The sequence below is a fragment of the Struthio camelus genome, chromosome 2 (assembly GCF_040807025.1).
Source record: "Struthio camelus isolate bStrCam1 chromosome 2, bStrCam1.hap1, whole genome shotgun sequence".
Lineage (NCBI taxonomy): Eukaryota > Metazoa > Chordata > Aves > Struthioniformes > Struthionidae > Struthio > Struthio camelus.
In genome coordinates this window covers 8,615,051-8,687,139 of record NC_090943.1, presented here as the reverse complement: position 1 = coordinate 8,687,139, position 72,089 = coordinate 8,615,051, and the positions used below count along the sequence as shown (strand labels likewise).

The window sequence follows — 72,089 nt, the reverse complement described above, 5'->3', positions numbered from 1 at the left end:
GTGTTGTAATACTTTTAAACAAAGTGATCTGCTTTTTGTATTCAAACTAATCGTTTTTCACCCTGAATGTTTTTATTTTTACATGACCAATGTAAATGATGTTTCTCCTATCCAGAACAAATTGTTCACTGAGAAAGGAGGCTCTCAGCAATGGTGGAGTTACACAGCCAATTCCTCCTGATTCTCAGTGAAATTAGGTACTTAACCTAACCCTCTGCCTAGGAAAGTCCTCCCTACATCACCAGTTTCCTCCACAGATTACCTGCCTGGGACATCATGCATGATAGCTGGAACTGAAAAGAGTCATTGATTTAATCTGTACTGAAAAGTACTCTATGCTCCACTTGTTTTTACTGCTGTTTTTGTGCAGGAGTCTTTTAGACTTGGTACCCATTAACTTCACAGAGAAAGATGAATCTTGCAACCTTGAATTGCAAATGCTGATAGCCCAGTTTTAAGACACTACTTTTTTGGATCAAGTTAACAGCTTGCTTAGAAAGATGCACAGATAGGAATCCATCACACACCTCTGAGACACCTGAATATTGCTCTAATTCAGCAAACTAGGTTTTGGGGCATGGGGCAGTGAGGCTGTTTGTTTTGCCTCTGGTACTCACATTCAGGATGCCAGTACTGATATTCAGAAACTGAACAGCAAAAGTCTTCACCAGAATGGAAAATGGTCACAAGCGGGACTCTTGACATCTGTGCCAACACCTAAAAGCACTGTAAACAAGGCACATAGCAAAGGCAGGTGAAAGGCCAGGCTCACGGGCTCAACGGCTTTGCCACATGCGTCCTGCGTGTCTTGCTGTACGTTGCTGACTTACGCTGCACCTCATTCCTTCCATCTGTAAACTGGGAACAACAGCAACACTGGCCTTGCGTGATGTTGTGGGGATTATTTTATCTCCCAAACGTGCAGAAGTGCTCATTCAAGATTCAGAAAGCACCAAAACAGTTTTGCAAAATATCCAAAGATGAGAGGAGGAAGAGGCTGTCATCAAAGAAAGCCTTCACAGTCTTCACAAAATTTTAAAGAAAAAAGATACAGAAACTTCCCTATACAAAGTCATAACTCTTTAATAGGATATAATTAGGTGAAGTCAATGAGTAGCATTGACGGTCAGCAAAAAACTTTGGATTAGGCTGTTAAGGAACAAACCACCCCAACAGCACGTGTGCTTTTCACTGGAAAACACCACTTATATTCAGCATTACCAACTTCAGATATTAAAAAGGAGATTTTTAGACAGATGTTTATATTTTATTCTTATTTGTCTGCGCACTTCCTGTTTCCAGGCTTTTCTTCAGCATCAAAAACTGATTCATTAACATTTTTTCCTTCCACAAATAAGCCGAGGTTTGTTTATTCGAGAGGTTAGAGTACTGTAAACAGAGCTTTACCTTTCCATGCACTGACTGCTGGATACCAATTTCCTATCCGGACACCCTCTGCGCAAGACTAGCGCTATGCAGAGAAGAGGAGCCCTTAGCTGAGAAAGCTACCCCTTGGGTATAAAAACAGTGTCCACATACAAAGCTGGCATATGGTAGCTTGTAAACAACTGTAGCAGGAGTTCATCCTAATGGAAGTTAAGGAATTCCCCTGCCAGGGGACCAAACTTTCTTCTGAAGATAAGACAGGCAAGCTCTCCAAAAGTAAGTTTCTTACACAGAAAACCTGTTCCAAATCTTTAAAGTCATTTTAAAATGAGATTGGAAAATGACAATCATCACAGGCTAGTAAGATTAAAACTACTGTCTAGTGGCAAGAAAAAAAACAAGGCTGAAACAACGTATTTTAGACAAAGGAAGAGCTCCCTCTAGCTAATCAAATTGTATTCAGTAGCGCAAAACTATTTCTTGCACTACAGAGCAATGCTGCACATATTCAGGCAGTACTTTAGAGAAAGTACTGCGGTACAGTGTATACACAGCATGAAATTCTACTTCTGCTCCTCGCCGCACAGGTTAGAGGACAGCAGTAAATATGACCACGTAAGCCATTAAGTTCAGCTTCCTGAGATGTCACTTCTGAGGTTACTTCCTTAATGTTTAGTCCAATCCTGCTTCAGATTGTTTTTGCCACTTCTTGCGACTCTACTTTTTACTAAAAAAAAAAAAAAAAAAAAAAAATCACAGGTCTCAATACTGTTAAGTAAATCTGTGTAATGCAGTCTGTTTTCTCCCTGTACATTCACAGGGAAGAAACGGCTTAGCCTAAATTGTTCAAGTACCACTGAAATACAGCTGAAATACAGCCATTTCAGGTAGGCGAGGCAGCACCTCTTCGAATGCCCCTAGCAGCACTATGCACAGGACTGTCTCAGTTGTGGAGAATCAGTTATCCTCTCAGTAGCCAAAATACTGGCAACAGAGGTAATTTGGAGATACAGCTAATTACTGGCCAGGAGAGAGGGGCAACTACTTCTCCAGCAAAATAAACTCCCAGGAAGCTAACGAGGGCAGTGTCTGCCCTCACTGAAGCCATACTAATGAATGGGACTCTGCGCTCCCAAAAGGGTTGAAGCCACCTATTCCAAACTCCTCTGAATACCATTAAGTCAGCACAGTTTGACTCCCGGCCTGTGAGTCAAGCTACCGACAGACCTGCTGCTTTGTCCTCGGCAGACATAGGGGAGCAAGTCTTAAAGCAGCCTGACTGCGTGCACAAAGTCAGCACCGGCCTGAGTTACTGTCTCGGCTTCGTTAACATCCTCCCCGTCCTCAGGTTCGAGCTAGGTACAAAAGAGTGATTTTAGTGGCTGCTGGAGGGGCAGGGGAGATGGGAGAGGAGATGAAAGTGGCTGGTTTTCCAGAGGGCAAAAAAGGCTAGATGCCTGGAGGGAGAGAGCATGGGGGAAGGCTCGCATTCCCCAGATCTAGCACTTATAAAGACTGCATCGCCCTGCTGCAAACAAATAATGAGGACTCACGTCATGCTTTTATCCTCTGCCACAGACCTCAGCACATCTGTGAGCAAAAGAAAGTACAGCTGCCCTGGCTTTACTGAGCAATAGTGGGGGGAAAAAAAAAAAAAGGCTGCTCAGTCGCATCTGTGTGGGGACGATGTCTAACCAGGTCTGGTGCAGGGGAAGGGCTGCAGAGCCAAATACAGCTGTGGTACAGCTGGGGAGAGGGCGTGATCCAAGAGCCAACAGCCTCTTCCTTCTCATACGTTGTGGAGCACAGGTAGCACCACCGTAGCAGGAGGGGGGTTGGAGGCCTGCAACACCACAAATCTACACCTGAACAGCGTGCCAAGTACTTCAATGTCAGCCAAATTTCACCCTGCACTGAGTGCCCCCAAACACAGACACTTTTTCCTCAGAGGCCGTCACGTTCGTTCTTCTCGATTTATGTGCCATGAAGGAAGAACTGATGAAGAAAATACATGCAAGTAGGGCTGAGAGTAAAATACCGACCTCTTTGAGACAGAGCTCAAAGCCAGGCACCAGACCCAATCCAGTACTTTTTCTTTGTTAGAGCAACACCTAACAGAGTGATTAGAGTCACCATAAGACTTTAGCTTATAGCTCTATATTCTGTTCCCTGAGTAATAAGCCCTATCTAAAGAGAGCAAAGCCAGAAAGGGGAAAGTAAAACCCACTGTTCATCCCTAGCTGTATCAAGACGCTTTATTTTTAGTTAAAGCTTATCCTCTGTACGAATGTGAACAACGCTCAGACTTAAGGCTTGCATGTTTCCTTTCCCCAGAACAAAATCCTGGTTAAATACCTACTCGTAGCAAAGGAGAGCCTTATGTACAGAATAGCAGTTGGACCCCAGAGATTAATTGCTAAGTTTCCTTCATCTAAACTTAATTAATGTGCATTCTTATCAGGGTTTATAAAACTGCTGAGAAATCACATGCACTGTAGAAAAAAATTGTTTCTAGAACTATAACGGTCTAAGATTCCCTTTCTGGAAGAAAAAGATAAAAAATTGTGTTCCTATATACTCTCTAATAGTTTAATAAACTGCAACTATCTGATTTTCTATTAAAGGCCAGAAGGCAAGAATTCAAATGGAAATGTCTTCTATCACTGTGTTCTGTACATAAAGTAATGTATAGATGCAATAAGAAAGTTAATTGGTTTCATGTCGCTTGGAGTGCCAGAAAAAAAAAAAAAAAGAATCCAATTGCTATCTCTAATTAGAATTTCTGAGCAACAACATTGTAGAGATGGATTGTCAGCTTCCTCAGGCATTTCTTACCCATGCCAGTCAAATTTATGCACCCTCTTTCCAATTAGTACCTTAATTGCCTTTCCATAACTAACAAAGTAGCGCTGGTTGCTAGTTTATTTTAATTCACACAGTCAGAGGGATGCTAATACACATCTACCAATGAGCAGGTGGCCTACTGGGTAAATCACTGCTTTGCAATGATCTCCATACACTGCTATAGGGTGGGGTTTTATCATGAAATTAAATTCATACCGATCATCATGTAGGATGCTACAGTACTTTTAGTTAGAGGAGAAAAGAAGTAGGTGGAAGATAGCAAATATGTTTTGTAAACCATATGGCTGTTATATTCAGATACACAAGATGACTTTCACAAATAATTCTGCTTTACTCTCAGGTTCACTTGGCGTTTCGGGCTGGCTTTGGTTACGCAACTACAGTCTCCTTTTACTGCATTGAATCCAAACAGGAGGCTGCTAAGTTAACTACAGCACGAGCAGGGCAGAGGGATGCCAAAAGTTTGGATAGGACGATGTGGAACCTTTTCCCTGACAGGTTCTAGCTCACATGCGCTTTCCTGCCAGTCAGATCGAACATTCAAATTTCTTCACTATTCCATGATAAGAAGCTTCAACTTTAAATCTCCATCAGGCATCACATGTCCTCCTAGAACAAACTAAGACAAACTTCTAAAAAGCAAGAAATTAGAAACTAGGATACACAGATCTATAGTCTTAATTGTTTTCCGCTTCCCATTGTTCTTCCCCTATGCAGTCCAGCAAGACCAATGGAAAATTCCTACTACCATCCAGCTGAGAGTTTGGGATCTTAGGAAGACAGATCAGAGACACATTCTGACTACAGAAAGGGCACCTTAAAAAGTGGCAAAATCTGTCCAGACTTTCCAATTATCAGCATTGCTTGAAAGCCCTCATCTGCTGATTCCCACTCACTGCTGCGCTGGAGAAAGTAAGCCAACCCTGGGCGGTTGGGCTGTGCTGCCACCACGCTTCCATCACACGGCCTTGTTAAATTTCAGGGAAGAGCACCGGGCTGAATGGTAACGGGTTTTTTTAATCCCCTTCTTCAAAACCCTTGGAAAAGCACCTATATTAACACATGGTTGTTCCAGCGTTCTTTAAGGTCTTTAAAACATAACTGAGCTATGCTTTCAAAAGACACTGCTACAGCACAGAGGAATTCTCAGTTCTGCACAGTGAGCGCTGTAGCAGAATTAAGCAGTGTGAAGCATGAAATAGAAATGACCTTGAAGAAAAGGTTGGCAATATACCAGAGGTGCTTTACCTACACCAAAATCAGGGTAACGAAAGCCATGATATCGCTATGAATTTCCACCTTGTAGGCTAACTACACTGGTCCAATTTAGTTTTGCTTATACAAATGTTAGCTGAAGAATAAAAGTGTTGCAACAGTTAAAGCTTCATGCAAAGAACTGGCCAGAAGCTCAGATTTCTTTTAATTATCAAATGTAATGGCAGGATCTTAACACTACAAGCAGGATTTAAAACTCACTAGAAATGGTTAGTCTAATAATAGGCACTGTTCACAATGGTGGTGGGGGTGGAGGGCCATTGTGAAACTTTTCATATATGCTTTTTTCATCAAAATTAAGAAAACCAAATGTTTTTAGACTATTATTCAGACTAAGCACAATAACAACAAACAGAAAAAGTAAAACAGCTTGAAAAGCATTTGAGCTTTTAGCATCTTAAACTTCCTTGGAGAAAGTTACAGAGCAACACAAATACTTTCCCTAGTGATCACATAGGATAAATCAACACACCATCTCCCACATCAGGAACTCACAGAGCAGCTCAGGTTCTCACTCAGGACCGATCTAACTACTGCTGTAATTGGGATGGTAAAATGTAACACTAAGATAAACTTAGCACTATGAAAGAAGCAGGATGTAGAACTTCACCCAGCAGGTACACAGAACTGCCAACTAAGGGCAGCCAAAGAAAACAGATTCAGGTGCACAGAGGCTTTACGATAAATGCTAGCAGAACACTTTATGCCTCAACAACTCCGCGTGTTCAAAAAGTGCATATAAGCCCAGTAATGTGGCCATGTGAAGTGAACATGCTGTTTCTGTTAACAGTACTTTTTATTTCACAAGAATGTTCTGAAAGTTATACCCGACATATTACAACAGCCTGACAAGCAGAATTACAAACAAAATTTCTTTATCCTCCAAGCAAGAGCATAAACTGAAGATACCTTTCCCGGTGCCTTAGAGCAACAGGAAATCCTGTTTGCAGTCGCTGCTACGTTGCTGCATACTACCGCTATTGTATACTTTCAGTCCGGAAAAAAAACCCACCTTTGCTTGATCTGGCCACTGCCTGCTCCACAATACATCTTTCAATAGGTGATCCCTTCCCAAGCACCCCAGAGCTCCACCTGGCTACCAGAAACATCAACGGTCGAGATCCTTCCCGGCCACAGAGGAGAGAGATGATTTGTCCCCGCGTGTGGGTTGGTCTCCCACACGCTTCGCTCTAAAGCTGCCAACAAATAACCAAACAAATGAACGTTATTTTGGAACATGCAGCTATGAAATAAGAGCCTGCTACGACTTGCATCCCACGGCCGTGGCGTGCTCTCAAAAGGGACTGTTACAGCACGCAGGAACAAAGTCCAGATGGAGAAAAAGGCGTTGTCCTAAACAGCATCAATATCGATTACAGGAATCGACATTTGAGTTACTTGTGTTGTTTCTGTCAGTCATTCAGAACGAAAGAGTGCTGGCTGAGTTACCGCACCTCCCCGGGTGCGTTCACAGAGAAAACGTTCCTGTGACGAACGTAAAACCCCCGCGAAGCGCTCGGCACTCCAGATCAATGCAGCTGAAATACCTCTTCCGCAGTAACACACTACACCCTCAGGAAAGTCAGTTTTATTAAGATACCGTGTGGGTAGTCCAGCAAATCACCCATCTGTAAACTATTTAATTAGAGCTCTATCCTCAGAGCAACGTGCTAGTACAACAGCAGTCCACAGCAAGAGACTATTAATAGCCCAGTATGTAAGCAAGGGAAAGTCTCCAGTCTGGGCTCGGAGAGGAACCTCTGCTACTTCAGTTCTTTTTTTTGCCTCAGCTCCTGCTCCTTTGTGTGCTCCTGAGCAGGTCATTTAACAGTCCACTGCCTTTGTCCCTCCACCTGTGAAAGGGCTACAATAATATTTACTCACCTTGCAGAATTCCTGACTTAGAAAGAGGAAACCCACATATAAGTGGAGGCTGTTATTCTTGTGAAGTGAAATATTTCGTTCTCCGGTACAATTATACCTTTCTACTCACGTGATTCATGACGTTGCCTGAATAGGTAGAACGGTGGAAATACTCGGTGGTAACAGCACATGCCTTCAGCTTCTTCGGAGTCATACTCGAAGGGTTAACTATCTTCACGTTTTGAATCACCTCACTGCGATGAGGAACTTGAACGTGCCTCAAAATTGATCGACAGTTAACTTACAGCACTCTGGTGTCAATGACAACTGCTGGCGTTCACTATACAACATAAGTGGATCAGACAGGTAACGACCTTCTGAGAAGTAAACATGGCCAAAACAACAGGGCGCTTGGCAGTACTTTTCAGGGCAAGACAAACAGCTGGATACCGCGCAGCTGAATAGCTTTTATGATATGAGACCACGGTATAATAACGAACATCATGCAACAGCAGAGAGCAGAGAACTGAATGCCTTCAGTTTTATAATTGCCCCGATGTTCTGAAAGGCAAGTGCAAAGCTGACCACGGGTGATGCTCTGCACTGGCTAAAAGTGATTTTTGAACTGCTGGGCAATGAATTTGGCACTAGTCACTTATTCATTTAAAATTTAAGTGAGAGGAATACTTTGGACTTCCAAGTTCCTCTTTCCTTCTGCTCGTGCTATACTTTTACCTAAAGGACTGCAAAGTGACTTTAACCTACACCTCAAAAATTGAAAAGTTACTTTTCAACAAAACCTTCAGCACCACATCACGCGCTCTGTGATGAAAAAGAATACTAAGCTGGGCATCGTCATTCAAACTCGTGTCGATGCTAGTCACGTTCTTCATTAATAACACAGTCAGATTCATGAAAAAGAGCAGGCCAGCTGTTGAAAAGGCCGCACGCAGCTAAGTCACAGCATGATTGTCTCGGGTCCAATAATACCTATTAGGATTAACATGAGCAAAAGATCGGGCTCAGGATGATAGCGCCCCTTTCATGCTATAGCGCCTTCCATCTTGGTATTCCCTTACCAAGCACAATACCTACGGAACAGGCTCCAAAAAAGGGCTGGCTGCTCCTCTTCCTCCATGTGTTTTCTCACGCTTTGCATCCTCCTCTCTTTTGAGCACCTACATGCTTAAATTCTAACATACTGCTCTTGTCCTCCTCTTCCGCCTGCTTTTTCTTAAAAGCTCCGGTTCTTGTTTTGGAAAAGCTTAAAGCAATCCCAAATGATGTGAAGTTAATCAATAAAACCGATTTAGGGGAGTTTGGCCTTTGCCTTCAGTGGTAACAGATGCAGACCCAGAAACAGGAATTACAGTTGTTGGGGAAGCACAGCCACCTTTAGGATAACGTGACGGACTCCCAGAACCTGATCTCCCTACGATTAAACTACAAAATCATAATAAATGCCTTAATTCATGTCCATATTACCTGATAAATCACAATATAGCAAGTCATTGCAGTACTGCCTGTTAGACAGAAGAGATGTAGATAGTTCAATAAAGATAAGAAACAAAATGGATTTTAAAGCAGAGACATGAAAAACAAGCAAGGAAGGACCCCATGAGCAGCTGGGAGTCACTCCAGGAGTCAAACGACTTCAAAGATGTTAAAAGAAAATCTTAAAACATAAGCAGCATTCTCTCAGCTCCTACAGGTTCATTTGTCATGAACAGCAACAACACGAAATGAACCTTCTCAGCTGACACTGCACATCAACCCAGAGTACTTGAAAATATGTAAGATTCAAACTTACACAGATTACACCGGGCAGTTAAAATACAGCATCACCAAGCACAACTGAATACCGTAGAAGGAACGCATAAAAAGAAGAAACACCCACTGTTTATCTGCTCATGACTGTTACACTCAGTTAAGTGCTACTATAAACTGGTAATTGGTAAATGAATGTCTAAATAGACTAGAAATAAGGACAATATGAAAACAACACAAGAAATGTTACTAAGAAAGGCAGGGTCTTTCCCTACTTCCAAGGCTAAACAGTTTTTCCTCAACTTTTCAGAGCTTTTAGTCCTAACCTGTTTCTGATGCTGTCAGAATATGAAGAAATCTAATGTTTCTGAAAAACTGCTAGCAAGTATTTTCTTCTGATCAGAGAGTAGATATACCACCAGAAAAACTGAGCCCAAGCTTCTGGCATAGATTTGAGTTTCTAGGAAGAAAACTCTTTTCCCTTAAGTTCAGCCATGTGTTTTGATCTAACTTCATGCAGAGAAATATGCAGCACCACAGAGTCATTCATCTGACCTATTTCAGAACTGTACCAACTGCTGTCACGGCTGCATACTTCCCTCCTTTATTTGTGAGGGAGCCAAAAGTGACCAGCTCACATTTAGGAGTCTAATTTTGAGAACCCTAAAGCAGAGCAGATGAATTCTATCGTAAAAGATTGTACCTAGTCTCTCCTGTTTTCTCAGCTCACAACAGTGAGTTCATTGGGTATCCACTAGCAGCAAGAAATCAAGTGGAATACCAAACAGGAGGACTATTTTCCTAATGTGACAGCTGACACCTTCAGAAAAAGGAACGGCTGTAAAGTAGCAAGTTTTTCAGAATGCATCTCTTTCCAGCTTGATTTGCCCTCATCAAGCTTCAGTGCGCTGCCCTTCAAAGAGCTGCCCTTGGAGAGCTGAAAAACAACAATAATGTATGTGATAAGAAGAAAGAAAAGAGATTAGGAGCAAAGGACTCTAGTGCTGACCTCAGTCAGACTCTCAGGGAGGACAGCATTTCCCACAACGGCCAGCATGCTTGGTGAGAAGTCTCGGAAGCACTTACCGATGGTCCCAAAGCAAAGGGGAATCTCAACCAGAGTCAATCTGTAGTGGCAGAGGGGAGCATAAAGGTATCTGATTTATAACACTCATGAGATATAATAGCATCATTTGAAAAAGAAATATTTCAGTTTGGGGGTTAAAAACCTCCACATGAAATGGATCCTTTCATGAAAAATTCTGCTCAGTGAAAAAGTTTTCCAGACTAACCCAATCTGGCTGAGAAAACGTCAAGCAGCCCACCAACAATCCTCTTCAAGCTTTGTACACTGACGTTGGCCCGTTTTGGAAAAATCAAAAAAAAAAAAAAAAAACAGCGCTCAAAACCAGTGCAAGTGTAAACTTCACAGGAAAGGTACTGATTTGGGGGGAGGGGGCAGAAGGAGGGTTGTTTTGTTTTATTATAATGCGCTAACTGATCTCAGCTCAGCTCCCAGTTGTGCTGATCCAAAAGTCATCCTCGCGGTTGAGGCTGTTCGGACGTTTTATTGGGAATCTCAACAGAGCCCAGAACGGGGTGAATGAGGAAAACTGGTTACATGAAATGCGGCAAGCTTAAGATAAATGAAGGAGGCAGCTTTTGCTTCTGGTGTCCACGCTGTACACGTTATCTTGCCTGGTACGCTCACGCTCCAGCTTGTCAGGGCTGCGTCTTATGATGAGACGGGAGTGTAACATGGTACCCCATGGTACCACCCCCATGGGTGGGGGTGATGCTATTTTTTTCTGTTCTTATTCCTTTAAGATACATTTTAAAGAAATCGTTTATTGCTTAATGTGGGTTATTCCACTCAAAGTCACAACATATTTAAAGTAATATCTTTTCCTAAGAGCAGTTTAAGTGACAGCTACTTCAAGGAGGTGCAAAACATGGATCTGAAGGCAGCAACAGTCAAAATGCAGTCCTGAAAACAGCAACTCCCGAGCTCTAATGTGCAGGACCCAGTCAAAAGCCTGGCTGAATGACCTCAGTGGGCTGTTGATCGGGGCGATGATTTCTGGTGGTGGCTGAAGCAGATATAAAGTAGCTGCAAAGAAGCAAATCTGCTTCTGTATAATTTATTATTCAAGTGTAAAAGTTTAATGTACCTACTTGAACAATTAAAGTGTATTTTCTGGAATGTAATTGTCTTTTTTCTTCTGAAGAGACAATGGCTCATAAATCAATAACTACTATGGCCAGTGCGCCAACACGGATTTATTCACAAGCTGCTTGTTTCTTTGTACGCACCCAGGAGGAATAAATAGCTTTAATAATAGACGTCATTAAGAAGGATTTTAAGAAAATTAGGAGTCTCACACAAAACTTACTGAGCTTCTGAGATAAAATTTGTTCACAGCCAGAAGCCTAGTACATTTAAGGGTGGCTGATCTTACTCTAATACAATTTTAGAAGATTTCTGCAGTCCTGCTATAAAATCTGCGGTACAAATCATGACTGGAACGAACAAACTTTCCCATGGGAAAGAACTGAGTTGGCTTTGCTGCAATTTACGGAGTGCAATTTTTTTGGATATTTATGTTTGTGCAGTCTAACTAATGTTAGTACTGATGTGTTGTCTGTTTACATTTGGCCTCAGAAGAGGAAAAGGGCATTAATTTCAGGGTTACCTTTGGCTTTCCAAATATTAAGACTCTGGAATAGGCATGAGCAGGTGTCTGAAACTCACAAGATGGAGGATTTAAATTACTGTTCTGCCAAAGACTTGCTTTCTTGCTTAGGTTTTCTTTTGGGCACAGGGCCTAGCCTTTAAAAGAATGAGCAATGCTTGGTTTAGAAAAAAAAAAGCGCTGCCACCACTACACTTGTCATTTTTTCATATTAACAATTTATCTTCTCATTGTTATTCTGCTGCTATGCAAACCACCATGACAACTGCATCTAGCAGCATATTTAATCCAGCTGTACAATTTCATTTATTTTGACGCATTTGGGAATGCACAGGTTCAAAAGACTGCATCTTGCCAAACAGTGGTAACTGGATTTCTTCTTCTGAAAAACGACTGTGCAAGGAGACAATTTTTAGCAGGGTTGCCCAAAAAGTCTTTGCCCCTCCACTGAGAAGTGCCATTTTTTCAAAACTAATCGTTTTTGTTAATCTGATCATTTCATTACAACATCATTGTAGGTTTCTTAGCTCCAAGAAGGAAGAAAAACAGGAAAAAAAAAAGCAACAAGAAAAAAAACACATTGGGAAGGAGAATAAAGAAATGTTCCCTCTGCTTGAGGAAGAAAAAGGCACATGAGCTTTAATGTTTATGCAACGCACATAGCAGGCTAGTTTTACCCTGACAGAACATGCAGTCAAGACCAGGCCTTATTTGTGGCACTATTCCAGAACAAATTACTCAATGTATAGTTCCGTAAAGCCACCCAGAGAAATCTCAAAGTCAAGCTGGGTTCTTCTTCCTTCTCAAACGCACAAATAAAACAGCCTGTTATTTGAAATATTTGGCATTACTCTGCCACTGAATATACACAAGAGTCCGTTCATGCTAGTAAAGTAAATAGTGCCAAGAAACATACCCAGGCACTGGAGCTCCATCATCTGCACCATCCAATCCACAGCACCATTTTGGCCATGGTCAATGATCACGGAGCCAGCTAATGCCTCACCACAACTCAGGAGTTAGGGCACACCAGAGACCATCCCAAAGGGTAATGTACATGTGTGATCACCGTATTTGGGAGGTCAGAAGAGCTCAGTACGAACAGGCTGTTCCTGCAAGTTGGTCCACTCAGAACAGACACGGGAAGGAAGATGCTGCATTTTGAAGCTAATGTAACGTTTGATAATGCCCTTAAAGAGAGTCATCCAAGTTCACACAAAACTAAATGGCCTTAAATGTACTTGTAATTTGGCCGAAAGAAGCCTAAGTCACCCATTTGGGATTTAACCAACAGCTCGATGCTATTTTACTGTTTCAAAGATGATCCTTAGTTATATTTTCATCCATGTAAACAGTATCAACATTCATTTATTTTCATCACTAATTAAGTTCAGGTCTTTAGAAAAGTGCTGACTGCAGAGGTTCTTAGAGTAAATCATTTTCTGATATACAAGAATAAAATGTTTAAGTCCTATTTGTGTAAGAGGTAACAACATATCATGCAGGTTCCCACTTCCATTTCACACATGTTCACGGAGAATCCAGACAACCTGGCTGAGATATCTCTAGCTGTACTCTTGCCTCAGACCAAAGAGAAGAGCAAGTGTAACAGTCCAAGGCTGTTTACTAAAGCTGGTCTGTTTTCATTTCCCAGATATTCAGATTTAAGGGCTCAAGAACTCAGCTACTTTGGCTAGTCACTGCACAACAAACTCGAGATGAGGGTAGGAAACAAGCATAATATAACATGAAAACATAGCACTTGGATCGTATCCTTTAATAGCATTTCCCATGAGAGGTCACTGACTCCTTAAAGCCAGTGAATTGTAAACTGCATATCCGTGAACCGCATGTTACAGGAAAACAGTTTGTAATCCCTCTATTAATCCTCGGCATCAGGGTACACACAGTATAATTATAGACTGCGGCAGAATAATTTGAAAACTCTATTCCACAGGGCCATAATTATATCCTGCTGTAATCCTTTAATTGCCTATATCATTTAATGCATTATAGACATACCATATGACTAAATGCACAAATGTACTAAAACATCCTGCAAGCAAGCCACAGTAAAAGCAATAGCATAGCCAGTGATGTGGGCTATAAAACAAGATGCATGATTAACAAGCAACAGAATAGAGCCTAGAAACATCAGGATTACTACTGCCACTCTGTATTTGTTGCACCAATATCTGGTTTTCTAGGGTACTTTAAGTAGTTTTATTCTGTGCATCCAATAAAGAAGTCTGTCACAAACTGCTGCTTATGTCAACTGACCACCAAGCAAAGGGCAGAAATAGATTTCTAGAGGTTCTTCGGAAAGAAGTTACCTGGACTTAAACTGCCACAGATGCTGAGCCAGCCCAAAATGGAATGAAACCCCAAATAATCATATACCTTGGTGCTACTGATGACTAGTCTTCTGGTCATCTGTTATTTATATTCTCCACGCTAACATTGTCAACATTTTGTTTTTAACCTGGAAAACAAAGGCCAGGGAAGCTGACACAGTTTGCTTACACCTTTTGCTTAACAGCAACCTAAGAATACATACAGTTTACAGGACCAGAAGGAAAAAAGTTACGAGAATACAACTGGGAGCCTAGCTGTTAAAGTCTCAGGTAGGTAGTGCAGTGTTCAGAAATCTCCTTACTGATACAAGAGTTAGTTGCATTTTTAACTAAGGATTACTAATGTAAATGCATAAACAGTTAAATATAGGGAACTGGAGCTTGGGAGATTCTCTTGGCCACTCCAGTTCTGTGATACTAGATCCAGACTTTCACATCTGCTCCTGGCATAACCGACTTCAGTAGAAGGAGAGACCACTTCTACCTGCTAAGAAATTTCCTCAGCAATTGTTCCTATCGCCTGTTAGGATCTTAGAGGTAGGCCTCACCTGCCACATTAAAAAGGCTTAGTCCTGTCCAATTCTTTCAGTAAATGCTGAAGGAATGAAGGTAATGCCAACCCCAGAAACGTATCTGGTTTCTGTATATCCAAGGTGTCCTTGAAGCTCCAGAGAAAGGAACTCGAATTAGGACACTATCACGTCTAGCATTTCCTAGGGGCTGGCTCTGTCCTCGCTAACTGAATAACTTCAGTCACCTTAGGCAGATGATCCAGATATGTGGACCCTTATCACCAGCTCCAGACTCTGGAGTTACTCTGTGGGCCAGGTAGGTGCCTGACACCTCAGCAGTGTATCTTCTACTTTGTGTGGACCAGACCTTTATCGGAACTGACCCAAAATATCTGTCTCCTGCATTTGGAGGAGTACAGCTCCTACAGCTTACTAGTGGAAACAGAATCAAGGAGCAATACAATTTTGCATTAAAATGTATACCTGTTTTCATAAACAATAGCTAATTATAGAGGAACATCAACTGGAAAAAAAAAAGGGGGGGGGGGAGAAATTCCTCCACGCTAACAACCTAGGAAGACGCTTCCACATATTTATTTATATACAGGATGTGGTGTTCGTTAAGAAAGGTAAAAATCTTTTATTTCAGACCAGCTGATGTAACTGGGAAGAACAGATAGGCTCCTGGGAACAGAAGTAAAGTAGCAGCAAAATTCAAACTAGAGGCAGATAAGAAACAATGACTAATAAATTCACCTCGTTATGCTCATCAGCTGAACTAAAGAGAACTTAAAGAGGAACAGTATTAGAGAGGCTGAAGATGTGTCATGAGTTTGTTTACTTATTTAGAAGTACTGAGGAATCCTGTGCCTCTCCCCAGTACGACACCTCACTTTTACTGCAATATAACTGCACAAAATGAAAGTATCAGTTAATCCCTAGGGAATTATAAAGCACTCCCCCTTCCTCCCAATTCTGCTGAACCGAGGTTAGAAGATAACGCAAGCATCCTGGTTTAGCTTGACCTCTACTTCTACAATAGCTGAAGGCAATTGTAGAAGGCAGACAGATTCTTAGGCTAGCTCAGGAGCCTCTCATCTGCCAGGCGGGAGAGTGCTGTAAGACACAAAAGCCGTTTAAACTACACTGCGTACAGAGGCAGAGAGGACAGAGTTTCCTTCCTGAACAGCGCGACAAGTGGCAGCGCGCGTGAGAAAGCCATTGCCTCGCAGGAGCTCTGTGCCGATGCAAGCGAGCACAGCACGGCAGCTGTTCAGACGCGCGACGCTTCCCGAGGCATATCAACCCCGCTATGCTAACACCCTCGTAACTTACATGTGAATAAGCTGCACTTTACAGGAGATACTCTTAAACTATTCACAAAAGCAGCCATAAAGTGTAACTAACAAATAGCAGCTTGGCACAGAGTTAGACTAAAGCAGTGAACAGGCGGTTTAGTTGAAGAATTTTAAAGGTAAAACATCCTGAAGTCACTTGAGAGAAGCAGCAGTGTAACACATCCTTCAAGAGTCACCACTCTTCACGGACACAGCGCAGCGAATGTCACCCCTCCTCCTCGGTGAGCCAGCTCCCTCACCGCTCTCTTTTCATAGGTGCCATCCGTGGCGCTAACAGACCACAGAGTCAAGGCCAGGGAGGGATTTTTTTCCATTGACTTTGAGCCCTTAAGACTTAGATGACACATCTGCGTTAGACATCGTAGACTTTATTTATAGTCAATGGAGAGGAAAAAGCAGCAGAGGATTAATCCATCGACCTGTTTTACATGCACATCCTAGGATGAGATAAATTGCCCTCAGTTTACAATTCCACTAGACTCTCTTTGAGGAGAAAGTGACCCTGTTAGAGCGCTGTACCTAACTTCTAGGTATCTGATATCAGATACCTAAATACTAAGGCATTGTCTAAGAGGTAGCCCCTCTAACAGAAAAGAACAAAAGCATATACAAATGAAGCAGCTTGCCAAAAATGATGCACCACGGTCAAGACTGACATGGTAAACAGTAGTAAGAACTGGAAGGTGACCTAGAACGTTAAGCGGTCCGGGCTCTGGATCAGCAATGGCATTGGGGAGCCTTTTCCACTGACCTTGGATCAGACCCTGAACATTTACAGGAGAATCATCAGATCTCAAACAATAAGTAACAAAAGTCGCCACAGAACAAAAGTCATCAAGCTGTGAGTACATACAGTTCTGCCTCTTTCATGTACCACTTATATTCAGCTTGCTTTTAGGAACAGCAAAGAAACCTAAGCAGCTGAAAATTACATGGACGCTCTTATTTGCTATTCTCCTTCCTAGGGTTTTCCTTCCCCTTTCAGAAATGCTCTTGCTAGAGTCCAGCTTATGAAAATGAGGTAAGGGGCTATTCCTTTACCATAGTTTTACTAGAGCTTTCATTCACTGTAATTATCTGACAGCCACCACACAGCACTTTTTAATATTATGCAATGCTACTCAATTAAGCAGGAGGCTGCATATCCCTGCTCAGTATTCCTGGTAGTTTTAAATAAGTTCTTCCATTTGTTTCATCTCCAACACTTGTTTGGCACAACAGTAATTTTTCGAGACGAGAGAGAACCCAGAGAGCATAAAGAATGAATTATTTACACAAAGATCAGTACTCCAGTTCACATTAAGACTTCACTAATTGTATTTAATTGCAAATACCACACTGAACATGTGCACAGTGTTCTTCAGGTTCATAAAAGCCTTAAGTGCTATCAAGTACTACTGGAAAGGGAAAAGACTCAGGGGACTGGTAGCAGGAAACAACACCTTCTACTTTCAGGGCACCGACTCAAATCCAATCAAAGTTAATTAAGGCTAAAACATATCATCTGCTAATTGGTTGATAGGGACAGGTAATCCCCTTTCCCAATGGAAAAATGATTCCACAAACCCTCACCAAAGTCAGCTTCCCTGATTACAGCTGTGCAGATTAGACTGAATTTCTTGCTGCAATTTGTCTTACCCAAGTTTTGCCTCCGTGAAGTTCTGACTCCATGCAGTCCCACCAGTTGAAGCAATACTGTTGACCTAGATGTCTATAGTACTTTTTCAATACACTTGAAATCATTTCTTTTTCTTAAACAAGCTAAGTAATCAAGAACAAGACGAGAAGTTGGAAGTGTCTTCACCAGACTCACCCAGCAACTAGCAGCAAAGCTCAGGACCAGATTAGGTCCAGGTTCTTTGCTCTATCCAGTAAATAGGGTTAGCTAATCTAACAGCTCATTGTTTCCAAAAAAAAGTGAGGTGGGGGAGGATGTTCATCCCATTGCACACTAACTCCATTGTACCCAGTCCAGTGTTTACTGGACCTTTCAAAGAGTTAATTCAACTCATTAAGGTGAAAGAAAAATAAGTCACATACAAATGGGTGAACAAGTTTTCTGCTGGATTAAGCATGTCAAATCATCTCACTGAAGTGTCCTGTGATCACCAGAGCCTGCTCCAAGGAGAAAGTGGGACCACAATCCCTTCAACAGCAGCAAGCTATTAGAGCTATATGGATATTTTTGAAAGCCTAGCCTAAGTCACACTGCAATTTCCAAGCAAATGAACCTTTGTTTCAGACTCAAACTGGATGAGCCAGTCTGAGCATTCAGAAATGCAGGAGTAGCTGACGAGAAATCGATTAGTTTGTCAAATAACACCTAGTCTAGCTACTTCTAAATGTCAGCTCTAGTTTTACTCTTGACAGTCCTGTGTGCTTTGGCAGAGTTTAATTCAAAATTATATTGCTGAAAACTGAATCCAATACCACCTGACCTCTTCAAATTTGACAAAAACCCATAGGCACCTTCACATCCAAACATACAATTTTCTATTCTCGTCCTAGCAGGCTGAGCAACTGATGCCTTTATCGCAAAGTCTTTGATGCCAGTCTCCCAAAACCTGCCCTGATACGTTAGGCATTAACGGAATACTGCTTAAGAAGGCAGACTTTCCAGAAGTATATCAGTAACTGCTACTGTTTAGAAGCGTCTGGAAGCAGAAATGAAAGTCTGCTGCCCCCTCTGGCTTTAAATCTTGAATTCAATTCCTTCTTCCATCCAAAGGGAATTCAAACCTAATGCACCATGCTCCTTCTCTGGCGAAGGTCTGAAGCACCAGATTAAGGGAATAGAACTTGCTGTTCACAAACCACTGTGGGGATTCACTAACAAGATTCATTGCAAGAAATCCACGAAAGGTAACTGCAAAAAGCAAGCCTAGCAGGCTTAAATTAGCTAAACAATAGTTTGCAAAACAGAAGCAGCAGAAAGCTAAGGGGACAGCAAGTCACATCTGCATTTGCCTTCTGACACAATTCATCCCAAATTCCTGTCCGCCCAACAACGGTATAAACCTCATACGGTCTGTAGCGTGAAGGTTAGTGCACCCTTCCAAAAAGCAGCAGCAGAGACAGGGAAACTCAGCTTTAGGACATTCAAACATCCTATGTTAGTATTCCTACAATCAATGTTCTTAGGAAGGGGGAACATAAGCACATTTCCCCATTTGTTCTCTAAGTGAGCCTTGCGTCCTTTTTGAAAAAAGTTTTCTTGCCCATGCCTTATGTTAGAAACGCTGAGCAAAGAGACCACCTCCTGCTGACTCTTAAGACAAACCGGATGCAGACGTATGTAACCAGCTCACTCTCCTGACAGTCCCTGTTTTACAGCACCAAGTGTGTCAGCGGGTCATCACACGCTTGCTCGGTGCACTGAACACCAAGTCTGCCTCCAAAGCCTGACTCTAGCCATATTGTACTCAGAGTTCGGGTTTCTGCTGCAACAGCAAGAAAGATAGAAAGTCAGCCATGCAACGGTAAACTTCTATTCTGCATCTTCAAAATCCAACACCATTTTGAGACCAGCTGAACGAATAAAGCTAACTGCTCTTGATTTCAGGTGTAATTTTTAGCACGTTATTCAAGGATCAGCTCTTTTCCTTGAATTTACCACCTCTGAATTCCCAATAGGCTAACAAGTCAGAATTCTTAAGCCTTATTCCAAAGTTTCTCTCTTTTCCAAGTTTTTGCTGAAGCAGATGACTTGAAGGTAACAGAAGTGAACTCATTCAATTCAGAACCATGAAGGGTTAGCTGTCCAGCATTTTAAATGTGTTGCTAGTGATTTACTCCCAGACTTGCACCTACTAGAAGTCTGTATCTCACAATATATTGCAGGAAGACTCGGCACAAAATGGTTTAAATACACACAAGTTGATGCAACTCCAGAATAAGCTGAAACAGTACATATTATATTAGATTATCTTTTTTTCTCCCCTCTTAGAGGCTCGAGCAAAGTACAATTCAATGTATTGCTCCTCAGCTGCACTTTAAGTTCAAAAGCATTCAGAACTACGATCAAGTCCTGCAGTTGCCTCCGCTTCATTTCATTTATAATTTGTGTTGAACAAACAATTGCTTAGTCTCAATCCCTCCATACCTGTTAAAAGTCAAAATTTGTTGCACCTTGCAAAATCCTTATGGGGTTACATAAGCTGTTACGAGAGCAGACCTGCAAAACCTCTACTGCCAGCGATCAGATAAAAATAAGCACAGATAGAAGAAGCAGGATTTGCTACCGTATTTAGATTAAAATGGCAGAAGAACAAACACTGTTGTCCCCAACACAAGAACATGTACCACAGAGGGCAGTTAAGCCCTGGAACAGGCTGCCCAGAGTTGATGAGGAACCTCCATTCATAGAGACACTCAAAAACTTGACCTGCTCTGAGCAACCAGATCTAACTGAAACAAGCCCTGCTTCGAGCAGGAGGCTAGACCCGCAGATCTCCAGAGGTCCCTTCCAACCTAAGTGTCTCTATGACTCTGTATACATCGATATATAAATGGAAAGCTAACCTGGGGAGATAAAAATAAAGAAATATGTAAATCAGGACTACCACAAACATTCATAAAGATGTTAACAGCTTTTATTTCACTGGTGCAAGGCAGCATGTCATCCACCACTCACCAACATCAAAACAAAACATCACCTTCTATAAAACATCCTCAGAAAATTGAAAACAAAGAAATAGTGGCTATAATAAACTTCATACAATACTGTAAATCACTTCAGTTTGTGTCATTCAACAACAGCAAATCAGTTTCTAGCATACATGGCTTGTTTTTTTCTGGCCAAAAAAAAAACATACCAGCACAACTCCAATACATGCCTCACACCTGGAAACGTGTAATATCACTCCATGACATTGACAGCTGTTCGTGCTGAGAACTAGTCATCAGTTCACCCTATCAATATCATAAAATACAAAATGATATGAAAAACCTACATTTACAAAGTACAGTCCCAATCCTGCAATCTAATCTGCTTGGACAGGTATCTGCATCCATTCCAACTCCCCTGAAGGCAACACAGTATTAAAATTAGGGCTCCACTGCTAAAGATTTGATTGCAGAATCAGGGCACAGGTGGGAAAGGCTTAGATCTTCTCTCCTTTTCCACAGACAGTAAAACTCTGCCTTATTCTTCTAGATTCAGCTTCAGTAGTATTTGCACAACCTCCTAAACAGAGACTTACCTATTTTCAATTAACTCACGTTTTGCAAGAAAGAAGGCTTTAAAATAGTCAGCAGAGAAATGGCTTTTACTGAAACGACTTGGGGCTGTATATTGTGCTGTCGTGCATGGTGGTGGCTCCAAACGCTTCCAAAAGATAACCACGTTTATCTTCAGAATTTACAGTACCCGCTGCCTTCCTCCGCTTTAGATGAGTTTCTTCACCAGCAAGATATCAGAGACTTTGTTTCCATTAAACGAGCATTATGACATGACTCCAAAAACAGGATTATGACGACAAATACCAGGGCCATATTCTTCATAGTCTTTCTTGGTGTGACATACTTGGAAAAATTCCGGCTATGAAAACATAAAACAAATCCCCACCAACAGCATAAGAATAAAGTACGGGGGAAAAAAACCACACATACAAATAAATTAACCACTTAAAATTGTTGTGGGTCGCAGCTTTATGAGAGAGTATTACAGCTTTGCAATAGAATAAAATTAGAAATTCCACGATATAAATCCTATTAGTCAAGAGAAGTTGGGTAAAAGACTGCTTTTAAAGACCGCAATAAGAAATCCTAGTTTAGAGGTATGAATTGTTCCCGTTTTCTTGCATTCGCTTCTCTCTCACGTTTAAGCAGCTTGGTTTGGATCCTATATTCCTGAATTCCTGACTAATCCCTAGTGCTGGCTTCAAGAATATAGGCACTACATTACAGCTATTATATACCAGCTACTTCAAAATCAAGTCAAATCACAATACCCTTATTCAAGTAAAGCACACACTGGCTTGGTACAAGTTTCACTGACATAAAAACTGGGTAAGGATTCCAGGATGTGACACACGTCAAAACGAAAAAATTTTAAACTTAGTAGTCAGGCCAAAGATAGGAGACAGTACGCAAGAAAGAACATTCAGAACCAATTTGATAATGACTTACTGTTGAAGCCAGCATGGAGCCTCCGAACCAAACTGCGTAACGCTGCATGTGGTGAGTTATCACTTGAACTTCAACTGGTTTGGGCTAAGAGAAACATTCACATTTAGTTGGTTTACATTTTGCTGACAAGATCCTAATAACCAACTGACGATGCCTATTTGAATCGCCTAGACCTGGACATCTTCACCCCCTCCATTCACATCACTATCTCATACTTAATACTCAGCCTGCCATGTTCCCTAGGAGACCAAATCATAAAACTCTTCATGACTAGTTAATGAAGTTTCATATGCTGACTTTGAGTATACGCTGAAGGACACAACGGTCGCATCTCTCTTGCCTGGTACTAAGAACATGTCTCTCCCAAAACGGAAACCAGAAGTGCCCCAAAAAACTGCTCACAATAACTTTAAAATTCACGTAATGACACGTCATATGTTGCCAGACTATCAACAGATTTAACAACACATGCATATGTACCGCTCATTTTACAACAACACGATTTCACTAGCAAGGTGAAGCTTTTCAACTTTATTTCTGACTATCCGCCCTTAAACTCTGTCTCTGAAGTTACTATGCATGAGCGAAATCCCTATTAACACACACGTTAGTTTTAGGGTCATAGTGTTTCTCCGACTTGCTCACACAACCAGTGCATTTGCAATTCTTACTTACTTTTATCCGACCACCACTGAGTTCCTCACTAAGTCGCAATCTTGCGTCCACAACTCTTTTCAAGTCCCTTTGCAGTCGTCGTCCAAAGTCCCTGAACATTGTGGATCCTCCTGAGAGGACCACGTTCTGTAAAGAAAAGAAATACCCACTCTTCTTTAAATGCATCTTCCAGTGACTCTCCCAAAAGCCAATACTGCACAGGTGCCTACTTGGATCTTAACACCAACAGGAAGCTGATAAGCTATATAAAACACCTGAAGCATTGCTCAACTTACATAGTAGGTCCCTGACCTCCTACTTTCTCTCTCTTTTTGTTTAAAGAATTTTATTAAACTGATTTCGTGTAGGTTCCACTACACAATTACCAAAACCATCAGCTATACCAGATTATGTTTTATGCAGATATGTTATTTATTACAAAGCAGAAGGGTGCCATTAAAACAGCAAGCTAGTACTTCACATGAGCAAAACAGTAGAAAAAAGATACTTCATCAACCGAGTTTCCCAGAGATGCTCATAGTAAGTAGTTTTAGTCCTGACGCAAAAAAGGCTCTAGCCTGGTCGTACCACTCTTTCCAAGAGACGTAAAAGTTATGTAGATCTCAATTTTTTAAGAGCTAAGCTCCTTAACATGGCAGCAACCCTACAACTCTTCCAAGTTAAGCCTACAACCCGCAAGTCCTACAACTCTTCAAAAAGGTATCGAGCCTCCAAAGAGGACTGCATTACAGAGAAAGGTACAATGTCTCTGACTTTTCTCTGCTTGCTTGTCTTGTATTACTCAGTTTTCAGAGCAGAACTGAAAATCTGTTAACCTGGGCTTGTGCTTGGATTCAAAATACAGTTTTAGAATTTCACATCCTTAATTTTGAAAATGTTGCAGGCTTGCAGGTGAACACAGAAGTAGTTTTAAAAGTGCAGGTTTCAAAACAAGAACACCTGAAATTTAAAAACCTCTCTGTTTACAGAATCACAGAATGGTTGAGGTTGGAAGGGACCTCTGGAGATCATCTAGTCCAACCCCCCTGCTCAAGCAGGGTCCTCTAGAGCACGTTGCCCAGGTTCGCGCTCAGGTGGGTTTTGAATATCTCCAGGGAAGCAGACTCCACTACCTCTCTGGGCAACCCATTGCAGTGCTCTGTCACCCCCACAGCAAAGAAGTTTTTCCTCACGTTCAGATGGAGCTTCCTGGGTTTCAGTTTGTGCCTGTTGCCTCTTGTCCTGTTGCTGGGCACCACTGGCCCCATCCTCTGGACACCCCCCCCTTCCAGATACTTGTACACATTGATGAGATCGCCTCTCAGTCTTCTCTTCTCCAGGCTCAACTGGCCCAGCTCTCAACCCTTCTTCAGAGGAGAGATGCTCCAGTCCCCTCATCCTCTTTGTAGCCCTCCGCTGGACTCTCTCCAGTAGCGCCATGTCTCGCTTGGACTGGGGAGCCCAGAACTGGACACAGCACTCCAGGTGAGGCCTCCCCAGGGCTGAGGAGAGGGGCAGGATCACCTCCCTCCACCTGCTGGCAACACTCTGCCTCACGCACCCCAGGAGACCGTTGGCCTTCCTGGCCACAAGGGCACACTATGCTATGCTTGTTGTCCACCAGCACTCCCAGGTCCTTCTCGGCAGAGCTGCTTTCCAGCAGGTCAACCCCCAGCCTGTACTGCTGCATGGGGTTCTTCCTCCCTAGCTGCAGGACCTTGCACTTGCCTTTGTTGAATTTCAGGAGGTTCCTCTCCGCCCAGCTCTCCAGCCTGTCCAGGTCCCTCTGAATGGCAGCACAGTCTTCTGGTGTGTCAGCCTCTCCTCCCAGTTTAGGATCATCAGCACACTTGCTGAGGGTGCACTCTGTCCCTTCCTCCAGGTCATTGAGGAATACATTGAACAAGACTGGACCCAGGACTGACCCCTGGGGGACACCACTAGCCACAGGCCTCCAACCAGACTGCACCACTGACCACAACCCTCTGAGCTCGGCCATCCAGCCAGTTCTCAATCCACCTCACTGTCCACTCATCTAGCCCACACTTCCTGAGTTTACCTACAAGGATGTGATGGGAGACAGTGTCAAAAGCCTTGCTGAAGTCCAGGGAGACAACATCCACTGCTCTGCCCTCATCTACCCAGCCAGTCGTTCCATCCTAGAAGGCTCTCAGATTGGTCAAGCGTGATTTCCCTTTGGTGAATCCACACACTGCAATATTGACACACTGCAATATTGACAGCAGCAAGACTGTAGTTCATTATCAGAAAATGAACTCTGTAAGGGACAAAAAACAAACAATTGTGTCCGTGCAGACGGCTTCAGCTGCAAACCAAAGCACCAATTAGTGCTTACTCAAACCAACGCTATGCCTTAGACACATGTCCACAAGGAATTTGACTGTGGTCAAGAGTTCATTAAACACAGGGCAAAGTGCTACCTCATGGTAATGGTTTTTGACACTGCTGACCAACACTGTGCACATAATGAAAGAATCCCTGTACCAGTGTTTTCAGCCTGGAAGCCTGCATACAGATCTAAAGAGGCAAAGACATGCATAATAAGCATTCACACTTGCAGGGTGCAGAAATAACTGCTTGGATTTCAAGCAATGGATAACAAGGAAAACCTTGGTGGCAACTTGTAAAGTGAGAAGAAAGCTGTTTGTTTATTCATGAAAAAAATCTCTGCATGTCATAAAAGCCATTATAACAAGGAAAACGCATTTCTTAGGTTTTGAATTACCTACGGTATAAAAGATTACATGCCAAAGCAGGAGCAGAGATACTTTAAAAAGAACACACCCCCATAACATTACTAAAAGATTTTCCAAAAAAGAGAGTAGGACCGAGAGGGAGGGAGCTTATGTACAGCAGAAGCCAGAACAACCATAGCTGGTCCTAAAATTAAGCAGGAGGGGAAAGCAGAAGAATCTTCCACGTATCTGAACATCTCTAACCCTGCCTCAGAGCGGTCAAGTGTTCCATATGAGAAAATGAAACTGCTAATGGGGGAAGGAAAAGAAAAAAAAAAAAAAAAAGACAACACCTAACTCCAGTGATGAAATAGCAATTAAAAAGATGCCATCCAAAAATATTACCTGGAGATAATGAAGTTGGCAAAGAGGGTAAAAGTAATAATTCTATTCAAAGCAAATTAAACTTCAGGTATATTCCATAAAGTGGACAATGTGGACTAAAAATGAATTTCAGAATACACCTGAGAATAGTTGTGTGAATATATCTGAGACCAAACTATGCAACTAGTGTTAGCAGTAACACAAGGAGGATCTTTTATCATTGCAGGGACAAAAGTAAGCTAACAGGTTGCACATTCTTGAGATTATGGTTATTCAAGTACTTTTATATCTTAAAGATTAAGAACAGTGCTGCTCAAGGAAAGCAGAGGCACTAAGGTTTATCTGCTGAAAAGGTAAGTCATTTCATTACCAGATATCTGAACAAGCTACACCAAGCAGCAAGCTGGATAGAAGTAGGCCACACCAACTGCCATTATAATACGGTAAATTTATATACAGTTATAGCTCTGCTGCTCCATGTGCTTCTTGTCAGCATTGGGCCACAGCTATGCTAAATCTTTGGCAGAAGACTGCTCACATACGGGCTTGAACACGTCATGAAACTCAGCAGGTCAGTCTTCTGCAAGGAGGCTGGAAGACAGGTCGCCTTCACTCACGATGGAAGTGGCATCCATACACATTCCCCATTCCTCCAGCAACACGCCCACCATTTACAAAGGAGACAATGAAGGCAGCAAAAGACTGCAGTTCAAAGGAACCCAACCATATAACCTTCTCTAGTATAACTGAGTGGAACACAACATAGCAGATGCTGTAACTATCAGAACAAAAAAAAAAAAAAAAAAAAAAAAAGTGAAGCATGCTAAGTATGCCTGTGGAAAAAAGCTCACTAGCGATGTTCATGTTTTCAGCCCACCTGGGGGTTCTCTGGCCTTCCAGACAAAACCATAAGGGAATTCGAGTACGCTTTGGCTGGCTTAACTGCTCTAAGCAGATCACAGGTTTCACAGCTGACACTGAGAATCATACCATCCGACGGAAAGAAGCTCCAACTGATTTTACTTTTATGGTTTGAAAGTTAAGTTAGTTTGAAAGAATGTATTCCCCTCAGAAGAAACAGTACAAGACTTTCCGCACGCTTGCATAAGCTAACCGTGACATGTATATGATGAAAGTAGGTCATTTAGGGAAGGAAATCAGGGGATCAACGCCATTCATCTCAGCTGGCTGGCAAGAAATTTCTCACTTCTCATCTACCCCCTTTCCTTGTATTATGAACACTTGGACATTGATTTTTCCCTTCATACCACTTCTGAGATTATGAGTATGTAGCGCCATGCTATAGCGATATGAAGCAAGATCTGATAACAAAGCAATCCAGCCACACTAACAGAACTATGTAAGTAAGGTTTACATTAACATTCCAAAAGGTGAAAGTGGCCTCTGCAAAACTGTTACCAAACACAGCATGTTTAGAGCTAGTTTCTGCATCTTTACATCGCACCACAGAATGTAGTATAAGCACACTCCCCATATGACACTTTAGACTTTGCAGCTTCATACCGAGAAGCAGTCGACGCTTTTCTGCTAAGCATGAGTTTTGGCAACATACCCAGGTTTCTCCCTCTTCCAAATGACCACCTAAGTTAAAGTTGTTTAACACGACAACTGCACCACCACAGACATATAATGCAAGCAACGCATGATGTGCTAATAAAAATTAGCACAGGTCAAAACTGGAAGACTCACAAGCTGAAATCACCCTCCATAAGCATGTGAATCCACTAGGTTACACGCTTTTGTTAATCTAGTTAAAACAGACCAATATTTGCCAACTTGGTAAGGAAGGTCCAAGGGGAAACATAAGTCTCTAACAGGAAATATATCCCCACAAAGAAGCAGATTTATTATAATTAACAATACTTTGAACCAAATTTGACTTCTAATCAGGAAGAAACAAGTTTCTTTAAAATTGTGTTTTTCAATGTACGTTTCACAGTTTGCATAGTGGCAGGGGTTCATCACGACTTCTGTTCCTGTAGAACAGCACAATTGTATTCCTGTTTTCAGACACAAAAGTAACCATAGCATACTACGATGTATTGAGCTACTGTTAAACCAGCTAGCATGGGTACAGTTATAAGCCTAAGTACAGCCATAACAGGAACAAACAGGGTTTCTTCTCAGCCTTCCTGTGCTACATTAACAGCGTTAATCACTTGGGGCTTCCACTCTGAAGTGGCAGGAATACCTTTCCTTCCCCACGGCTTACTGTCAGCGTCAACGATGCAGATCTAATGGTCTGGCAGTTCCTTCAGCCTGCCCTCACCGGCAGAGCCTCCCTGCTCCGTGCTTTGTAATTAAGAGCAAATGTTGTCATTTTGCTGAAGCAGATTGCAAACATTTTTGAACCTTATCCAGTCTTCTGCTCCACTAACACTTAAAGTTTTAGAGGGGAAAGGAAAGAACAGCATCGATAAGGCAAATACGGCAAAGAGCATTTCCCTCTCTGCAGCTCGCAGATCATCCGAGGCAGCTAGATGCAGCACAGCGGTCTGGCAGCGCCACCTACGTACCATTCAGAGCACGTTAAGCCGTTTGCACATAAAAAGAATTTAAAAGCTATTCAAGCTACAGGGGACATCAGGGAAAGTTTACCCCCCCATCAGCTTCCCACACCTGAGATCTCTCTTAAGCTTTGAGGATATCCATCAAGAGCGAGGCAGTCAGTTTAACCTTACAAGAGCTGCAGATTCAACTAAAGGCCACACTGTACACTGCAGCCCCTACCTCAAGTAATGTTTGCATGCACTAACTTGAAAAGTTTGAGGCCAAGGGTGTTACAACTTTATCCACCCTGATTTGAATCCTGAGCACTTAAGCCTATTTGGTTCAGGACCTTTCAGGGATATTTCTGCAAAACAGGTGAGCACTCTCAAGACATCCTTCAATTTTCTTAAATTCTCTCTTGTACACATTTGTACCAAAACCGCAGCAGAGAATGCAGACAAGCTGTCCTGCGACTGTCAAAACTCGAAGTATCTCAGGAGAGACTCCATATGGGGAAAAAAGCGAGACGAAGAAGAACGTGGAGCAAGAACGACTCAGTTTCTGACCCTATCACCAACAAAAACTACCATTTATTAGTGTATCAAGGAGTTTTTAGAACCTCTAAAAGCACTGTTCACCCTTAAAGTTATTATAACTGTATTCACTAACTGAATGTTAAATCTGACCCTTCTCTTTTGACGCTGAGGAAACACTAACACAAGTTAGCACAAGTTTCAAGACCGCACAGAGCGCTATCAGCTTAAAGAGGCTTTTAGCAGAAATTAACACTGAAAACGTCCGTCTGTTGTGGTGACATTGGCACGTTGTTTCTCAAATAGCGGATAGGAGCTGCAAAAAGCAGCTGCATGCTTCTCGCTGATGGAAGCTGGGTGAGCGTCAATTACTGTGAGCATACTCCAAAACGCAGTGTAACATGAAAGCTGGGCAAAGAACCACTTCTTTCTGCGGACCCTTGTCCCCATCATGCTACTCCTCTCCCTGTAACTTCTCTTACAGACCGTCCTTTTGTGAAGTCATCTATATAACGGAAAAGAATGAACATGCTTCACTGGCAGAAGGCGTGAAAGAATGTTTGCGCATGGCATTGAACAGCTACAAGCTATTGGATCTGCCTGAAGAACGAGTCTTGGGAAGGTCCTGCTGGTCCAACCTTCAACATACATAAAGAGAAACAACTGCAGCCAGTAACTGGACTCATACAAGGGAGACGCTATTGATGAGATCAGGAGAGCGCAATACTGCTAGCAAGACCAAGAAAGAAAGAAAGAAAGAAAAAAAAAGAAAAAGGACATCAAAAGATGGGACATGAAATAATTCTTCGAAGGTTACATACAGACTATACAAAATCTGAAAGAAGTGTCCTTGAGGGTATTTTCTGCATGAGGACTGATAAAGCATCAATATGCTGGACAGAAACCCACCTCCATAGCTAGTCCCTTGGCTGGCCACAGAGCAGCACTGTGGACAACTGGAACTGGTGAACCAGAGAGTAAGAGAAACTCCACATGGCTGAGTATTCCTGTACCTATGTACCATTTTAACTACTCAGAACACAGATACTCTTCCCTTTGTAATGACCTTGCTTAAATAATTACTAGCATTAAGAACAATTGACATTTGTCATTGTATTCAATAGGTTATTGTGTAACTTTGTGTTAATTAAGCAAGTATAATGAAAAACAGGAAATGGCAAAAAAAAAAAATCTCAACTAGCGGCAAGCCAAGGGAAAGTTATTTGCCTGCTGATTATGGGAAGGAAAAAGTAATAAACCTCAAGTTTTATATGTCACTTTCCTGAAGTCAGTACTAAACCCTATCCTAGCAAGCAAAGACGACATTCTCTATAGAAACTTCGGTCTTCCACTTAAAAACAGAAAAACAAGCACACACACAGACCCTATGCACAACCAGTTAGTTTCCTACGACTTTCTGCAGCACACCTAAGCTTGAAGCCACTGTAGTAACCTACTGCAGAACCGACCCTACATAAAACCGTAGTAAGCAGTTTAACTTCCCGTTTTAACCCACTCCACAGATTTGCTCTAAAGCAGTATGTCTCCTTCTAAATTACAGATCATGTTTTCTAGACAAGTAAAACACTGTACAAAATTTTAGAAGTTACAAATTACCCTGAGATATGGCTTACCTGGAACCTTTAGCCATCCTTAAGAAAACGTCTGTCCTCACAGATAAAACCTTTATGCCTTTATCCCCAAAAGGGTACTGATGCCACACAAGTGGAAAACAACTAGGAAGCATAGGATGTGCTGCCAATTCAGTCAGAAAGCTTGCCGTTGGCTGTGCCTGTTAGCGCCTTCCTTTTCATTTCTTAAGGAATCGATGACTAAAAGAACTTTGGACTACACCCCGGACAAGTTTAAGCAGGCTTAACTGTCTCCCAAAAGACTTTCAGCCTTACTGTATTTTAATACCGGGTTCAATACCTGGCTACAACTGCAGACTTTGGGAATATACAAGCCAGGACTACAAAAAAAGAAATGTTTGAAAGCATTGCTTATAAAGGGGGAAAAAAAAGACCATGAAGTAACCCTTAATACAGGCAAAATTCAGAAACCTTCACGCACAAGAATTCACATTATAGCTTCAGATACAACTAATATCCCTCTGCCTCAGTTCCCCGAGGGCAATACTTACCTATGTATCAAAACCTTGCTATAGATAATCCTTCTTTTGGAAATGAAAAGCAGCATAGATAAGTACTCCTCATTCAGAAATGACAGCTTGTTTAACTTAGACTTTATTTCTGTTCAGCGTTCCCATTTCTCAGATGAGGGGAATACGTAGCTCTAAATGTGTGCATGCAGGTGCACACGCGCGTATTACATTTCAAGAGAATTAAGTTAATCTTACAACAGAAAAACCATACCTTATATAACGGACGCCGGACATCGATGGGACAGTTCTGTATAACTTCATCGACTACATCCGAAATGGATTCCATAAAATCTGGATTAGCAAACTAAAATGAAACAGAACACTGACATTAGATCTTTCCTTCAAAGGAAAAAGAAACAAAAACGCAGAAGAGAGACTGTGGAAAGATTATGTATTTGGCGGGGGGGGGAGGGGGGGGAGACAGGCATTCTACATTTTAACAAACCCATTTCTACACATGAGAAATGGGCATTTCTCTTTCTGTAGAGGAATTCAGATTTTCTTCCTTGGTCTTAAAAATCACTGTCAAAAGTTATGCACTGGAAGCTTACTATTGCATATGTTACTGCACAAGGCATGAGCAATATTAAATAAAATGTTAATACATAGTGCGGTTACGTCTTTCCTTTTAGAAGGACTGAAAACTATTAGTGTGCAAATGAGAACATTCCCAGGTAAAAACACTTCAGACCTACTAAAACGCTTAGGTCAAATTCCTGCATAAAAGTCTCCCTGCCCCAAGCACACAGAAAATCTCCAACATTCAAAAAGGCAAAAATATCCTAGGTCTAGAGCGGAAATAAGGCCCCAACACAAACATCAATACCGTCCTAAAGCAATTTCTTTGTTTAATTAGAGTCAGAATTGCTAATGCTAAAGCACAGTGACTAATGGGTATTTTCCACTTCAAATGGACACCAGTTCAAAAAAATTTTTGTATTTACATTTAGATTTGTAACCTAGGTTTTGCCCTTTCAGAGATGAAACTTTGAGAAATTAAAGGAACTACTTATTGAGAAATATATATATAATTTTAAGACTTTCTCAAAGGTGCAGAAATTATCCAAGATTTACATCCTAAACCAGATGAAACGTCTAACTGTATGAATTAAAAAAAACAAAAAGGCATAACACAAAGTAAGGAAGACAGGAACTGAAAACTGAAAGAGAAATTAGCAAAGGAAGTTGGCTTGGAGATTAGAAGATATAAGAATGGTGTAAGAAGTCCCTAAGAATTCAAGCTAATTTCTACTACAAGAAATAACAGTATGAGAAGTAAAATATTAAGCCATACGAATAAAAGGAGAAGAAAGAAGTGGTGTTGCTTCACAGTGAGAGTTCCAAATGAACTACAGCCTGCAATCATCACCCCAGCTCTCCATACGGATACAGATTAACACTGCAGGGCAAAAGGAGAACGTGGAAACGAAAGTTACGGCACCCAAAACAGAGTATAATATGCTCCCAGAAGAAGGGCCAGAGAACTGATATGTGAAATTGCAGCCTGCTAGTAAATACCATATGGTTAGAGAATAGGAGGTAAAATACTTTGTTGAAAAAGAGGAGAAAGCATCTGGACAACTGCAAACCCAAAAGCCTAGCTTCAATAGTATGCAAGACTTCAGAACAAATTTTGAAATAAAGCATAATAAAGATACGTAAACAGATAATAGAATAAAATTACAAAATAGCTTTACCAAAAGTAGCTTTCACCTAGCTAACTTGATACCCTTTGAAGTGAAGTTAGTGAAGTCCAGCAAGAAATTGTCTTTGGATGCAGTACATATCTACTGTGTTTTTCTTGTCTAGAAAGTCAGTTCAGTGTTTTGTTTTTAAATCCAAATACAAAGCCAAGAAACTATCAGGAAACGAAGAAAATGGAAATTAGTCCTTTATCCTGTTCCTAACAGTCTTTCAAGGGCCTGTGGAAAGAGGAGCTACTGAAGTGATGTCTGATGTGGGATTTAATGCCTCTAGGTAAGTTCAGAAGGGTAGAAGCAGGGAGGAGAGAGAAACTATTTAGCCTAGAGGTTTAACGCCGGCACGGGAAAAAATGGCTATAAATTGGCCACAAACAGATTAAGGCTAGAATTTTGAAAAAAGACAAGAGAATGAGGTGCTAGAAAATCCTTCCAGTAGGAAGAGAGCCGACAAAAGGGAAACTTCAGCGATGCCAATAGGGACCTTGATTAAACTTATTAACAGTATTACATTATACGGTTGCCTGCAATTTCAACTGAATGGATGGCGTAGGAACGAAGAGGATCTTCTCTGCTATATCATATTAAAACTTGACTCTTTCCTTTCCCATGATATCCTGAAGCTCACTCAAGCTGAACTACCTCAAAAAAAGGACTAGGCGTTGTAATGCTTCGCAGAATTGTACACGTCACTTATGGTCACATAAACACACATTTCAATGGACTACCCTCAAGGATAAATTTAGCATCTATGCTTTATAAATTTTGACTCAGTATAACAAAACATCGTTAGAGAAAGTACAAACAAGTCAATGCCAAAGATTTAAAATATTATCAACGGAATGCTACCATGTACAATAGCACCCAAAGGGATTGACTGTTTACCTAAATATACAACAAAAAAGGCTACTGGCTTAAACCCGTGTTTGAAGGAGGAAAGAAAAACGCTATACAAAATCTGCAAGTTCAAGTAACTTCTTCTCTATTTTAGATTGTATTTAAAGAAAGAAAATAAAGAGGTTTTAAATAGTTCACTCAGCCAGAAGAAAAATGTAGTTACTCACCATGCTCTTGTTCTGGGTTTGTATTATCTGGGACTGCGCATGGCTTGCCATTAGGAGACTTCCCAGTATCTTTCTTCCACATGATGGCGCACTGGTATCAAAAATGATATGACCTCCCTCCCCCCCCCCCCCTTCACTCACACAGAAGAGTTGCTATAACTCAACGTTAGACACTACTCTTACCTCAGGATGAAAGAAGATTTCAGGTCCAAGGAACCTTTCATAACCAACATCTATAACAAACTTGCTTTTGTTGATCGCGTTGATGCCAGTATACTGTTTGATCCATTTCCGTGGATCTCCATCATATTTAGCAAATTCTTTTACTATGTCGGGGCAAATGTAACAGTATTTCTCCTGTTAAAAAACATCACGCGTTAAAAATTGACAAAATAATTATTCCATCTTTGAATTCAGGCATATCACAGCTAAAAATAACAGAAGCATCCTAACAGATGGGGCTGTTCAGGAGAAGTTCTTACCCAAATTGACCACTAAAGTCACAACCTTACGAGTCGATGCCCAAGGCCCTACTATTTTCAGTGGGATTCCAAACCGACCCATCGAGATTAGAGTCTCTCAGAATAAAAACAATCATGACCGTTAGGTCTGTGAAGACAGGGGAGTTCAATGACGAGCTCTCATGGCAAGATCAGACCCACATAATCACCCTATTTACATGACAAATTTATTTTTTATTAAATAGAAAAGCAAGTTTTAAACAAACCTAAAGCTTAAAACGACATTTCTTTCTCTCTTCCCTTCCTCCTCATTTGAATGGATAAACCAGCAGTCGTTTGTGTAACTACTATACAGCTTCTATATCCACATTTTCAAAAGAGCCACTGACCAAAAAATTAGCTCTAAGAATTTTATTTATGTATTTTCCACGAGATAAAGAACAGTGTACCTTTATGGCTTTTGCTGTCTCCAGAGATTGTTCAGGAGGAATTCCCACCTCCCTCTCCCTTAGGAGCTGTTGAATGAAATAAGTAATATCTCTACCTGCAATAGGAATATGTTTGATGCAACTTCCAATTACATAGCCTTCTGCCTATGTGGGATGATGGGGGGGGGGGGGGGAAGAAAAATATATATATATTTAGGAAGAAACCTGATGCATGAAATACCAATAGTTAACAGCAAAACTGACATTCATTTTTATATAATAATTTGCTTTGATTTTTAAATCAAATGAAATGACTATAAAAACGTGCAACCTACTGCAAACTATTTAGTTTTTTTTATTTACAAAACCTTGTTTACCTTGTGTAAAAAGAGATACTGATTATCTAATAGACACTGGAATACATGAGGCAATAAATAAGAAGAATCTTGCACATGTTAGAAGAGAGTCTGATTAGACGGTCCTTTTCAAACACAATCTGAAAGGCAAATGTAATATGAATAGATCTCATGCCCTGCATGAGTGAAAAATTAATGGGAAGAAAGCGTAAGATGGATAACGCTAAGACAAGAAAACAGAAGTAAAACACACGTAACAATGAACACCGAAAAAGTGAAATCTCTTTGTTGCATTTTTTTCAGGATGCGTTTACTGAAAAAGATTGGTATTGCAGAGCCAGCATTATTTCTTCCCTTGCTTTTTTCGTACTTCCATTTAGTTTCATTTACCAAATGTTGTTTTTTCAGTGTTTCCCAATTTAAGAAAATACTGATGAGACCAGATTAATTCCAAAATGCAAAATGAAGTTAAACAGAGTCAACTTTTCATTTCTAAAACAACTAATCATTCAAGCATACTATTTGTTTCAAAAATATACTAAGTGACATCAACCGAACAGACGTTAGTACACACAGATAATTGTATATTTTTAGCATCCTAACAGTTTGAGATCAACCATGTATACAAACATGCATTTGTGCAAGCTTGTAGTTGTTTCCGCACAAGCAAAGTTCACCCGAACCTCTAAAATACAGGAAAAAGAAACACAGAAGAAACAGGTTGTCAACTATACTACACAATCAAAATACATGACATCAAGAGAGTCAGGAGTCCCAGTCATCTGAGGATGCAGAAGATCTACACAGTGATAAGCATTCAACAGGAGACACAGAAGCACAAGACAAGGATTTATATAGAAAGAGTCTTTAAAACACGACCTAGTGACTCCTTACTATGGCCTTCCTTTAGTATGGACAGCTAAAATTAACCCCATTAGTAAGTTCAAACAACAGAATGCACGTTTTATCATGTGAAACAACTGTAAAGGAGGAAAAAAAAAATCTCAAGTTACCTCAAAAGTAAATACGAAAAAAAGTTTACTTCAAAAAGTTGCCAGACAGGTTGCGGAGTCCCCATCCTTGGGAATATTCAACATCCAACTAGACATGGTCCTGGGCAACCTGCTCTAGAACCTGCTAGAGCAGGGAGGTTGGATCAGATGCTCTCCACAGGTGCCTTCCAACCCTAGCTATTCTGTGATTCCATGATTCTCATTTTTATCTACAGAAAACAAATCCCATACTTACCCAAACCACTGACAATTTCAAATTACACCTGGCTACATACCACAGGAATTACATGGGTCACTCCATCACCACTGTCAATGACAATTCCAGTCAAAGTTCGTTCTCCAACCTGCCGTGACGTCCAAGATGCAGCTAAGGCCAACACTGCCTACGTGAGAAACGATTTACATTTAGGAGTAGGCAGAACACGCTAATTTACAGTCTTAAAAAGTATAGCTTCAAAGTTTTAGACATACGCATACAAAAGACTATACATACTGCAGCTATACTGTACTTTAGAAGTATAGATTCACTTTGTTCACCTGAACAGCAATGTAAAGTCCTGGTATGTTAAAAGATTCAAACATGATTTCTGCAAGATACTCTCTGTTTTCTGGTGTGTTCAGTGGCGGTTCTGTCTGTAAAAAATAAAATAAAATAAATAAAAATTGAAAAATCAGCTCAGCAGAGTTCTGGAGTCGTCCATCTACGCATGATATACTGCTTACTCACCCGGCTGGTGAGTGGCCCAATTGATCTCAGCAGGAATACTCACAGTAAAAGTATACAAGCATTCCCATGGTCAATGTCAAAACATAAAGGAGGGAAGTCTAACTAGGCAACTAGAAGACAACTACAATACTTTATAGTATAAAGTTGAAATTAACAGATTGATTGCTATAGCATAATCAGTCCCATGCATATCACAGGTTTTACAATCACTCTTCCAATCAATTTGTGTAAGCTACTGAATGTTTAAATATCAGTAAGATTCAAGTAATCTTCCATCTAGAACTAACAGAGAGCTCCCTTAAATTCAATATCTGGAGATAAATTAGACATAAGGTGAAATTAATATAAAGAATATAACATAGTTCATTGCAAACTGCTTGTTAAAAAATAGGTACCTAATTTCATTTTAAAGAGAAATTTTTCATGTATTTGTGCTTTACTGCTAACATATAGCACACTTCATTAAGCAATAATTTCCCCTATTTCACTGTAAAGCCAGCCAATTACTTTAAACAGAACTCGTTCAAACAAAGCAATAGAAGCTTTTCAAAAATAAAATCTAACCTCCGGTAGCCTGCATCAGACACTGAATGGAATTTTATTCTAGCGTAGTGTTACTACTCTCCCCTCCAAAATACCTTTTTTTTTTTTTTTTTTTGATTCCTGAAGAAATAAGACATACCTTCTAACAGAGCTACTCGTGCTTGGGATATTGTTTAGTTTTCCTCTCATAGATGTATTTTCTTACGCAGTCTCATTACTCACCATTAAAAAATAGTGATCCTCAGGTTCAGCTCGCAGGTATTTAAAAATGACCTGCTCCATGAATCTCTCCATGAGGTCCCAGTCTTCAACAATACCATGTCGTATAGGCCACTGAAACGAGAAAACAAAGGTATGACAACACTCCAGGTCATACAAGCATAAACAAACTCAAAATAGCAACTGCAAAAGCATCACAAATCTTTACATCTTTTGAAAGAATGAAAGCACACCATATGACAGTTACCTTATGAAAATCACCTTTCCAATTTTAATTTAGTGGCCCTATATTCATGTCATCTCCTACTCTCAGGTCCTCTCAATTGGAATTCTAACTTGCACGACTAGAAGCCAGAAGACACAGGCTCTGTTCTTAGTTCCCACATGTGTTCTGCTGTGGCACTGTAAGCAAGTAATTTCTCTCTTTTTATATCAACTATATAATTTATAAAGTTGAGATAAGCATACTTATCTTCATCTTTAACGTGTCTTCCAATCCACGAAAGGAAATAAAGACCATAGAGGCAGTACATTATTTCCCAACAAAAATTCTGACAGAGATCACGTTTACATTTCGTTCAATGATAGAAACACAGCTGACATTTAAGTCATACAGTAGGATGCATAAAATATGATTTTTTTTCCCACATAATTCATAAACCTCTAACAACTTGCAAGTACAAAAAGTCCTTTACTTGCGAATGGAAAATACGATTCACAGAGAAGCTGTGTTAAGACAGCCTTCCACAAAACTAGCTTCTGATGCTCCCTGCAGCGAAAGTATTCAATACATTCTCCAGTTCAGGTGCCACATTAACAGGATATACTCTTAGCAAGAGTTTTAAATATTCAATGTTTATGACTACTTTAATAGCTAATTATTTTGGAAAATGAACAGCTGCACAGTAATCAATGGATATTTACAAAAAGGATAAAGCACCAATCACATGGGATAGCACCAGTAAAACAGACATTCTAAAAAGGTAAAGCAAAGGAACAAAAAGCAGGCGGCTGTTAAAAAGCAACAAAAACATTCTGCTAAGAGAAAACGTGTTTCTAAAATGGCTCTCAGAAAGGTCTGGGACAATTTGTAACAATAAAAGTGGGAAACTTTGAGAAGATTTTTGAAAAACGCTAAATGTATTCTTACCTTTGTAGCATAGGTAGGTTTATCTATGGCTTCATCTCCTATGAAAAAGTCTAGATCATCAACACCTTTCATGACCCTCCTCTGAGCCTGGTCACCTACTCTGGCTGACTCTCGGATTGCAATACCTTAAAATAAAAGCCAAATATAAATCCAAACCAAATTAAAATACATATCTAAGCACAAAGTAACAAAAGGAGTGGGCAGAACACACTTAAATTTAAGTGCTCAAGGATCCTTTTCCAGAAATACTGGGATACAGAAAGTATAGGTGCCAGAAAGGAAAAATTATACAAGTGATCTATTGACAAGCCCATGTATCAGCGTTTATCTTCAGTGTACCACGTGGCAATACAATCACGCATCCCTCGTTAAGGTAAGTGATAGCTCCAAGAGCAAACCTCTGAAAATGTATTCTGTTACAGACTACAGGAGTCACCATATCTGCACTTCTGGCATTCCACCAGGAGATAACCTTTAAACCAGTGAGACGCTTTTCCGGGTTTCAAGTCTAAGAATTAAGAGAAAGGGCACAAGATGAGAAAATAAAGACACTAGGTATTTCAGAAATAAGTACTGGATTATCCTGGTTGGTGAGGAGGACAAAGTGGGGGAAGGGGAGAGATCAATTTGTAGCACTAAAGAGAAACCTTAGAGAGACACTTAAGCTTCCCATCGGCAGGCTGCAACTATCACTAAAATTACTTAATGATGGCTTGCATAGGCAAGAAAATGAGATAGCAAAAAACAACCAAAAAACCTACCATGACTACACCCATTTAGGATAAACTATAAATAAAAATGGAATAAAGTACTGTAAAACACGGCTTGTTTATCTACAGCTTTCTTTCGGTAGGTGAGAATCATGCTGTTAATCACATACAGTAGAAAATATACAGTACACGTGCATAATCCACAGGTGCACTAAATAAATAGTACTGGGACTAAAAACTACTGCCAAGAAAATTACCCTTTCAGAAACTCATCCAAGCCTCAACAGATTATCTTAGTTTTGTAAAATAAGATTTACAACAAATTCACAGGAAACACTTACTATCCCACTTCTTTAACCTAAGACAGCCAAATCTTTACGAGTGGTTTCGATTTGATTTTTTTTTTTTTTAAATATAATACTTAAATAGTTCTCCTTACGCTATATCCACCTCTTTGGCCTCCGATTATCTTTAATATTTTTTTTTATTTTTATATCTTTTGCTGCAAGTAGACACAAGGCAAGCTGGATGCTTTAATTAGTACTTAACTGACAACGTTCAGAAAAAGTAATCAAAGACAGCATTTAACATAACCGGAGATAGCCATGAGATAATAAAAGCCACTCTGGTAGTAAATACATAGCCCGTGCTACAGTTTATAATGTCTATGACATTTCAGAGAGACTCTTAAGTGGACAATTAAAATCAAGAACATTGAAAACATAGATCATTTTAACAAGGTTATTATGCAAAATTTTAAAAGAGTAAATCTGCTCAATAAAACTACATTAAATGGGTAAAACCATTTTAATGGGCAAACACACACCAAAAGTGAATGGCTTCTAATAGGAACAACTCTTTTCTGAATATCAAACTGTCTCCAGTCCCAGACAATGCAAATAAGGCAGATGGCACCTGCACTTTAGTACTTAATTTCACTGGAAGCCTTCCACAGATTATCCAGCCAGTAACCATGGCGTCAGGTAGACAAGAAGTAAGTTGCATTCTGTCTACGCAAGAGTCCTGGCAGAAAAATAACGGAGATAGAAAGGAACTAGGACTAGAGTTCACTTCATCTTTGTCATAGCAACGAAAAGCTGATTTAACAAGCAGCAGTTCTAGTTAACTGCAAACAAGGAGTTCTGCTTAGCTATACTCCAGCCAAAGATGCTAATGCAATGAATATCATTTCCCAGATGGACGAGAGACTGTGAAGGTTGAGTTGGGAGTTAGAAAGCAAGTCATTTACTCACAGAAGTCCTTAGTAATAGCTGTGTATATTACAAGTTGGAAGAAAAACAGAATTACTCACATGATGGAATAATGAACTGAGGTTCTGTATTTCCTGCATAGCCAAGTTTCGTATACCTGAAAAATAACGATCACGAGGTCATTAGATGCATTCAGATTTTAAAATTTAGCTTAAAAAAAAAAAAAAATTACTATACTTCTTACAGACTGAAGGCCAAACAAGCTCACACAATAACTACATTTTCCGAGTTATGCTTTCAATCCTGCTGAAAATAAAACTTAGTAGGGGGTAAATATTTAGGCTTCAATTATTTACATTTCAAACATTTTCAGCTTACAAGTTTTGGGGGTGGTTTTTCCAAGATACAAAATCGGAAAACTGAGCTTATACTTTCCCCATCTCCTTCACCAGTTATTATTCTTCTCTTTGGTGAACAGACTGCACAAACGTTACCTTTCAGAAAGCTTCCATGACAAAAGATTATTGTATGACGTTTATTTGTTTAATATTGTAAAATACCGGGGGGGGGGGGGGGGGGAATGTATAGCTTAATGTATAGCTCTTAAGTACAAACCACAGTTCAGAATTGCAGTTTCCATCCCAACAGAATTTCCCTTCAGGCCTTGCTCAAACCACTCTGTTTTCACAGGCATGGTATCTGTATGTGGCAATATATACATGCAACACAGAAGTAAGGGTGCATTGACAAGATGCTTTAGAGCTGGACAGCAGATGATACGAAGTATTGTCTGTCTCTCCCAGTATGCATATATCTTAATAAATAAAGGATCAAGAGAAAAATGAAATCAGTAACCTTGGGGGGGGGGGGGGGGGGAGAGCAAGGGGAACAGAGAAGAAAGGGCATTTGGCATATAACCTAAGATCTCTACTTGATGTTAGCGGCTGCAAGCTAGTTCAGATCTTTAGCAGTTAGAAGCAATTAACATCCCAGACCATGAAAAACAGCTCCAATTCCTAGAGAGAAACAATTCATAAACAGTTTCCAAAATTAAAAAAAAAAAAAAAAGAACGGTTCCAGAGATTGAACTCTCTCTCTATAATGTTCTCATTACATTTGAATGGAAGTACAATAATAGTGTGATGCGTGGGAAATCAGCATTACCCGCAGCTAGTTTTGCCACGAATAAGTAAGGCCCAACGTTCTTAAATGAGGCCAATCACAGGCTAGCTCCTAAAGTGAGATTAGGATCTTTGTCTATAATCTGCTCTCGTATTTGCAAACAATGTTACGCCTAAACTAAAGCGGACGGTTGCTTCTTCATTAACAGCTTAAACAGTAAGATCCCCTTTACGGAGTATTTGTTACAAACATACTCATTAAGGGTCAGTTTGTTTAGATAAAGGAATTAAATCAAAACTGAGTTAGCAATGACCTTGGAATTCAAAACGAATTTCAACATCTTTTCAAAAGATATCAAATACCCTTAAAAAAAGCCTTTCCCCCACCTACAGCTAAAAAGAGAGGGAGTGGGTTTTGCGGGGAGGGATTTGTTGCATGTTTAATCATTATGATATGGGCATGCACTTTCAGACTAATGCAAACATTTCTGTGCACGCTACTACGGCTCCCAAAAATATCAGGACATTAAATTAGAGTGATTTCTAAAGAAGGCCATTACTACTGAGCATTCTTTTTATGATTATTATCGCACAGTTTCTTCTCACTTTAGAATGAAGCCCGCTTTGGGAATATTGTTGAAATACAACAAATAAAGTAGAAGTTACGCTGGGATTTAAGATGCATTACAAGGCCCTTATTCTTCATTTCTTTCTCTGAAGTGAGTTTTGATCCTTATTATGTGCATTTAAGCAAGGAAACCATCATCTAAAAGATCTAGTTCTAAGACTCAGAAGCAGCAATCAAAGAGAAGCCTCATAAAAATATCAGTTGTGGCTAAGCTCTTCAAGCCCCAGTAGCAAAAAGCAAGGTCAGTACATACGTACAGATATATTTTAAAAACACAGGTGAGTTCAGTTTGATGGCTTTTCCCCCTTTACACACTTGCCTAACTCACCCAGCACTAACTAAATCATAGTAGTAATAAGAAAATACGCTCCAACAGCTAATTTTGGCTACCAAACCCAAATGGTGTTACCGTACCCTCCTTCCCGCTGAAGCAGGGATCAGATCCCACTACTAGAATAACTTAAAGTTAAAAGCATATAGCTCAACATCTTACCCATTTATTTTGTCACTAGCTGAGTTTCTCTAGGTAAAGCTATGGCACAAGTTTATTTCTCAATATCAGTGAGATATGCCTCTTAGGAGGACACGTCACAGAAGATAACATCTGCAAAGATCTTTACATTAGAACTGGGACGGTAACTAAATTCATAGTTCAGGGCTGAAGCAAAGAAGTGAAAAAAACTGCAGTTAAAAAAAGAAGTTATGTAGGATCAAACAAGTTACAGACTGGAACAAGAAGTGACATTTCGGGTGTTTTAACAAAACCAAATGGGAGAAACAAATGGAAGGGAAACTCAAACTACTCAAAACTCCTGAGGAAGAGAAGGAAAAAAGATAACGCCGTTGTGCTCCCTTTTCTTATCCAGTAGCCTATTCAATCAGGACATAGGAGACTTGGTGCCAGACTTCTCCTCTGCTCAGCAGGACCTGAACACGCTCCACCTTCCAGAACAGCACCCTGGAGTACATTAAAGCAATGGCACGACCCACTTTCAGGACCTCCTACAGACATTGCTCCATTCTATACAAAATACTTAAATATTCATTGACCTGAAAGCCTTGGGACTTAACCAGAGGTTACGTGGTCTCCAGTTCCTTTACCAACAAATACTTAGGTATTTAAAACACGGTTGCCTTTCTCCTGGGTTACAGCTTAGCAAAGTGATGCTAGTGCTACATCTCAGGATCTGTAAATCACAAAGACAACTTTAGGGAAGCTGTACATAGTAAGTATTCCACCTTAATTTCACTAAAAGCAGCAGATTTATTGCCAGTGAGATAGGAATCTACTGGAAACTACCAAAATATAGGATATTGGAGACTACATTAACGATTAGTAGAAAAGGATTCCAATAGATTCAGGCTATTTTATGAAAGAGGATTTCAAGGGACTACTCATTAAAAAAATTAATCTGAAAGTTATACTGGTACAACAAGCAGTTTCTAAAAATTAAAAGATTTTTCTCCAGCGTGCAATATTTTTCTCAAGTGATTAGTTAGTACGCAAATCAAATTCACTAGCTTTTGTATGAGGAGTATGAAGTCCTAACCCTCTTCTCTTCTGTAGTCTTAGCATGAAAACAGGAAAAAGTTACTCGGATAGGATTGCAAAGATGTACAATGCACGCAGCTTGGAAGCAGAGATGGCACCCCACGCCACTTTAAAGAGCAGGGGTATGTTTTAAAGTTTGCTTTCTAAGGCATTAGAATAACATCATTCAGGAATATAACACCACAAACTCAGGCAGTTGCCTTATCTGTCTCAACACACAGGACACCAATGTTATTCTAAAAACATGCAGAAGAAAAAAGCCCAGCTGTGAACATTTCAGTTTCCTCCATTTCCACTGCTTTTTGGTCCAGATCTTTAAAACAGTAAGAAATGCTACATCCACAAACAAGCTCTGAGGAGACAAATATGAAGTGATTGACAATATCAAAATGCTTTAAGAAAGTCCTTTGAGTAAACAAAAAAGGGACAACCTCTCTAAAAAATAAAACTTTCCGTGACAGCTAAGATGCTAAATAAATGACATTTATTACTGCTAGAACAGCTATAATGAATGACATACTGCCATAAACAGGCTGTATTGCCTTAATTACAAACATGCCGGAGAATCTTGCAATACAAAGTTTTCATTACGGTGTGGAAAGGCACTTATGAAATGAAGGAGGGATGGGATGAAGAAATGGGAATGAAAGAAGAAATATCAAACAGAAAAATCTGTTATATCTGCTCAGTTTACTGAGACGCACCAGCAGCAACTATAGGAATAAAGTGTATATTACAGTCATCACTTTTGGTTTGTTTGTTTAAAATAAACTCTAGCACTTTACAAGATTGAGACCTGTGATCGCAAACAACAGTCAGTTAACGCCGGCTCCTTGCACGCAGCAGAGCAATTACAAAAATGCCTATTCACAAGCCTTGCATGTAAAGAACAGAGGTAATGCTTGGATAAAGCAACTCAGTGTCAGAGAAGTAACAGGAAAAAAATATATAACACTGATGCTCGGACATGAAGATCTTTAATAGCTCATCAGCAAAAATGAAGTTAAGACTCAGCTCACTTCTCCCAAAATCAAATATCTACCTCTAAGCAGATCAGTAAGGCTTTGCAAAAGTAGGGATTTTTTTTTTACTAAAAGACAATGGAAGGACTCAAATAAAATATCCCACAAACAAAAGTATTCCTCAATGTCTGCAAATATACACACTAAGCAGGAGACAGGTATTTTAAGCCATCTTTGCTTAGCGCACCACCCACCTACCAGAGTTCTGATGTCCCACAGCTAATAGTCAGTTAACAAAACTAGTTTTAAAGTTTACAGCTATTTAAACAGTAACACCAGAAAAGCCTGGCTGTGCTAAGAATCTAAAAATAGCATGTCCTTTTCCATGAGAAGATTGATAGCAACATGACCACTAGAAAAACTCAAAGAAAATAAAGACATAGGGCATCAAAATCAAAGTAGAACAGGTCCCTTGCAAATACTTTCAAGGAAAATAGCAATCATTGCAAATAAACTCTTGCTGCTTTCTGCAGAATTTATCATAACCTTTATTCACACAGAAAGTTTAAGTCATCTGTCTAACAGAGGAAAGGAATACTACCCTGCCCTGCTATAACAACATGTTTCTCGCTTAAGGTCTGTACAACTGTTGTTTGTTGCTTTTCTGTTGTTGCTTTTTTGAGGAACTTCAGCATCGTACACGACCGAGGCCTATGACTGCAAACAATAATAAATTAATCCAGGCTCCTTCCGCACGTGACAACAGTGACCAAAAAAAACATCTGTTCACAAACTTCTGAAGTCCACTTATACGAAAAAAAACAGGGATTAGCGCCTGGACAAAGCACCTCATTCAGTACCAGAGACTTAAAGTAGAAAAGTGTGTTTTATACACACGATGTTCTGCAGAGCAGGTCTGCATATAGCTTTTCCTTTCAACTATGCTCTTCCAAGCTTTTCATCTGAAAGCCTTTTCATGGAGAATTTGAACAAATTGTTTGGAGCTTGTAAACCCAAAGCAGATTCATTCTAACAATAAGAAGGTTTTCAACCCACACAGGAAAATTCCAGAGACTGCACATCAGTGAGTCAAGCTACTTCTGGCTGCTTTCGTTCACAGTCTTATTTTTTTTCTCTCCAATTCTGCAAGATTACTTGTTCCAGATTTAATAAGCTCGTTGCTGAAAAGTCTCTAGATTTGAGTGCCCTGCAGGAAAGCCAAGCAGAAGTCCAAGTGAAACACCACCTTATCTCATATGAATTAAGACCATTCGGGGGCATGGAAATACAAGTCCCACCACGTGGGAGCTATCTGAACCTTTCCTGAAAGAAACTGATATACAGGCACACGTACAAACGCCATCAGTTTTTCCCATGCAAGAACGAGACAGACTTTACAAACTCTATTTCAATGATTATTTTCTCTCCACATTCGCTTATTCTGTACGACTGTTGGTCAGCAACATCTATCATGAGTATGACATTAGGATCACTCCACAAACGGAGAGCAAGAGCGGTGGGCTTCTGCAAGAGACAGCAATCACGTTTGGTGCTTTTTCTGGATTTTGTAGTTTATATCGCAGGTTTTTCAAGGGCTACGCTCAGAGCTCCCAGACTTTAAATCTGTAAAGTAACACTAATAGGTCTGTGGAGAACCTACTTAAACTATCTTCAGTAAATAAATAAAAGGAACCTTAGAAATTACCCAGGAGTATCTAGTACCTAGGCAGAACTACAGCAAGACAGACGCCCTTCTCGATTCTTCTACCACAGCTGAACACTTTGGACTCCAGTATTCTCCACTGAGGGGACAGAGCTGATTTCTATATAAACGTAGATAGAGATGAGATAGGATGAGAGACTTTTGAAAGTTTTCTGACTGTTTGAGAGAGACGTACCTCAACATATGAAATCCTTTTTCAGAAAAAGGAGGCAGTGTGACACCACAATAAACGGAAAACAAGGCACTTCCTCTTGCTATCTAGCCTTTAAAAGGGGGGGGGGGGGGGGGGGAAGGAGGCTGAGCTTTGGGAATGTTGAAGGTAACTTCCCAAGCGTTAAATAAACGACAACAGCAGAGCAAGAGCTTCCTGAAACTCCCTGCAGGAGGAAGGTGTACTCTTAACGCAATCCACAACCCCTGACAAGCAAAGTTACGTCCGGAGAGTCACTCACGGACGTACCTCTCCTCCCTTTACTCACAGCTCCACGATGCTGCTGGGCCAAAGGAAAGGGATTAGCAAGAGCACCGCTGCAGGTTCACTAACACCCCCCCTCCCCGATTTCGGCGCCCTGTGCCACCTCCGGCTCCTGAGGCACAGCGGAGCGGCCCGCTGGGCTGTCAGATGCACGGGTCTTCTCCAGCCACCGCCAGGACCTGGAAAGACCCGCTCCGCCGAGCGCGGCCCCTGCCCACCCGAGGCCTCGAGAGAAGCGAGCCGCAGTCCTCGTGCCCCGGCTCGAGGCAGCACGCCTCTCGCCCCGACCTGACGCCCAGCTCAACGCGGGGGCGCCCGCCCCGCCCGGCCGAGAGACGCCGCTGACGCGGGGCCCAAGCGCCCTGCGCTGAGGGAGGCTACGGCGAGGCGGCCCGCGGAGGCCGACGGAGACGCGCCCTGCCTCCCCCCCGGCCCGCACCACCGCCGGCTCCGCTCGCAGCTCCGTTAAAAAACGTTAAAATTAGAAGCAAGGGGAGGAAACGGGCAGGCGGGGCCACCGCACGCCGGGGACGCGCGGGCGCAGCGGCTCGGTGGAGGACGCGGGCCGGGGACACCCCCCGCCCGGCCGGGCCGCCAAGGGGCGGAGGAGCGGGAACGGGGGGCGCCGGCGGGCAGAGCCGGAGGAGGGCAGGGGGCTGAGCGAGCGCCAGCCCCCGCAGGGACGGAGCGGGGAAGGGGGGGGGGGGGGACCGGTGCTGCCCGCACTTACCCGGTGCCTCCGTCTATCACGCAGGGGGGCAGGCAGGTCGCCATGCTGGAGAGCCGGCACCGCGGGCCGCCGGCTGCCCCGGCGCGGCTCGTCCCTCACTGCCCCGGCCGCCCCGCGGACGCGGGCACCATGCAGCCGCCTGTCAGCGCCGCCCCCGGCGCGCATGCGCCGCCCCGTGACGCCGCGCCCGCCCCCTCCCGCCGGCGGCCATCTTGGGTCGGCTGCGGGAGCGCGGCGCCCGCCTGTCGCTTGTCACCTTCGTGCTGTTACGGCCTCAAAGAAGCGGGGTGGGGGGAGAGGAGCTGGCCGGCGGCCGCGCACCTCAGCGAGGTGCTGCCTGCGGTGGGGCACAGCCCCCGCGCCCCTCTCGGAAGGGCGCTCCTTCACCCCGCGCCTCTTGGCCTGCCCGCCCGTGCTGGCCCCCCGCGACGCCTTGGGGCAGGTTAAAGGTTCTTTGCAGCGAGGGTCGCCCACCCCCGAATGAACGTTACGGAGGCTGCTGCCCGGCCGAGCAGGGCTTGCCCTCGTGCTTCGCGTGCCGGCGAAGGCGAGGTTTACACCGGCGTTTAACCAGTCGATGGTGGAAACGCAGAGCTGGGTGCAGGTGGCTACACTGCAGCCCGCAAACCCTCCGGGTTGGCACTAAACCAGCCCAGAACATAGCACGTTCATACACGCTTCTCAAAGCGCTTGAAAACAGGCTGCCACAAACATCACCTGCAAAGTTGATGATACCTAATTTACATACACAAGAATGATTTCTCATAAGTGACTCAGCCACGGTCATACTGTGAGTGCGTGGTAGAGCCAGAAATAGACCCTCCAGCTGCTCAGGCCCAAGCATTAACCACAAGAGCAATTTTGTTTCCTATGAGGGTGTAGCTTTCTATCACCCTCTCCCATCTCCCAGTGGCTACACAGGCTTGGGGCTTGTGCGTGAGAAGAGCGAAAGGCATCCTCCCCATCCACGGAAAGACGGTGCCTTTGGTGTGACAGCTACAAGACTGTGCGAATGCCCTTAGGGGGTTGTTCAGCCGTTTACCACAAACTGAGCATACTCGATCAACATATTTGCTCATACCGTTCCCCTCAGAGATGCTGGAAGATGCACAAAGCATCATGGAAGCCGGCCCATTCGTTTGTTGGGAGGGCTTCCTTATCGGTATGTTGAAATAGTTACTGGAGCCTCAATGTTAGCTCAGCTCCAGTGCTAGAGATTCAAGCCTGATGGAAATCATCTGTCCCCCTCTTCAGGACAGTCAAATCAAAATGACATGGTAAAGGTATTGTTTCAGGGGCCAACGATACATCTGAGAAAAGACAGAATATGCTTTGACTTCCTTGGCCAAAATTTCCCCTTTCTCATGCTGTTGCACAATATGCTGCACTGGGCTCAGAAAATGTGTGCTCACACACTGTGGGCACATCATGGGAAAGTAGAGAGTCACAAACGTTACATTTTTTTCTCTTTTTTTTAAGAAGTCCCTAGCTGCTAGGGCTGTGGAGAAAGCCTCAACTGTAAACACAGATACTGCCATAGCTTACATGCAGTTTACACACTACAGACATTCAGTTTTCACACAGCTGCAGAGGCTTTAAACTCTGTGCCCTACCCTTCTCTTTTCAAGCTGTTTATCACCATCCCTGGGGCACAGATTACTACCACCGTAGCTCTCCCAGCTGTTTGTGTAGGTGTTCCCTAACCCACTTCAAGCAGAATCAGCTGAGAGAGTTCAAGCGGTTCAGCTAGGTGCTGGGAGCTAACTCCGTTGATTTTACCTGAAGTGGGTTAGGGAGCACTCAAACAAATTGCTCTGTTAGCAGAAGTGAGGGGAGGGGTAAAGCACAGTAACATCTTAAACTGCTCCAGCTGGATCCCGAAGAGGACATCTGTCCACAGTCTAAGTAACAAAGAGAAAACTCCATGGAGAACCTGGAACAGAACTGTGCCACAGAACTATGAGAACATAGGTGAGCTGATGAACTTACCAAGCAGCAGTGAGAAATGTGAAAACACTCGTTCACCTTGGTGATACATTAGAACTCAAGTATCTAGTGATTACTTAAATGACAATAACGGTAACTATCTAATTCCTCAGGAATTAATAAGAGAGGAAGGAGAAGATACCAGATCTATACAGCTTAAAGATGACAGATTCTTCCGATAGCATAACCATACAGCATTCAGAGCATACCATTGCTTCTGCCTCGGGCTCAGGCATTATTTGTAGTTTCATACTTTAAGATCACACAGGGACTATTACGTCCTTTTAGCCTTTTCCATAATATAGGCTACAACAGTTTGCTTAGAGTTTAAGCTATACTGAAAGGGAAATAGGAACACAGGAAGCACCAGTGATCTCATTTTGACTATCTGTATAGGCTACCATGAGTTAAACGAGTGAAGCTATGCTGCTTTATATTGGTTTGTCTACACCTCTTTTCACCACAGTATCCAAATGCCTTTGAGGAATGTGTTAAGCGATGTGGCCAATATCTGCCATTCTTTCATTTTTGTCTCAAAGGAAGAATTGTGTAGGCAGAAGAGGGTTTTTTTAATTTTGTTTTGGGGTATTTAAAGTGTTCATGCTACAGTACATTTACAATCAAGAAGGTAATCTAAAGAAGCAGAAGGTGTTGAAGTTTTGAGAGGCCTTTAATTTCTGTGAGACTTTGTTCAACAGTAGCAAAGCAGCCCTCCAGAAACTTTTAGATGATTCTTTGAATAAAGGAGTCTGCACTTAGCTATGAGAAGCCATTTATGTAAGAGGAGGCTGGTTTGGATGCATTTGCAATAGCTTTGTGTTATTAAGATGAGCTGCACGTTTTGTTCTAGATCATGCATCTTAAAAGCTGATAGTGTCATGCTCAGATATATCACGTTGCTATTTCAGAGAAAGGGTAACGGAAACCTAGCTTCAGTTGCATATGTAGTCTGCCAGGAGGAGACATGGGTTCCCAAACAAAACGCATGCAAAAGCTTAGCAGCAGCTCAGAGTCCAGGGACACCACCACGTTAATTAGCAAGTTAACTAATTGTGTTTGCCTACCCTCAAGTAAATGAGACTACAAAAAGGTTTTCTTTGCTTACATAACCTCTCCCCTGCTTGAGATCAGCTTCAGTCAGCTTTTCTTCATTGATGAGCTGATCTCTAAGAGCACTAGGCTAGCTTAGCGGTAGCGATAAGACCTAAGAGCTGGTGAAGAACTATACTGCTGGCACTTAACGTTCACATTGCCCGAACAGCTTACCTGTACACCGTATGTTCATGCTGAGTTCTAGCGAAGCAGCTAGTTGAGAAGGTATATTCTTCCATCACTGCTTACTTAATACAAACCTTCACAGAGGACTCAAGAACATTCTCCTGCACCTCTGCCTCCTCTCCGAGAGGTCAGCAGCATCTTGAATCAAGTAATATGAGTGTGAAAAAGCACGATCATACGCCCCTGACATTTCAGTCCTATCCAAGTATCATCCCCCATCCAAAATAATCTCAGCTACGTGTTTTTAAAAAGCTACTTTCAAGTCCAAAACTTCCATCTCTAGATAAATGGCTAGCCATCGCTGTTCTTTTAAACTTTGATTTTTAGCAAGCAGTGGAGGACTGTTATCAGATCATATTCAGTGAATTACCTTTGAGTTAGATAAACTACACCCTCTAATTTTGTTCATCTGACCAGCCAAAACCATGCTTACATACTGGTCACAAATATCTGATTGCAGTCTCAATTTGTTTTCCTACTAGCAAAAAATGATGATAACATCAGAAAGACTCAATTCAGAAGTTCAAAAGTAGCGGCACAAAAGACAGATCTTTAATCCTGGATCATTTCAAACATAAGGCTAGTTTAATGGCAGCTGCTAAGCAGCTGTCGTCATACAATTACTAGGAAAGGTCACCAAGTAATGGTGTTCACACACTAGAAATCACAGAGTGGAAAGTATGTGGAGATGGAGAAGCTAAATGGCTGGAGAAGCTGAGCTTTCCCCCCCTGAATGGCTGCAGACCCACACATACACATATACACACACACACACACACACACACACAAAAGGAGCAACACAGCGCAAACTATCCATCCAAATTGTATCTGCAGACCACACATTAACCTATTGTATATTCTTTTTATCTACATAGACCTCTGTACAGCTATTTCTAAGACCACTCATGAGCAAGGTACTTAAGTCCATCTGTAATTTAAAGTGTGTTAATAGTCCCACTGAAAACAATACAATTATTCACGTCCCTAAGGCTATAAGCCATTTAAATAACTCTGCAAACTGGGGCTTAAAACAAGCTTTAATTCGTACCGAACAGTAGACCTTAATATATTCTGGCAGAAAACTGCAAGCTGCTTGTGCAAACAGAATAAAAAGTGCTTGCTGTCTTTAAATTATATTGGAGTCTTATGTTATGCAACAAGTTAAAGAGGGTCAGTGGTTTGTTTGTTGGGGTGGGGGGAAGGAGGAAGACTTATATGTCTTTTGTAGAACCGGTGACTTACTTTTTAGTGTCTTTCCTAGTTCTATATTCCATTGTTCCAGATCCTTTATTTGTTTCATAGGTATAAAAGGGGACACTGACCGTTTCTAGCAAACCTCTGCTCAAAAGAGATTTTTGTCCCTCAAGTAAAAATCTCTCTGTGCTGTTGGAGTTACTAGAACTCCTTCCGTTTCTGCTTTTTCCACATCAGGGTTGAAGAGAATCAGAATCCAATACTCCTGTTGGTTCTGTATCACCAGCTATAAAGTTATCAACTGCTTCCAACCTTCTCCATATAAACCACTGCAGATTTACTATTGGTGTGTATTTTCTTAAACCATATACAGTGGTTCCCTAGCTCTTTCCTGAATGGTTACTGTTAATTTCGATCTACTCAGAAACATTTTGGATACCGTCTAATCTATTTTCTATTTATACTACATTCATCACCATGGTAGCTGAATGCCTTAAAAAGTATCTTTGAGGTAGAAGCTACGCAAAGCTTATTTTAAGCTGCTCTGATTCTTGGCCTGTAAAATTAAGTTCTAACAACTTCAGCTTACCCCAGCTGAGAAATTACCCTTTTGCACTTTGCAAGTTAACAGTCTGAAATTCGAAGCCAGTCCAACATGATCCAGGACCCAGCTTTAGCTGAGAATATCCACTGCAGTAACTCTGACACCTGCGTTAATAATACACTTTTATTAAGATAGTTCTCTTATTCTAAGTGAATGCTATGACAGAACATTCACAATCAATGAAAGCAGTAGTCCCTCAAACTCGAGCAAAGCCCGCAGACGTCCAGTAAACTCTCACACTCACTTTCGCCTGTTAGCCAGAGCTGTCAAGGTAGACAGGATTGCTATTAATGATATATACAGAGAGTTTTATCCCGTGTGTGTGTGCATACACACTCACACACACATATATATATGTATGCATGTATGACATAACTGCATTAAAAGTTTTTAAAACAGAACACAAACATTTGTGCCATATTCTCAGTTCTGTGTAATTTCTGAAGCTGCATCATGTAACTTGCCAAAAAACTACAACTCCTATTTTAGAAAAAATACACAAGAAGCTATGTTTTTTATCAGGAGGTTTTACCCCTGCACATCTGAAGAAACTTGGAAAACAACAGAATGTCTAGACAGCACCTGCAGAAGATCTGAATTACTCCACTCATCCCTATTTGCTTCCAAACAACACCAATGATACAAATTATCAGTTCAAGGAGAAGGAAAAAAAAGAAAAAAAGACTACCCATATTCAACATGAGACAAGCATAACATCATCTGTATTTTACATGTTTTTATACTAATTGTAATATTTTCAGATTGGTATTGTTAAGGATAAAGCTTGTATCATCACTGTCAGTTTATTCCCTCCCTCCCACTTGGACTCACTCACAACTTTAACCAAGCTTGACTAAAGGGCAGAGGCCTGAAAAACGTAAAAGTCTGCAGTAGTTGTGTAAAGAAAATAGCTAGGAAGTTTACAAAGAAAGATTGCCATTGCCCTCAGAGAAAAAGACCACAGCATCAGCACAGCTATATTAATAGACAACAACAAAGTAACATGGCAGAGACAACTTCCCAAGTTTCACTATCTATAGGACTATTTGCCAGGTTCATCTGAAACGGCGACAGAAAGCCATCAGAGTAGTGCAGAATGCAGGAACACAGTGATGAACTTGTCTTCCTTGGAGCACGTATGGCCACCAAGTCTTTAGCTGCTTGGAAACAGATGCATTACAGCTAATTCCAGAAACGGCAGTTCAGGCCGTTTAGACACACAGAAAACCCTCGCAGATTTAAGTTCCTCCTGGGGTACTCCAGGATGCAAACAATAACCCAACTCCACACTGTACAGAACCACCCCCGCTAAGAGAAATGCGTCATTCGAAAGGACTGAGCACTACACAAATACCTACGTGCAGAACCTCCTATCCAATGGTTTCCATCCTTAAATAAAATTGTCTGCAGATTCAACTAAGCTGCTAGCATGGAATCCACACATCCCGTCTCCTGTGCACTGAACTGAATATTTCCTCCTACTTCTGACTCACTAAAATATTTTTCAAATAACTTTTATGCAACTTAATTTTTATCAAATACGCTAAGCTTCACGGTTTGGTAAGCTTCCCATAACATTCCATTCATCTGGCAGAGATCTGTTTGTCACAACAATGCCATACGAGACCTCCTCTGAAGCCCAAAAGCATTGACGGTAATACTGAATTGATTTCTTCACCAGGGCCGTGAAGCAAGCAAGAGATCACAACAGTCTAATGGGAGACAATCCTGACATCCTCCAGCCCAACCTACCTCTGCAGATATGTCAGCTGGACTAGTCCGGACAAGCAAATCAGTTTGTTGTTTGAGTTTTTTTTAATACATCAAATGAGTCAATACATCAACAAAGCAGCAACATATTTTTCCAGTTACTAAATGCATTTGTTCATCAGCCAAACCAGAGATATCAAGAAGCCTCTCTATGGAGATGAAGACTTTGGTTCTCTGAGTCACCACAACAACTGTCACATGGAGCACAACATTATTTCAATTTGATCAGGCTTTAAGTATCTATTTGTGTATACGGCTGTCCCAAATCACAGAGGCCCTAAGTGCACTTGACACAATCAAATCCAGAGGCATTAAAAGGGCTGTGACCAAGCCTTGCCTCTGGACTGGGGCACTAGCCAGAACTGAAGCGCCATTAAAAGCAGCATGCCATTCCTCATCTCCCAAACCCTTGCTGTCTATACCAAATATATTTTTTGAGTCTGTGTTTAACTTTCCCAAGCAGAATAACTATTTTTAAAAAGGCTTTTGGGGAAAATCTTATCAATATTTCAGGCTGCAACCAAGTCACACATCAGCAAGCCTCCAAGGCTGGTACAGGCACATAAGACTTTGAGATTGAAACCCAGCCTGCCGTGGAGGCCAGGGGCTAATTCTCCTCAGGGAAAGCAAGCCCTGGCACATTCTTTCTGCAACAGAAGAACGGGCAGTTTCCTCCCACAAAGCCTTCCCACAAAAAGATTCACAAAAATTGAAGCTGAACTTTACTTCTAACTCAAGCAAACATGTCTTTAGTAGGCATTTGCCTATGACAACTGATTAAGAATCCCAAAAATCTCCAGTTGGACTTAACTCACTGCAAGTATTCTGCATTTTTACTGCTAATTGGAAGAGTATGGGGTGTTCTTTCGAGTCTCAGTTCACAGGTCCAACATCCAGCAGCTGTCACCTACTGCAGAGTGCTCAAGACCCATTTTAGTTGTCCTGCTGACAACTGTCCATTGATTTACACTTTTTTGCTTCCGTATCTAAAACAACATACACAATTATGCCAGCCTCAACAGTTTCTAAGTTATACAAACTCAGTCCCCACCTAAAAGTAACGTTTGTCCACGTGAGCTTGCAGATACATCAAGGGAAACCCATTTTCCCCAACTAATATTTTCATCTTCTGCTACACGGAAAGATACAGATAATTTTCTCAAATACTCTTTGCTGCTTCTTCCCCCGTGCTCCTTTGTCTCTACCAATGCACACAGCCCGTCTCTCTGCACACAGCCCCGCTTTTCTTCTTGGGCTGCAGCATGCATCAACTAACATTCAAACCACGACTTTTCCAGAAAGTATAGAATTTTGCAAATGATCTGCAAAATGTTTTGATATTACTACTAAATAAAGGTAAAACTCCCATGTTTCAAGTCTCCTTTTTCCATAGCTTCAGCATTACAAAAACAGAGACTTTCAAATCCATGGACCACCAATGTTTCACACAGTATCTTCACGTAGACCACAAAGCAACAGGTCTGCTCTGCAACTGGAAAATCTGATTGCAGCACCCGTAAACATATGCAAACTGTTCTTAATCCATGTATCTCACCTATGGGTAGCAGTGATGACACAGCAGCATGAATTGGGCTGTGGATGATTAATTAAGTGGGTGGCACTTCCCATGATCTCTTCGTCCTGCTTGTTGCCCAAGCAGGGTAGATCAAAGCAAAATCAAACATACCCATGTTATAAGCAGACCTCCAGCTCAGGTAGACACACATGGCCACTCCACTATTGTGCGATTACTTGCATACCAGGACTTCCTCTTGCCTATAATCCCACTTTGAGGTATTTTAAGGTTTGTAGCAACTCTTTAGAGCAGCTAAGGAAGAAGCGCTTCTCTGGAACTTGTGTGGGTGCTATATCTTTCCTTGGTTAGGGTTTTTTTTTTTTTTTTTTCATAAATTCAACTGTCATTACAGTAGCTGAGTAGCTGAGACTATCACATCATGGGGTTGAAAGCAAGAAAGACTATCCATAGATGCAAGCAACGACGTGAAGATCCAGTACTAATAATCTCAAAGCCTAACAACAAGAAAGTGGATATCACACACAGACAAAATAAGCAGATGCAATCAAGCAGCTACACCCTTTGCAACAGAGCAAGTTTTCAGTCTTATCTACATAATGCAGACCCACGATTACTTTTCCACTTAGCCAGGCGCTATAGCTCCCTCAGGAAAGGTATGGAATTGGGATAAAAAAAAAAGGAAAGAAAAATGTTTCTCATTGTTTGAAAAATATATTTGCTTCACAGCTGTACTGATGAAATATGAGATTCTAGTGTAATCCGGGAGCTCAGAGTTACAGAGGGTGCAGCAATAGTTTATAGTTTATCCAGCAGTCATAATCTGCCCAGCACACTGCGGGAACACAGTCACTGCATCATCACTTTGTAAACTCTTATTTACTTTCTCATGATACAGTTGTGGCTCATCTCTATGCAGCACACCCCTCCCCTCCCTGCCCCCAGCCACTCCTGCTGGCATGAAAAAAAGTATATCAAAAAGGATTGTTCCACATTTTACTTCTCTAACAAAATGTAATTTTCAAAATGCCTGATTCAATAGCCAAAAGATGAGATCCTCCTCACCTACACTATCAGCAAATGCTGACATCAGCCAGTTTTGGGGAACCCACTCTCAGATAGTGGGTTCTGACCACTTACTAAAGTACCAACTAGCCTCCAGAGGAACTTAGATATCAATTGTCACTCCTTTGGAATACAAACTTACCAAAAGTCTGGAAAAGATGGCACATGCTGAGCCCCTAAATGCTGCCTCAAATTTGCTGTGAAGCTTTAGTGCTTCCTGCAAAACTCCCTGAAAAAAAGTGAATCTTAGTATACTTAAGTGAAGATGCTGGTCTCTTTTATCATAACACGGTGTTTGCAGCACTCACCTAATATAGCAGAGATCCAGACTCCCCTTTCCCACAGCTCCAGCTTCTCAGCAAGATGTTCCAGCCCTCAGACTGTAACGTGCTCAGTCTCCATCCCCTTTATCTCCTACTGTAATTGGAGCGCTGAGCAGCAACGAACACAACATTCAACAGGTGAGAAAATAAGTATGAACGTGACTCCTTGCCCATCAACAGTAACACCTCCAGAAGGCAAGAGTCCTGCACTCCAGTTCTCATTCCAGAGGCTGCTTGTGTTTTTCCATTTAAGCGTCCCTCCACCTTCCATCACCTACCTTCCTAAAGCCAGTGTCCTGGGTTAGTAAGGGAGAGAGACACCTACGAGGCAGTCCCAAGTCAAGCACCTGATCTCAGACGCATCTCCATCCATCGTCTCCTGCTGGCTAGCACAAGAGCTTCCTCCTTGGCCCCCAGGATCCATACATCACCCCATAGACCCACACAAAAGGAAAGGTATTGCCTCAGGCACCCTGAATTGCCCTGAGCTATCTTCTGCACTGACTGTGAGGAGACTTTAAGCACTTTGGTTAGCTGTTCAGAATCACCATCCAATGGCCAAGACTTGGTTTCGAAGCATTATTTCACTTTAACTCAGCACCTGAAGCCACAAGGTAGAATCTAATCCTTGGTCCTGTTTTCCAATGCATTGTGCAGCCTCAGGTCCTCAGGGGGACTTTCACACTGAGTCTTTGAAAATGCTCTCTACTGCCTGCAGTAATCTTTTCAGGCCAAGAGATAAGTGAGACTGAAAAATAAAAGCGGAGAGAGTGTAAATATATATAAACTTTTATATATAAAACATAATGATATTTCCAACTACATTACGTACAGAAGGAGCTTTACAAATGACACAGACCATTAGTTTCCGAGTAGAAATCAGGCACTACTTTATATAAACCAAGGAGACATTTCCCTTTAGGTAGATGATTCTGTAATAGTCCACTGGCTTCTCGTATCAGTGCTTTGAGCAAAAGAGCAGTTCCTCTATTTGGAGGCAGTGAGGTTTTAAACCATGCAGAGCTTCACTAGTTAAAACCTCACGTTTTGAACCGAACTATATGCCAAACAAACAAGAATAAAAGGCCTTGGCTATCACTTGACAGGACAATTTCCCCTGAGTTCCCTATTAACGAGGCACAGTTCACACTGCAGCCCAATCAGTTAAGGAACCCACCCCTAGCTGCTGTGAGCAGGCAGTTTCTTCCCCAGCATGCTCCAAGCAAACTGCACTGGGACGGTCTTGTCTCCTTGCAGCTGGCAAGAGGAGGTAACCAAAAAAAGGAAGTCATAGCATAGCTTGAAATGAGCATTATTTGAAATGAGCAGCCCTGCCTGTTTAAGGAGTCTCTGCTTCTATATCATTCCCTCCTCGTAGCAGTATAGCTGCTGTGACTGCTGTAAAATAAATCGGGTCAGGGAGCAGAGCTGGCTAGCCCCCCAACCCCTTCTTTTTTGGCCAGGATTTTTTCAGCTACATTAGTTCTCCCATTGCACTTCACCACATGCACAAGTGCAGGTGCCAGCATAGCAGAAGGAGGAGTAAGGGAGTGGGAAGGAGTGGCTGGAAGTAGGAGGAGGTGAGAGAGCAGAAGGGATTGCTTCAGCAGGTCTTGAGGCCTGCAGTCTAACCGCAGCCTACAAAAATAAATACTTTGCCAGGATCAATTACTCTTAGGTTTCCCCTGTGAGGATGGATGTTCCTCCTGTGCTCTCTCTCAGGAGTGCTTCATTTGATACATCCTTTGTATGCCGGTAGGAGTCTAACTCACTGTCACGGAGACCTACCACTGAACTACACTCAGTATTTTCCAGCAGGGGCATTACCTGCCAACAGAAGGGGTGTTTCCAGCAAACACTGCCAACCATCTCCTTCGCTGTGTTAGCCTTTGGGCCTTTGTATGTCTCTGACTTTGTCTTAGGGCACTAAACAGATTCTCACCTAAAGCAATACTGCAAGCAGGCATACCGTTGCCTGCAGATTTCACACAGCCTACAGCACAATCACAGAACCTGCCAGCAGCTCAGATATATTTAGAATCCCACGTTGTCCTTACTTTCGTGCTACAAAAGGGAGAAGAAAAAAGAATAGAAACAGATGATAAGCGCACAGCTGGAGTATCTTAGCAGTCATCTCAGCACTGACTGGGCCTGATTCACCTGTTATTTAACTGAAAGGGAGCGGATAACCCCGATAAACAGAAAATCAAAGTCTGTTTCTCTTTCTGTAGTTACCACAAGGCTGCCACTGTGAGGACAGTGTTAAAATAATCCGCTGGCCGTGGTTTTCTGGGCCAAGTCCCTGCTGCCACTGAGAATCCAGCATGCAAGTGGGAATACTTTACCACAAACATGGAGTAAAATAATTGCCTGTGAAGAGGGGAGCACACAAATGCTACCTGGCTTGAAATATCCCACAGGCAAAGCGCAGCAAGCCAACACGGCATAAGGAAGAAAGAGACGACGAGAGATGATAAAAAGATAAAGAAAGCTGTGGTAAAGGAGTACATCTCGCCATGCAACGGCCAATGCATATTCATATATAAACAGAGATGCTTGTAATTAATGATCTCAATCACAGTTGTTCGTCAATTACCTTGGATTGCGAAACGTGGTATTTTTCCAAGACAGGATCCCAAGAGAAAAAGGAAAATACTGAAGCTGCAGATCAGGCTGGAACTCTACCTTCAACAGATACTCCCACAATTGCTGAGACATACCACTACTGTTTCTCTTTCATTCTCCAGGCACCTAATTTATGTTTGTCTTAAAACACTCGCAGAGCTGCCTGCAATGAGAGCGAGTTGACCTCTTTGTGTTCCCCTTTGCTGTTCCCTAGACTCTAGCTTTGTTTAACTCCTGAGAGGCACCTCACTCCTCGAGAAGTTGGAGAATATTTCCTTATACCGCCTTCAAGCAATAATAATGGGTAAAATCACCCAGATAATACAGATTTTAGCTACACACGACCTTTAAATTGGGGGCAGGGATACGCAAGAGAGGACTTTTGTTCCTTGGGGCTTTGTTTGCCATGGACAACAGGGAAAGGGGTATGGAGGGAAAGAGTCTGGATGTTCTATGTAAAACTATTTTTGAAGGAACTGCTAGGTTCACTTTAGGAGGGTAGACAGCAAACATGACAGTCAGCTGAAACCTCCAGATTGCGGGGTGAGAATGGCACTAAATGGAGGGGCTATGTTAATCGTCCAAACCTCTGCGAGAACAGCTTCTTTTTGCCCTCCCCCCCAACTCTATCACTGTCTAAATAACTCAAAACCGAACTGTATTTTCAAATTCAGCAAAATCTTCACCAACTTCAGGAACTGTTACTCTCCATTAGAAACTGTGGTGTTAATCTCTGTCTCCTAATCAAATTAACCCTAATTTCCCCTGTTTTCCAGCAAACCAGTCACTTTTTTTCCCTAATGCTGTTCTCTGCATCCTCAGTCTCAGTCAAACCAGTGGTTCCACTTAAATGATGCACAGATTTTGCAGAGGTTTCCATGTTTCACTCTCCTCCTACAACTGCATTACTTCCTAAGAGGCAGATCTTCCAATTAACATAAACATAAATGGGCTTGTAGGAAGCCAACAGCAACAGCAAGATGTGCTGGAAACTGCAGTGGCGTCTCAGAAACCCAACAGTCATAATGTTAACAGTCATAGTGCAGCAGAGGACCAGGTGTTGGTGCATGAGATCTCTGCAGTTCTTTTTAATCTGACAGGTAACTTCTGAAACGCCACGCAGACATGGAGAGGTTCCCAGAAATCTATGGTCATGGGCTATGCAGCCCCCACAAGTCTGCTACTATTTCCCAATTCACCATACTGTCTTTTACCCTCATCTATGTTATGGGCTATCTGTTTAATATATCCAAGCTTATGGTTGTGTGCAAGTCCTTAAGAGGCACTGTAACAGATCTCTGGCTGCAGTTGCTACCTTGGGCAAAATCATTCTTGTCAAAACTCCAGTGCCTTCAGAGGAATTATACAGAGGTTTTTTTAGCCTACAGATCTATTGCAATTGAAAGGTTGAAACTGTCCTACTTTGGGACAGGCACAAATCGTATTTTGGATCACTTCAGGACGGCCTAGCAACAGGCTGCTTTCTTCTAGACACTGTTATCTTGTGCTTCAGAATTTTAGACGGTGCATTTGAGGCAGTAAACGTCATGAAGGAGAAATTAACCTTTGAGATTAAACAGTGCTTTGAGGTCTGCCTGCAACTGGCTTTATAGTCACTTTTGGCCAACCTAAAAACAGGTTGTCAGCCTAAGAGGCAGTCCTGCTCTCCCTTTACCTCTGGCCAGATGTTCCCTTCACCACATCAGGGACCTGAGAAGCCGAAAACAAAAGCACGCTCCTCTCCCTCACCCCCATGGGCTCCCATGCGGCTCACTGGTCTGATCTGGTTCACTACACAACCACCAGTAGAGCACACAGGAGGCAGCAAGAACGTATAACTCAGCAAGCGACCACGTCTTTCAGCAGCCACAGCTCGAATTTAGGTTGGTTTCAAACAGACAATTGCAGCCTTAATCTCCAGATTGAGACTCTTAAGTTAGCCAGTTTGTTTCAGGTAGGTGCTTAATTTCCAAAGTTAATTTTGAATACAACCTCATTCCCTGCTGCACTGCTGATGAGAGATTACAGTAGTGAAAGAGGTGCCCACCTTTTAATGATTCACATAATCTGACAAAGTATTTCAGTAAACCCTAGCTGCAGAGAAAGAATATTAACGATGTACTTTTTTCCTCTAGAAACTACCATTACCATATCTCAGTTCTAAACTTTGTTTTCAAACCTTTCTGTAAGAAGTCTTTTTCTCTCACTGTTCCTCAGCAAGTTTGTCATAAAGATGCATCATCAGAAAATTCAGGCTGTGACTGGTTACGGGAATGCACAAATCGTGCACTTGATGAGAACTGTTGCGTTTAATGTATGTTCAGAATTCATTTTCTATAGATATACTTGAATAATCAGTTAAAATTTTTCTGCTTTAGCGAAAAATCCTATCGGCAGCTCATTGTCAAAAATTTGCAGGAAAAGTCGAGCATTAAAATAGATATGAACCCAAGGAAAGTGAATACAGACAAAAATTAGAGAAATGCTAGTTAACCTAAAGTGACTTTTTGCAATGGTGGGACACTGTTGTCAGAATGCACTACATATAGGCAATCAAAATACAGGAAGCTGCTGCCAAGCCACCACAAAGTTATTTTGTGCTACTGTAATATGTTACAATCTTAATGGCTATTGACTTTTATATACAGTAGGAAGAGGTTTTCCATGCTATGGAAGTTCCAAGATTAAAAAAATTTCCCTAGTATGCCTAACCAAAAGGGAAAAGTCTTGTATTCTAATTCATCACTGAGCCAACAAGAACATTTTTTAAATGTTTCATTTAAACTGTGGTCTTTTTCATTCAAATATTTCAGTATAATTAACTTCAAAGATCTGTAAGAAAGGCCATTTCAAAATAAGTCAGTTTTCACATTGAAATTGCCAACAGATGATGTCTCAACAATTTCCAAAAAAAAATCCCCTAATGTTTTCAAGATGAGAAATCCATCCAAACCATTTTCGTTTCATAAAAAGAGTTCCCATGAATGCTTTGTTTTCCACAAGTCCATATTCTCCCACAGAAAAAAAACTGATTAGTAAATTCTTGACTAACTCTATTCTGCATCACTTCTGTGACCATTCCTTACGACCATCTCCCACAACCACGGCAGAAGAACCACGAGCGTGCCAGATGAACATGGACAGAGCCTGCTCTCTTAGCAACACTCCACATGTACAATTACTTCATCAGAGTTATTGAAAGTTGTCTTGCATTAGAAAATCTCTGAGACTCAAGTAACTTACACGATGGGTGATACATAGCACCCCACAGCATCAGAAGTCAGAAAGGCTTCTGATAAAGCCATTGCAAAACCATCTTTGATCTACGCCTCCTGTCACAAATTGCCAGTTTGGACAGATGCAAGAAATTTCTAAGCAAGACAAACCTAACAGACTTGAGTAGATCGCAGGCAAATTCACCCATGACTCATCCAGCTGCTGGGTGGAAACAAAGACTACAGAATCACAGAAGTGTTAACTACAAGAGGCTCCTGAAGACCATCTGGACCTACCTCGCACTTAAAGCCAGACTATCAGCAATTTTAGACCACATCACCCCTGGCTTTGTGTGGCTGTCTTGAAAACCTCCAAGGCTGGAGATACCACAACTCCTCCAAATAATCTGTTCCAGCGCTGTACTATCCTCCTAGAGATGAAATTTTGCTAATATCCTATTTTAACCTCCCAAGATGCAAACTGTGGCCCTTGCCCCAGTTTCTTTAACCAATACCACAACTGAGAAGAGTTTGGCTTCACCATCTTTGTAACTCCCCTTTATGTAGTTATGGGCTGCTCTAAGACTGCACTTCAGCCATCTCTTCACCGGACTAGAGCAAGACCAGTTCCCTCAACCTCTCTTCATGCCTAGGTCCCTCACCATTTTGGCACACATTTTGGCAGCCCTCCACTGGACGCTCTCCCATTTCTCAACATTCTTCTTGAACTGGACACGATATTCCAGGCATGGCCTCACCACCACTGACTATGCTAGATCCCTCCCTTGTGATGCAGCCCAGTATGCAGTTTGCCTTATTTGTAAAGTGTGTTCTTTGGCTCATATTCAACCCAGCATCCACCATAACCCCCAGTACCTTTCAGAAGATCTCAAACTCAGTGTCCAGTTCTAATAGTTAATCGCCAGTTCATACTGGAGCATGAGGTTATTCTGCCCGAGGCACCAAGCCTCACATACCTGACTGAATTTCATACAGTCCAATCCACAAGTTTTTCAAGATTCCCCTGGGCTAAAATTCTATTTTTCAATGTCCTCTATATCATGTCCTCTAATTTAGCATTATGAGCAAATTTGCTGATGGTTCAGCATTCTGAGCAGTCACGATGAAAATACTGAACAGTATCAGCACCGCTATCAACCTGAGGTACACAGCTACTTACTGGCCACCAGTAATGCCAAGCCATTGGTTGCTGTTCTTCAAACCCGGTGGTCCAGCAATTTTCAACCCATTTAAGTTTGTTCATCTAACCCGTACTTCCTCAGCTTTCAAATAGAATGCTGTGGTGTCAAAAACCTTACTAAAGACAAGCTATATTACATTCATCACTCTCCCCTCACCACGGTAGTCAGTCCTTTCACCACAAAAAGCAATCAGGTTGGTCAAAAGCATGATTTGCCATTAGTAAATCCAATCTCACCATTCCTTGTAATTCCTTGCCATTACCTTCTTCTTATTCGCATGTTTGGAAATGGATTCCAAGAGAATGCGCTCCATGAAGAGGGTGCTTGAGCTTTAAACGCAGCGGCAAGGCCAACATTCACACGATGTCTGAATTTGTTCCACAGACCTCCAGATATCGGAATAGGTCTCTTCTGCAAGCACACCAGTACAGGTATACTCAAGTTAGCTCGGGCTCTGGAAACGATCTAGCTGCAGCTGCATAGATTATAACTTTACAGACCTAGCTTATATTGAGTTTTGTAACAATGCTGAAATCAAGACTGTCACAGTAAGCCTGCCATCAGTACCAAAGATGGCCAGTCACTGCAGTAAATACACTCCAGTTCTTTCTTGGATAGATGCACTTCATGAACCATCCAGGCTAAGTTGCAGACATCTCTTGGGTTAGCTCACTGTCAAGCCCCAGTTTCAAGACAGCAGTGAACAAAGGAGACATTCCCTGCGTATGGTTTGGGGTGTCATTACTGTGGTCTTGCTTGAACAAAAGTTTACAGCCTTCCGTAAGAACCTTTTTCTATTACTACTGGTAGCAGATCTGACAGCTGTTATCTCTCTCTACTTATATTTTATGCTTCCTAATTCTAACATATGACGACACTTCACTTTCCAATATCCAATTGACATTCTTTTGATCTATCTTTTGGGCTGGTGCCTAAGTACATTTGCAAATAGTTTAGTGCTCAATTTAAGGCTGAATATATTCCCAGAATTCCTTCGGCAATCAATTATTTATTACTTACAAGTGTTAAGATCAAAAAGAAAAGAAATAGATGCATATTTCACACTGACAGGAGGTCTGTGGGGATTACAGAAAACAGAAACTTTAATGCTAAATTTGTGTAAAAAGGGTAAAATGGGGATTCTCTAGTCAATTTTTTTTTAATGGGAACAGCCTAGATTACTCAGTTATTCTTCTTGGGGTTTTATCTCATGATTAGAAATGATCATTTCAACTGGACCATTATTTCTCTGTACAGCAGGGGCAAATTCTGTTTTGCTTTTGCTAAGGAATACCAGTTATCTTAGACTCACCGTCCACTACCTGGATGCATCTTTCATCAGCCTGCCCAGTGGGGCATACATAGTTAGTTAATTAGCGTAATGATTCATTCCTATTGACAGGCCTGAAATTTGTGTCAATTTTTTCAGTAAGGTCATATTGCCTGTATGGCTTCTTTGGCACGTTCATAAAAACTGAGCTTTGTAAGAGGCATCAGCATTCAAATAAAGAAGAACTCGCAGGGAAGGAATTTGGAAAGATCATTCATGTTTCACTGAATAGCCCCGTAGAAGCCAGAGAACACTTTCACAAGCACCTTCAACCAGGACAAAATTTGCATTATTCACATCAGTGGGGCATAAGCAGAGACGGACATTCACAAGACCACATACAAGACCTCTTGTCAATGGGTTGTAGGTCAGAGCTACAGTACTCAAAATGAACCTTCACCTACAGTCACCAGTGGCTATGAAGCTGTCTTTGTAACTTCCTCCTCTTCTCTGCAAACTTTTTGTTCATTTATTTTTGCTGCCTTTAAATTGTGTCCCAGATTATGCCTGAAATCAAGACAACTTTTGCAGCAGCAAGAAAACATCACTTACTAGGTCACCAACAAAGAAGCAATCTTTATCTACGCTGATTAACTGCTGAGTAAGGAGTATCTGGCAGTTTCACAGTGAGGTAGTACAAGATTACTCAAACAGGACCAAAGAAGCAGCAGGAGAAAAACAATGTGGTACAAAGAGCAACTCAAATTCAGGAACACAAGCTGATAAAAGGTGACCTTCAGAAATATGAAATCTCGTCATAAATATATGTGAACAGGTACACAGACCATGATGTCACTCTACAACCTACAATGTAAAGTAGAATATCCAGCAACGAGCTATGAAACTTTATCACAGATGCCAGAACTTGGTAATGACCTGGGCTGTTTTTTCACAGCAAGCAGTATATCTACCAATGGAGCAAACTTCTATTTTTTCCAGGTTATACAGCAAATCTATCACCATCTTTGAGGTCAGTGGAATTATAACACCCTTATAATTTAACATTGTTATCTGTCAGGTAAACAGATAAATTTCTCTACCATAAAACTGAGCTCCATCTAAAGTGGCAGCTCTCCAGGTAAAAAGAATCGGCCATCTGCTCTAAGAAAATCTAATAAAACCCAGTGACAGATCACTTCAGTTGTCAAGAGAAACTTGGAACAGTAGGGCAGAAATCAGCCACATGAAACTGAAGGAGTCACACAACAGAGAGGTCGCAAATAACCCGAAAGGTAGTCCATCATTTTCTTTGCCACATGTAGATTCAACATCTACCTTAAGTCTTAATTTTTTAAATAATTACTATTAATCCTTGCTGAAATGTACTTTACTTTGAGATGGTCTTCAGTTGGTAAACCTTTTGGTTTTTGAACACCATTAGACAAAGGAGTAGATAAGACACTGGAAAAAAAGAAAGAAACCTTTCTATTTTGTCTCTTGGAGTCAGTCTTCTAAAAAGAAGAATGAATTTTTGGATGTTCCATTTGTCATGGTTGGAGTAACGTTATTTAAGAGGCCAGAGGTTAATCACAAAAACAACAGCTGACTTTACTGAAAGAGTTTAATTCAACTATATGAACAGAGACAAACTGTTTTCAACTTTGAAGATCTGCTTGGAACGGGTTCGTGCTGGAATGTCACCCACACAAATCTTGCAAAAGAACATTAAGTGACAATACACCAAAAGGATGAAGCTCATATTGGAACAAAATATTTGTAGCTGAAAAAAAGCTTAAAGGAGGAAACTTATTTAAATTCCAGTTTCTAATTTAGCTATTACCTAATTAAAGAGAGTTGATGTATTTTAACCTCTTTGCAAACATTCTGGCACCATCTAAATTTCTTGTCACCACAGTGGTTTTCTTCATGTTTTTCTCTTTTGTTTAAGCTCTCACCTCAGGCCTTGCTCAAGGATAGGGCGTTAGACTGTCTCTATATTATAGACCAGTGGCAATTTAAAGTTAAGCCTTTGGCTTTAAAAAAAAATGTTTATATAAACAGCAGACTCACTTCTTTACAGCCCTGGGGCATCTGCGCCAGTCCTTCCTTCACCATAACCCAACCCAGTTTCCTTCTGTGGGGCGAAACTAGCAATGATGAACATATGAATGAGCAAATACCAAAAAACTCATTTTGCTCAGGGCTGCAATTCAACTTGAAATACCTTCCTCTCTCATACTGACAAACCGTCATTTTCTCTCCCTACAATGAATGCCTTAAATGTTGACATGCAGTGGAAAATACAGTGTATCAGTGTGGAAGGTGATCAAAATCTGCACTAGGAAAGAGGAATTTTCTCCACAATACAGATTTTATAAAGCAAGAGATGCATATCCCCAGAGTCTGATCTTCCAGCTATTAGAAAAGACGTTGCTCTTGCTGCTGAATTGCTACATAAACTGTGTATATGGCTCAAGGGGCACCCTCACACTCCCTACACGCCAAACAAAGAAAGACAAAGTTTCTGCCTGTAAAAACAGGAGTGCTGGGGCATAGAGACCCTGCATACTATGATCTACTTATAGCTATACTGCATTAAGGAGGAGTCTGTTCTTTAGACAAAAAACAGAGTAAGGAGTACTCCTAGTGTACTCCTGTACTCCTAGTGCAGACTATCACTCAGGAATGATGTGGGGAAATATGGAAGAGTGCAAACAGAACTAAAAAATAGAGGGTGAAATCCTTGCTCAACTGAAACCAATGGAAAAAAGTTTTCCTACTTACCTATGTCAACATTTCTCTTTAAAGGTGAATGGCAGAGATGTACTTTATTAGTAGAATGACCAAAAAAAAAAAAAAAGGCATGAAAAATACATGGACAGTTTTAAGAAAACCTGACAACGTTGAATTTGGTAAGATGCCAGTGATGCTGACTGCTGAAATTCAAAGAGGAGGGGTACTGTTTGACAACTGAAGATCTATGTAATGACTGGTTCAGCATTAGAGTCAAATTCTGCCAAAATCTAACTTTTCATCTGTAGGTAAAGAAAAGAAATAATAGTAGTGATAAATGAATAAAAAAAAAAAAAAAACACAGAAATGCGATTCCTTATCACGGTAGAGTGCTGTAAAAGTAAGCATCAATTTTCTAACTTCGCAATACCAACAACACTGTACTACGCAAATGAACGCAAAGGTAAAACGTGGAAGATGTTTAATGCAATCTGCCTACCAAAGTTACCCGTATATTTTGGCATTTCTTTTACATATTAAACATATCAAGCAATTAAATCTTTTTTTTTTTTTTTTTTTTTTTTTACTGCTCAGGTGCATTTAATGTTTTTACCCTCTCTTTCTTGACTCTTCATGGCTTGGTTTCCACTGAACTGTGACACTTCATCTTGCATTAGATTGTAACATCAAACCACTTCTGTGTTTATCCATGCAGCAGAAGAGTTCCCTATTGGGATACAGTCAGTGGAAAGTGATGAGGTAGGGGTGGGTTTCAGTCAACTGGCATTTGTGTGTACTGTTTGTTTTATGTCTCCGAATTCAAATAACAGTCACTATTTGGAATTAGTGCAATGGCTTTAATTAGAGGAGAACAGCAACAAAGAACCTGTAATTACAGGGAAAAAAAATCATGCAGTTGATGCAATGAGTAGTGTCTTTGTCATAAGTCGCAATGGTCCACTCTGCTGTTGGGTTAGGTTCAATCAACAGTCAACTTCAAGGCCAATCACTTCTAATTAACAAGTCTTTTGAACTCTTCCAGGGAACACGGTCCAGACCTCTAAGGCACTGTAACTTCAGTCAGACACATGACTTTTGAAGTTATATCGCTTATGTTTTTTTTCCCAAAATTCGAGGCAGAGGTGTCCTTCAGTAAAATTAAACTAGCATTACTGAAGTTGCATTTTGTGAAATACGTCCCCTCCCATCCCTCCAATTCTATCTTCCTAAAGAACTATCCGCCTTCTATACTCTTGATAGTTTTGAATACATGTGTATAAATATACAGGGAATAAGAAGGGCTACTACAGCTGTCTACAAGAGACCATCTGCTTTCTGTGCTTTAATAAGCAATGATGTTAGGAATTGATACTAAAAGTACTGCTATGAGTTAGGTTACATCTCACTGACCTCATGGAGGTACTACTGTTGGCATCCGTCAAAAACTAACTCCAAGGTCAAGTCAGGTGGCAGCAACCGGATGTTCTGAATGAGAGGGAGCTGCGCGGTTCGGCCTGAAGGAGAGCTAAAAGAGTAAACAAAGCCATCACCTTTCATTTGAGGTTGCATTTTTCTGACTTCTGGTGTATTCAGGCATCAAGCTGGCAGAAGCTCTTTTCTAAACAGGCAAAAACGTGAGTTCTTTGAAGAAACAGGAGAACTCCCTCACCAGCGCCTGCTCTAAGGACGTGCAGTATCAGCGATAACCTTGCTAAAAACCAAAGCGCCGTCATTACCCTCTGATAACGCAGATACGGGGAGTGGAACTGCTATTCTTATCCTACCCTGTTTGCAGCCCGAACAGGTTCTCCACGTTGGCTTTCCTGCGCTCCGAGTGACGCAACCGCCAAGGACGAGCTGAAGCACTGCGTTCCCTCAGAGCCTCGCCGAGCCACCGCGCACCATATTAGCCCAGCTCATTCAAAAGCACGTATGTAAAACACACTAGACTCTTTTTAATCTAAAGCTTAATCGATAGCTGACTGGGGCAAGAGTTAATTTCACAGGCGTTGGAGCTTAATCGCGGCCACGCAGATGAATCTCCTTTGAGTCATAGTCACCCCAGACGCTCAGTCCCTTAAGATGGCGGCTTAGTTTCCTCCCACGCCATCTATACACCCACGGAAGAGGGCTTTCTTCTGGGAAACTTGCGCCAGTGACCTCCGCGAGGGGCGCTGAGCCCCCTGCAGCGCACCCCAAAACACCAGGCCCCTGCGCTGCGGGGGAGCACAGCCCGAGGGACCTGACACCCGCAGGGACTGAAACGGGAGCCCAGCAGGCGCAGCACAGCCAGCCACCACTCCTTCACTGAGGAGCCTGCCACACTCTAGTGGCACCAACCAACCGGCCTACAAAAAGTAACTCTGAAGAAAAGCCTCTCCCTCCCTGCAGCGACTGGTCCCAAGCAGCAGCTCGGTACAGCACAGCACAGACAGCTGCGACGTGGCCCCGAAGCGGGTCTCGAACCCGCGGCCCGGCGGCACGTGGCCAATGAAAGCCCCCCCCCCAACACACCCCGGGCGCCGAACCACGCACGCGCGGCAATCCGCCGGGCGGCCTGCCTGCCTCAGCGCGCAGGCGCCGCGAGGGGAAGGGCCGAGGCAGCGCGCGTGCGCGGAGCGCGCGGCCGGCCTCGACGGGCAGCGGCGGGCCCCCCCTCCCCCCAGCAGCCCCGCGCGATGGGTGACGCGTCCCGGAGGGCGGAGTCGGGCACTCAGGTGAGGCGCTGCCCTTCCCCCCACCTCGGAGACACCCCCCCCACACACACACCCTGCCCTCCGCCCCCCTCCTCGGGCGGCGAAGCCCACAGCGCCCGTTCCCTCCTCCCCCGCCGCCGCCCGGAGAAGGGCAGCGAGGGAGCTGAGCCGCCCCCTGGGCGGGCCGCGCCGGGTATCCCCGCCGGCGGCGGCCCTGCCAGGCGCTGAGGGCGGGGCGCCCCCGCGGCGCGGCTGTGAGGGACGCGGGGCCCCGCCGCGCCCTTCCCGCCCCCGCGCGGAGGGGGGGGAGGGGCCCCGTGAGGCGGGGCCGCCCGCGGCGCTGCCGCCCCGAGGCGCGGGCTGAGGGGCCGCGTGGGGGGGGAGGAAGCGCGGGCGGTTCTGAGGGGCCCCCGTGGCGAAGTCGCCGTTTAAACGCTTCCTCTCGGTGACTTTCAAAGCGCCTCGCCGACTTCTGGCGGCAGCCGGTGTTGAAGCGTCGCATGGGCGCCGGTCGTGCCCGGGTACCCCGGGCCGCCGCTCGGGAGCGACGCTGCCTGTCACAGCGGCGGGGCAACGGCCCCTTGAGCGGGGGCAGGTGTCCGAGGTGTCACAGCGTTACCCTTGTACGCCTTTTCCTCACTTAAAACGTTGAGGCAGAAGGCGTAAGCAAGCAGAGG

General features: G+C 42.0%; 2 protein-coding genes and 1 long non-coding RNA gene across 5 annotated transcripts in view; 1 reads left to right on the top strand and 2 right to left on the bottom strand.

Moving 5' to 3' along the window:
* Positions 1-20,647: 20,647 nt before the first annotated feature.
* ACTR3B (actin related protein 3B) lies at positions 20,648-48,090 on the bottom strand. 3 transcript variants are annotated; one of them, XM_068934267.1, is made up of 13 exons: positions 47,627-47,661; positions 47,173-47,203; positions 40,828-40,883; positions 38,806-38,930; positions 37,659-37,769; positions 36,704-36,799; positions 36,442-36,549; positions 34,819-34,962; positions 34,092-34,265; positions 31,356-31,448; positions 22,878-23,003; positions 22,203-22,286; positions 20,648-21,612 (listed from the first exon to the last, which is right to left on the bottom strand). In XM_068934267.1, the coding sequence occupies exons 4-13, from the start codon at positions 38,875-38,877 to the stop codon at positions 21,517-21,519; spliced, it is 1,104 nt and encodes a 367-aa protein (XP_068790368.1). In that variant the 5' UTR covers positions 38,878-38,930; positions 40,828-40,883; positions 47,173-47,203; positions 47,627-47,661; the 3' UTR covers positions 20,648-21,516. The 3 variants fall into 3 exon arrangements, with proteins under 3 accessions (XP_068790368.1, XP_068790369.1, XP_068790367.1); XM_068934268.1 differs by lacking the exon at positions 47,627-47,661 and adding an exon at positions 47,291-47,494; XM_068934266.1 differs by lacking the exons at positions 47,173-47,203; positions 47,627-47,661 and adding an exon at positions 47,918-48,090.
* A 21,225-nt stretch (positions 48,091-69,315) lies between these two features.
* On the bottom strand, positions 69,316-71,108 carry LOC138066271 (uncharacterized). Its single transcript, XR_011139520.1, has 3 exons — positions 70,501-71,108; positions 70,127-70,241; positions 69,316-69,863 (listed from the first exon to the last, which is right to left on the bottom strand). It is a non-coding gene; the product is annotated as an uncharacterized lncRNA (long non-coding RNA).
* Positions 71,109-71,297: 189 nt separating this feature from the next.
* The window catches only part of XRCC2 (X-ray repair cross complementing 2), a 15,313-nt gene continuing 14,521 nt past the window's right edge, over positions 71,298-72,089 (top strand). The window contains exon 1 of the mRNA XM_068934265.1: positions 71,298-71,433. Within this exon, the coding sequence (XP_068790366.1) occupies positions 71,395-71,433 (39 nt within the window). The 5' untranslated portion in view covers positions 71,298-71,394. The remainder of the gene's footprint in view (positions 71,434-72,089) is intronic.

What these genes read in the sequence shown, in the direction of transcription:
- ACTR3B (XM_068934266.1), bottom strand. Translation starts at nt 47,961, where the DNA reads ATGGCGACCTGCCTGCCCCCCTGCGTGATAGACGGAGGCACCGG. An exon ending in TCAGTTCATTATTCCATCAT is followed by an intron (nt 38,931 to 40,827) that starts GTGAGTAATTCT and finishes TTTTATTTTAAG; the next exon opens with GTATTGCAATCCGAGAGTCA. An exon ending in AGACAGCAAAAGCCATAAAG is followed by an intron (nt 34,266 to 34,818) that starts GTACACTGTTCT and finishes GTTTTTTAACAG; the next exon opens with GAGAAATACTGTTACATTTG.